Below are 72,089 nucleotides of genomic sequence, written 5' to 3' on the forward strand. Positions count from 1 at the left end.
TTAAGATGTCTACTTAAAATGTTATGTTGAGCTAAATTTCAAAATCTCAAAAGAAATACATGTGATAATGCAAAGCATTATAGGTCACTTTGGACCAAATGCATTGAAATGTGAAAAAGTCCAACTTCAAGTGCCCATAACTTCTTCATCAAAAATCCAAATTGAAACACTAGTAACAGACTATCGATGTCACACTGGATGTTATGACATCCAATTCTGCACAGACAGGAATGTATACAGAAGGTAAATGTAAAGGACAGTAAATAACACAAAGAATTGTTTACCCAGTTCGGTGACAAACACACCTACGTCTGGGGGCTACCAAGCCAGGGAGGAAATCCACTATAAGAGGTATTAATTCAGGACTTAAACCAATTGTTTAATCCTATCACTTAAGACCTACCAAATGCAATTTCAATATAAACTAAGACCAGAGTTCCTACTCAATCACCACAGTGATTACAACCTTTAATTAGTTTAAAGTCAATGGCAAAGTTATACTTCAAACAACTCTTGATTGTGCTTAACGGCTTTAATCAAGAAACACAGCACTCATGCTTAAAAGCTTAGATTGACACAACAATTACAACTCAATGAACACCCTAGTCCAATGCAATCATCTAGGTGATAATTGCTTGGCTCACAAGTAAAACCTAATACAAGACACAATCAAAATACAGCAGTGAAATATGATGATATAATAAATGCTTCACGCTTCAAACCCCTGAGTTGCTGAAAGTAGGATTGTCTTCCTTTTATAATGCAGCACTTGGGCCTTGTACTTGAATTTCCTAAAAATAAGGTCAAGCAAGTTAACCTAATTTCTACACATTAGGGTGCTAACAAATAGGCTATTTGTTAGGGCTCTTAACTTTAGCTCTTCTGTTAGTTTCCTGGATTTTAGCACAACTGTTAGATTCCTGAAAAACAGCCTGAGATAAATACTGAATCATAACAGAAAAACTAACTAGCCTACACTTTAGCATATGCCGTCAGGAATGAATGTCATAACATTCAGTTTGACGTCCAAAACATAGGCTATATGCTAGGTTTCTTAATTCTAGCTTTGCTGTTAGTTTCCTGAAACAGCAGCCTGAATTAAATACTGAACTATACCAGAAAAAACCAACTGCCCTATAATTCAGTATCTGCTGTCAGGGATGAATGTCATAACATTCAGTTTGACATTCAGTAAATCATGTATTAGCTACTCCTGTAGCATACAACTCAAGCATGTCATGACATCAGTCAAGACATCAGAGTACAGTTAGTATTTTAACACAAAATGCAGCCAATCAAAAACATCTACACAAATGATGCAAAATTTAAGTCCAAATTGATTGTCTTGAAAAGATCTACAACTTTCATGTTGAAGGTTTTGTCATTTGGAGCTTGCATCATTGAGACAGAAGGGCTTGAACTTTGGCCAATTTTGAAAATTTCACTTATGCATGTTTTGCACCCTACACTTCAAGTTCAATATTCATTGATTTACAAGGCCCAAATGGAATTGTGATCAACATGACATTTGTTCCTTATGCAATAAGCTTTCCAACCATTACTCATAAGGTTGCATTTCAAGTTTGGACATGGCATTTTTGAAGAATTGAATGTAATAGTGCATTTTGTGAAAATCATTTCAATTGCCATGCATGAGCTAATACAGTCCAATCTGCATGTCCATTTTACTTGCATCATGCATTGGCTTTCATTTCCTGTTAGAATTAGGCCCTCCATGCGCCTGTACAGGCCCATGCATGGAGGCCCTTTCCGTTCATGCAAGTTTTTGTTCATGCATTCAGCATTGCTTCAACTATAAATACAATGCCTTGGCCTCTCATTTTAGCAACCTAAAGGCACCCCAATTGCTGCTCAACTGAAATCCTAGCTGTAGCACCTCAAATTTGCACCTCTCATTTGTACATACATTTCATTTTTAGGTCATTAATATTGCATTCACATTGCATAGTCCATTACATCTCATCAGTCAAGACTGGTCAGGAGATTCAACTGTGCAAGAGAGCAAGAGCATTTTCCATGAGATGAAAGCCCTATGGTGGTTCCAATGAGCTTACATGACCCAAGGATCATTTTGAGGTAACTTGGCCAAGTGTTGAAGGCTCAGAGTCCACAGTGCATGAAGGGTTATTGCTAATGTGAGCACAAGGCACGGTTTGGGGTTCACAAACTTGGATCTGACGCTGGAAGGTCGTAACCATAACAAAGCCCTGCATATCACCATGGAGTGCAAAGGCGCATTATTGTCACATGTGTTGGTGGATACTGGCTCGTCTTTGAATGTGCTGCCCAAGAAGACTTTGAGCAAGATAGATGTTGAAAGGGTTGTTCTCACTCCAAGCAATCTTATTGTTCGTGCTTTTGATGGATCCAAACGGTCTGTTTTTGGTGAAGTCACATTGCCTGTGAAAATTGGCCCGGAGGTGTTCAGTATTGTCTTCTATGTGATGGATATCCAACCAGCATATAGTTGTCTTTTGGGGCGTCCCTGGATACATGGGGCTGGGGCAGTTTCGTCAACTCTCCATCAAAAGCTGAAGTATGTTTGGAATGGTCAGATTGTAACTGTGTGCGGCGAGGAGGACATTCTGGTGAGTCATTTATCCTCTTTCAAATATGTGGAGGTGGATGGCGAGATCCATGAAACTTTATGCCAAGCGTTCGAGACCGTTGCTATTGAGAAGGTGGCTTTCGTTGAGCAGAAGAAGCCAGGTGCCTCAATTGCATCATACAAATAGGCTATGGAGGTTGTCAGCTCGGGCAATGCAGAAGGCTGGGGCAAGATGGTTGACTTGCCCGTCAAAGAAGACAAATTTGGTATCGGTTATCAACCTCTGCAGGCAGAGCAGGGTGAGCAGAAAGGGCTGAGTACCTTCACCAGCGCTGGGCTGATGAATCATGGTGACGTCTTTGCAGCCGGTAGTGAAGACGGAGATAGTGATTATGATCTGAACAGCTGGGTTCGCCCGTGTGCACCAGGGTAGACGATCAACAATTGGACAGCCGAAGAAGTGGTCCAAGTTACTCTTCAAACAGAGTAATTTTCTTTTGTTTTTCATTTTGCACAAAACCCTACGTTCTGCCCAAGACGTAGTGGTTCATTGTAGGGCCTCATCATGTTTTTCAATAATATCATTAACAAAGGACATTTTGCAAACAATTTTGTGATCCCTGTCTTTCTGTTTTTGTTTTTCATTTTCAAAACAATAAAAATGGCAATGTTTTTGTTTTTGTGACTTTTTTGAACTCTTTTTTCTAAAATAAAGCATTAAACATGCAGAATCGATCTTACGGACTCCACTATAAACAGTTTTGTTATGGCTCAGTATGATTTCAATAATCCCATCTACGAAGCTGAAGAGGAGAGTGAGGAAGACTGTGAACTCCCTAAAGAACTGGTCAGATTATTGAAGCAGGAGGAAAGGATCATCCAACCTCATCAGGAGGAGTTGGAGATTATTAACCTGGGTACTGAGGACGCCAGAAGAGAGATCAAGATCGGGGCTGCTTTGAAGGAAGATGTCAAGAGAAGGCTGATTGAGATGCTGAGAGAGTATGTGGAGATATTCGCCTGGTCGTATCAAGATATGCCTGGGTTGGATACGGATATTGTGGTGCATAGGCTACCTCTCAGAGAAGATTGTCCTTCAGTCAAGCAGAAGCTTCGCAGAACTAGTCCTGATATGGCTGTTAAGATCAAGGAAGAGGTTCAGAAGCAGTTGGATGCGGGTTTTCTGTCAGTTACTACTTATCCCCCGTGGGTGGCCAACATCGTTCCCGTGCCAAAGAAGGATGGAAAAGTCAGAATGTGTGTCGATTACCGGGATTTAAACAGAGCAAGTCTCAAAGACGACTTCCCATTACCTCACATTGATGTATTGGTTGATAATACTGCTCAATCCTCGGTTTTCTCTTTCATGGATGGTTTCTCTGGTTATAATCAGATCAAGATGGCGCCAGAGGACATGGAAAAGACGACATTCATTACACCTTGGGGCACGTTCTGCTATAAGGTGATGCCATTTGGGCTGAAGAATATCGGTGCTACCTATCAGAGGGCTATGACGACTCTCTTTCATGACATGATGCACAAAGAGATTGAAGTGTACGTGGATGATATGATTGCGAAGTCTCAGACAGAAGAGGAGCACCTGGTGAACCTGCAGAAGTTGTTTGGAAGGCTGAGAAAATTCAAACTGAGGCTGAATCCGAACAAGTGTACGTTCGGGGTGAGATCCGGTAAGCTGTTGGGTTTCATCGTCAGTGAGAAAGGGATTGAGGTTGATCCAGCAAAAGTAAAAGCTATACAAGAAATGCCTGAACCGAAAACAGAAAAGCAGGTTCGTGGGTTTTTAGAGAGATTGAACTACATTGCACGGTTTGTATCTCACCTAACTGCCACGTGTGAACCGATTTTCAAATTGCTAAGAAAGAATCAAGCAATCAGGTGGAATGATGATTGTCAAAAAGCTTTTGATAAGATAAAAGAGTATTTACAGAAACCTCCAATCCTTATACCTCCAGTTCCTGGGAGGCCTCTGATAATGTACCTGTCAGTGACTGAGAACTCGATGGGGTGTGTATTGGGACAGCATGACGAGTCTGGTCGAAAAGAGCATGCCATATACTACCTTAGCAAAAAGTTTACCGACTGTGAAATAAAATATTCTCAGCTCGAGAAAACTTGCTGTGCTTTGGCCTGGGCTGCTCGCCGACTGAGGCAGTATATGTTGAACCATACTACCTTATTGATTTCTAAGATGGATCCAGTGAAGTACATCTTTGAGAAGCCGGCTCTCACCGGACGTGTTGCTCGTTGGCAGATGATTTTAACAGAGTATGATATCCAGTACACGTCACAGAAGGCCATCAAAGGTAGTATTTTGTCAGACTACCTTGCCGAGCAACCGATTGATGATTATCAGCCTATGATGTTTGAATTCCCTGATGAAGACATCATGTATCTTAAGATGAAAGATTGTGAAGAGCCTCTTGTCGAGGAAGGACCGGATCCTGATGACAAGTGGACACTGATGTTTGATGGGGCTGTGAATATGAATGGCAACGGTGTTGGGGCAGTACTTATTAATCCTAAAGGGGCTCATATACCTTTTTCTTCCAGATTGACTTTTGATGTAACCAACAATGAGGCTGAGTATGAGGTTTGTATCATGGGGATTGAAGAAGCCATCGATCTAAGGATCAAAACACTGGACATTTATGGAGATTCCGCTCTAGTGATTAACCAGGTCAATGGAGATTGGAATACTCATCAACCGCATTTGATTTCTTACAGAGACTATACCAGAAGGATCCTGACTTTCTTCAAGAAGGTGAAGTTATATCATGTCCCCCGATATGAAAATCAGATGGCTGATGCCTTGGCTACTTTGTCTTCTATGATAAAAGTTCATTGGTGGAATCATGTGCCACATGTTGCGGTGAATCGACTCGAGAGGTCTGCGTATGTGTTTGCAGCCGAGTCTGTTGTTGATGAGAGGTCGTGGTACTATGATATCAAGAATTTCCTCAAGAGCCAGGAATATCCTGAAGGAGCGTCAAAGAATGACAAGAAAACCCTGAGAAGGCTAGCTGGAAGCTTTTATTTGAATCAGGATGACGTGTTGTATAAGAGAAATTTTGACATGGTTCTGCTCAGATGCGTGGATAGACACGAAGCAGACATGTTGATGCAAGAAGTGCATGAAGGATCTTTTGGTACCCATGCTGGTGGTCATGCAATGTCCAAAAAGTTGTTGAGAGCCGGTTATTACTGGATGACTATGGAATCCGATTGTTTCAAATACGCTCGGAAATGCCATAAGTGTCAGATCTATGCTGATAGGGTGCATGTACCACCAAGCCCTCTGAATGTCATGAATTCGCCTTGGCCATTCGCGATGTGGGGCATTGATATGATTGGAAAGATTGAGCCTACTGCTTCCCATGGACATCGCTTCATCCTGGTTGCGATCGATTACTTCACCAAGTGGGTGGAAGCAGCTTCCTATGCTAATGTTACCAAACAAGTGGTTGCCCGATTCATCAAGAAGGAAATCATCTGTCGTTATGGGGTTCCTGAGAGAATCATTACTGATAATGGTTCGAATCTCAATAATAAGATGATGAAGGAGCTTTGCAGAGATTTCAAGATTGAACATCACAATTCTTCTCCTTACAGACCAAAGATGAATGGTGCTGTAGAGGCGGCAAACAAGAAAATCAAGAAGATTGTGCAGAAGATGGTCGTGACGTACAAGGATTGGCATGAGATGCTGCCTTTCGCTTTGCATGGGTACCGTACCTCAGTACGTACGTCGACCGGGGCAACTCCTTACTCCCTTGTGTATGGTATGGAAGTAGTCCTACCTGTTGAAGTGGAGATTCCTTCTCTGAGGGTCTTGCTTGATGTTAAGCTTGACGAAGCTGAGTGGATTCGAACAAGGTTTAACGAGTTGAGCCTTATCGAAGAGAGACGGTTAACAGCTGTGTGCCACGGGCAGTTGTATCAGAGAAGGATGAAGAAAGCCTTTGATCAGAAAGTGCGTCCTCGAAGCTATCAGACTGGTGATTTAGTTTTGAAGAGGATCCTTCCTCCCGGTACAGATAACAGGGGCAAATGGACTCTTAATTATGAAGGTCCATATGTTGTTAAAAAGGTTTTCTCTGGTGGAGCCTTGATGCTTACAACTATGGATGGTGAAGATTTTCCGTCCCCTGTTAACTCAGATGTAGTCAAAAAATACTTCGCATAAATTGACCCACTGGACAAAAAGAACAAAAGAGTCCAGGCAAAAAAGGGCATCCCGGCGAACCAAAAAAAAAAGAGGGGTTCGGGCAAAAGTTAGGGATAAAGAATGAAAATATGTACACCCGATAAGTCGAAAACCCGCAGGGGCGGCTTAGGCAAAAATGGGTATCCCGGTGGATTGAAAACCCGAAAGGGCGATCCAGGCAAAAGAGGGATTAAAGCGAAGACTACAGTCTGAGTTATCTGTACTTCATCGCGCTTCAACGTCTACCATCTCGAAGGATATGACCAGTCCAATCATTCTTCTCAGAAGGCAAGGAATTTGGGGAGAAATTGATGATCTGTGAGTCATAACAGAATTGGGAAATAGTGGATGCCGTGTTCACATTGCCATTAGGATAGATTTTTCCTTTTGTGTGTAATTACCTCTTCCTAGGAATTGCTTCATGATGTATTTGCCGTTTCAGGCTCATTTTCAATCAATAAAAAGTCGTTATTCAGATAAATTGCTCTCTTGTTTTTATTTTTACTGTGTTGTTTGCAAAAACGTCCGAATTTTTGATAAACATTGCATATAAAAACATGAAGGCTAGACAATAACGTGCAGAAAGATAAACATTTGAAAATCATTTTGAATGTTGATTACACTTGGGTGTATCTTGTCCATGCAATCCCCGGGGGCATGTATGTCTTGTTGGTTGCAGGTTATCACCTTTGGTTCCTGGCTGAAGCAGATAAGCCACGGTTTGTTCAGGGATGCTGTCAGCACTGTCCAGTAGTGTGAGAGGTTGGGTTGTCCCAGGCAGGTTCAGGGTTTGTATCCCCAGCGAAGCAAAGATCAGGGTTGCCTCTGCAGGCAGGCCTGAAGTTGATTGCAAATCCCCAGTAGGGTCGTAAAGAGTATTTCCCCAGCAGGTCTGAGGACTGGTAGTTCCCCAGCGAGCCGGAAGATTTTTGTTCCCCAGCGGAGGTATCCATGGATAGTTCCTCAGCAGCCAGGTTTGAAGTGCTGTAATCCCCATCAGGGTTGAGTTGACAGCTTCCCCGGCGGAAGTCTGCAGTGTTTTTTCCCAGCGGAGGTAGGAATTGTTTGTTTATTTCCTCAGCGGAATCCCCAAGTGGATCGGGTTCAGTAGAGGTCATCCCCCAGCGAGGATCATCTATTCCCCAGCAGCAGTGTTGTTCCCCACTGAGAGGCGGTGTTTTTCCAATGGATGACTCCCCAGTTGGTTTAGTTTCTCTGTCGTTCCCAGAGTGTCAGTTCAGCAAAGCACTCCCAGCAGTGCGTCTCCCCACAGAGTTGGAGAGTCTATTCAGATTTGTGTGCTCAACAGAGCAATCTGTTTGCTCCCCAGCAGGAGTTTTCATCATTTTTGCATCTTGCATGTAAAAATCATTGCATCCTCAAAGCGCGTAGCATTTCCATTCAATATGGAGCATTACGCCATAGAAAAACTCAAACATATGCATTCATGTGTTACACCAGTTGGATCATATCCCCAGCAGAGGCGGGTCGTATTTCAACATCTGTATAGAACATTGGCAACAGTTGCTCCTGACAGCATTCAGGATTGATATCCCCCAGAGAGGTTTATTTCCTCACTCGTCCGTGAAAGGAAAGTTTGATTGACTCCCCCAGCGTAGTCCCTGGCGTGTCTGCCCTATCTTGACATATGTATATGTCATCCTTGTAATACCGGTTAGTGTCATATAAACACTCGTGTGTGTTCTTTCTTTGGTGTCGGTAAACATCATCTTTCGATATCGGTAAACATCGAGTCTCATCCTAGTCATCGGTAAATGTCTGGTCTTGTTTCATTTCTGAACATCATCTTTCGATGTCGGTAAACATCGAGTCTCATCCCAGTCATCGGTAAATGTCTGGTCTTGTTTCATTTCTGAACATCATCTTTCGATGTCGGTAAACATCGAGTCTCATCCCAGTCATCGGTAAATGTCTGGTCTTGTTTCATTTCTGAACATCATCTTTCGATGTCGGTAAACATCGAGTCTCATCCCAGTCATCGGTAAATGTCTGGTCTTGTTTCATTTCTGAACATCATCTTTCGATGTCGGTAAACATCGAGTCTCTTCCCAGTCATCGTTAAATGTCTGGTTGTATATATTTTTTCCAGTCATCGGTAAATGTCTGGTCGTCCCTTTTTTTGGTGTCGGTAAACATCATCTTTCGATGTCGGTAAACATCGAGTTTTTCCCAGTCATCGGTAAATGCCTGGTTTTGAAGTATTTCTCTATCAAATCCCCAGTAGAGTCGTCGGTAAGCGTTTTGTCTGTTTCCAGTTGTAGATATCTTTTTTTCCTCCCCAGTTGGAGTTTGCCATCGGTAAATGGTACCGTTTTCCTTGATATCAGTTGTATATCAAGTCGACTATTCCCAAGCCGCCATCGGTAAATGGCCTCGCTTTCTTCGATATCGGTAAATATCGAATCCCCAGCTTGTTCGCCATCGGTAAATGGCCTCGCTTTCTTCGATATCGGTAAATATCGAATGCCCAGTTCAGCCGCCATCGGTACATGGCCTCGCTTTATGTGACATCTGTTTTCCAGCAGCCATCGGTAAATGGTCTCGCTGACTTCGATATCGGTAAATATCAAAGGTCGTTTTGAAGCCACCATCGGTAAATGGTCTTGCTTCCTGTAAGTATCAGTTCCCAGTTGGAGCCACCATCGGTAAATGGTCCCGCTTCCTTTGGATGTTGTTTCCCAGCCGCCTTCGGTAAATGGCCTCGCTGACGTTGATATCAGTAAATATCAAGTTTCCAGTAAAGCCGCCATCGGTAAATGGCCTCGCTTTCCTGAGGTATTTTATTGTGCATCCGCCATCGGTAAATGGTCTTGCTTTTCTTTGATTCATCCCTGCAGAGTGCAAATTTTCCGGTTCTTTTGGTATTCAATCCCTGTGTACCTTGAAGGTCTGACAGCCGTTGCTCTCATCCGTTCAGGTTCCCAGTTGATTGAATAGGGGCAGCTGTAGCACCTCAAATTTTCACCTCCCATTTGTACATACATTTCATTTTTAGGTCATTAATATTGCATTCACATTGCATAGTCCATTACATCTCATCAGTCAAGACTGGTCAGGAGATTTAATTGTGCAAGAGAGCAAGAGCATTTTCCATGAGATGAAAGCCCTATGGTGGTTCCAATGAGCTTACATGACCCAAGGATCATTTTGAGGTAACTTGGCCAAGTGTTGAAGGCTCAGAGTCCACAGTGCATGACCAAGTCATTTGAGGCCCATAAAAGTCAACTACAAAGTCAACTATGGATTTGGAGGTGGGAAGTGATTAGAGATACTTCATTCATGTTCAAACAAGTCTCATTTGACATTTCAAACACTCACATTGAAGAATTTGAAGTCAAGTCAAAAATTTCCCAAAATAGAAAGTGACCCATAATTTGAAATTTCCAAAAATGGAAAGGTTTTGGACCAACTTCAACTCAATTTTACATCTTCAAGAAAGCTTCAAATGAAATTTTGTCCAACATTAAAGTTGAAGATCTTTCTCTCCCATTTCCAAAAAGTCCAAGATCATGGATTTATGATGTGTGGTTGAGGAGATATGATCCAATCATGGCACAGTGTGCTTAAAAATTCAAATGGCCATAACTTTTGAACCAAGGCTCCAAATTTGGTGGTTCTTTTTGCATTTTGTTCCTCATGACATGCACTTTCCAAATATCTCATTACATGGCATGAATTTCACTTACATGATCATATGCTCATTCATGAAGTTTTTTGAAGGAAATTTTCTAAAATCAATTTGGCTGATCATGTGCATAAAATACCAATTCCAAAGTGTGCATGGGCTTTTTTTAAGAGGATTTGGGCCAGCTTTGGGCACTGTTCACGCATGCATCTTATGCATGAGGTGAAAATCCAATTTTGTGCACACACCTTGCAACTTGCTAATCTCACTTAGCTTTGGCTTAAACTTGTTTTCAGAATGATTAGCAAGGCATATATAATGATAATCACAACTGCATTTGGCATTAACAAGCTTTTTCAGATCTAGATCTAGAAACTTTTCAAATTTTTCTCTCAACAAGAACTTTCAATTTTCTCATATCAAAGCCATTTCTCTTGTTGGAATCATGATCATGAAGTATTTTTGAGGAGATTTGAACGTGGATTTTGAGGAATTCGTGCCATACTGGACCATACATGAAGCTTGAAGCATCAATGGAAATTTCAAATTCTACTGGATTCGTGCTTATTTGAGCTTCAATCTCTCCATTAATCATCTCAACAAGCATTGTAGAAGAGTTTTGGACCATTGCTGAGCCTTGTAGCACGAGTTTCCACTTGCTGTTCTTCAAGAGGTCAAGTTTCGATCTCAATTATTCTTGAATTCATTATGATATTTGTGTAGATCTTTGCTTGGTGATGATTCTGATATAAAAATTGAGTGAAATGGTGCATTATCCATGAAGTTATGCGTGTTTGAAAGTTTGATGTCAATTTTGATTTTCTTCGATTCAAGCTTGTTATGATGTTTTAGCATGATTTGATTGTGGATCTTTAATGTACATGGAACGAGGATTCGAATGGTGTAACTGTTTTTGATTTCTGGAAGTTTTCTGGATTTTCTGGAATTTGCTCATGAAGTTCATGCAATCTTCATCTTCAACCTCATGAAGAGGATGAAGATCATCATCGTTTCCAGAATTGCCACGAGTTTGCTACGAATTTGCTACGAATTTCCAGATTAGCTACGATTTCTGGATTTCTTTTCCAGATTTAGGGTTTTAACCAAAACGCTGTCGTTTTGGAAGCGCGCTCAAAATTCAAATCTGGACCAGGTTCGATCCTGGCCGAGCGCGCTTATTCAAATATTCATCATTTTTTCACATATTCCCTCCTTATTTCATGCCATGTACATTTTTGAACTTCAAATTTTTTCCAAACTTCATAAAATCATAACAAATTGAAAAATCATCCAATTTAATCCCAATTTTTTGCAAAATGCTCCTTGTTCTGTCTAGTTTTTAATGATCATGATTTCCAAAATTGTGCATGACTGGATTTTATTTAGTGCTAGGTTATGTGATCATGTATCCATTTGTGACTTTGCCTTTCTTATCTTGTTGTGAAATGCTTGATTTTAATCCAATGAACTTGAAAGTTTGCATGCTGATTCTAGACACATTGATGGATGTTTTGGCTTTGGTTTGACATTATTCTCATGCTCCATTTCTGTTTTATGCTTGTGTTAACATGGTGTGACAATTTGTGTCACACATTTGGTTGTCTAACTTGTACAATGTGTTTTCCATGCCAAATGATCTCCAATGTTTCTGATTTTTTGTGTGATGGATGTTGTGGATGTCTTGATTGCTCATGAATTTTTCCATAATTATTTGAATCATTTCTGTTTTGATTGAGAATTTTCATTCATGTTGATCATTTGGATGCCTTGAATTGGTCTTTGACTTATCTTGCACATGAAATGGACTTGCTTATTGATTATGATTTGGTCCTTTTTAGGATTGGTTCTTGAGTGAATAAACATGCTTTGTGTTGAGTTTGAGGTTCTGTTTTGGATTTTTGATCCTCTTTTGACCCTAGGCTTTGACCTAGTGGTTTGGACTTACCATTTGGGTTGTGAATTTCAGGTTCAAGTGTACATTTCCATGATTGGAGTGGCTCCTTCATTTAAGCTTGGTCAATTGTTGTCATGTGCTAACCTCTGTGTGTTTTGTAGGCTTTGAGAACAATTCACTTGTGCTTGTGGCTTGCTCATTGTTGTCTGATGATGCTTTGTCTGTCTGTTTGATATTAACTGTTGATTGTTTGTCTGTACAGTTGAACTGATTGGTTTAGATGTTTCCACAGGTACCTAAGTTGCTCTAAGTTCATTTGAACTTTGCTTTGCTAACTTGTGGTTTGCTTACCACTAAGGTATAATTTCTTGATCTTCATGTAGTCTGGAAGACCTGTCATGTTATGTTGGCAGGCACCTGTCTGAAGCCCTCCTTAAGAGGAAATGCTTGTGTTTGTTTAATGTTGTGCCAAGCAGGTAAAGACCTCTTTAGAGGCAATTGGCAGATAAAAGGGATGTGCAATCCATCCCCTGCTATTCAGTTGTGTCATTCACTTTTCTCACACCATGTGTTGATGCATTGTGAATAAGAACCCAAGATCTTGTTGTGTCAGTCATGTGGAGAAGAGTTCCTACATTCTGAACTCCCACACTTTCTATTTGATTCAAGATCTCCCAGGCCAGGGATAAGAGCTGTGAGGTCTTACCCTCACTTCCCATTTCATCTGCTTCACCCTAACTCTCAATGTTAGGGTTAAGAGCTAAAAACACCCCATTCCAGTTGGCTTGTTTTTACAGCCTAGCCTTGTATGAGTCAATTGTTTGCATATATTGTGTGTGTTTGCTTTATTGTGCTTGTATTTGCTTGATTGTGCTGTGTTTAGGCTAGCTTGCTTCCTGTGCAAGTTAGGATAGAAACCTCAACATAGGGATCGTATGCCTGACAACTTCTAGGCTCGAGTCGTAGTCTCCCTAGTAGTCTGTTATCTCCCTTTGTCTCTGGTTAGGTTAGAAGTTCTTTCCCTGTTTAGGGGAACTACGTCGCCCTGATCCTCATACCAGATGAGGTACATAGGCAGGAGATGAGCTGATCTCTCCGGGCGCCCTTTTTCTTTTTCAACCCCTTTGTGTGCGTTGGAGTCTGACGTAAGTCCAGTGATTGGCAGTTGGTTTCCTGTGTCTTGTTGGCTTGTTGGAGTCTGACGTAAGTCCAGCGATTGGCAGTCGGTTTCCTGTGTGTGTTTGTTGGTTCGGAGTCCGATGTAAGTCCAGCGATTGGCATTCGGTTTCCATGTTTGCCTGTTTGTGTGGAGTCTGACGTAAGTCCAGCGATTGGCAGTCGGTTTCCTGTGTGGGTTTTGTTTGGCGTGCGTTAGCCGAGCTACGAGTGCTCTGATTCTTCCCCTGCCAGAGAAGATACGTATGCATAGGATGCGACATCCTAGCGAGCATGTTTCCCCGGTCCCGAACTACGTCGACTCTGATGTCTGTGTTGGACAGACTATGTAGGCCCAGGATGCGATATCCTGCCGAGTCCCGTTTCTTTTGTCTTTCTGTGTTTCCTTCCAGCCTTGTGCAGTGTTTGAGCAGTCTTTTTAGCAACCTTTCTTCTATTCTTTCTGAGCGTGGATCCCGTCGAGTACGACGGATGCGTAGGGGTGCTAATACCTTCCCTTCGCATAACCGACTCCCGATCCCATCTCTCTCTGGTCGTGAGACCATGTCTTTTCCAGGTTTACTTCGAGCGTTCCCTTTCCCTCTTTTGGGATAAATAACGCACGGTGGCGGCTCTGTTGTTTCGTTTCCTGCCGGTTTTTCGCGTAATGCGACACTAGCCATCACTAAAGGAACTATTTCATTTCTCTTCAAATTTTTCAGATCTGAATTTTGATTTCATTTATCAATCTTCGGATCTCAAAGTTCCTAAACCTTATCTCCTTGATCCCTAGCGTCTACTGTTAGCAAAAGCATCCAAAGATCTTAACTCCAAGCCTTGCAATTCAAAGGTTTACTTCAACTGTTGTTTGCTTCGAACCAGCTTGTATAGTGCTCTATTTGCTTTGTTATTGTGTGATCTGAAGTCCTCTGCATAGAGGAAACATTGTTATGCTTTCAATTTTTGAAAATCATGAAGTTCATATGAACACCACAGAATTTCCACTTTTGATTTCTCTCAATCTAGAGATCTAGAATGGAATTGAGTGGTACAGGGGTGATGTACATCACCCCAGCTTTCGAATGATGCCTGGATCGTGCATTTTGGTTGCCATTTTAGGTTCTGCAATTTTTGATGTGGCCGGAAGTTGGTCGGAGAAGATGGTGGCGCTGGCCACCATCAGGTCTCCAGATTAGATCTAGGCCTTCCATTTGTTTTTCCAGATCTAATCCTAAGCGTCCAATCTTATGACTTTAGTAAAGGCCGCGTGTATCTTATTGACCTTGGTGTTTGGTGGACGCGCGCATATGGACTCTTTGATCTTCCAGCTCAATTAATGAGCTCAAATCCAATGGCTCACGCTTTTTCCTATTTTCTAATTTCTGATTTTAATTTCTTTTATTTCTTTTAATTCCATTTCACTTTAAAAATTCATATCTCTCTCATTATTGGTCCAAAAATTATGGAACCAATTTCATTCTTCTCCTTTTAATTTCTACTTTCTAAAAATGATTTTTAATATTTTTTATTTTATCATTTTATATTTTTTAGTAATTTTCTCTTTTCTGGTTATTTTTAATTCATTTAAAATAGTTTTTGATATTCAAAAAATACAAAAATATTTTTCCAACCTCTTTGGATGATGATAGATCTATGAAAAATATTCTCATCAATTTATTAATTGATTTGAGATTTATTTGAGATTTTAGTTCAATTAGGTTATTTTTGTGCATTTTTAATTGATTTAAAATAGTTTCTGACTTTTAAAAATGCTGAAATTTTTTGTCAAACTTTGTTTGACCTTGTTGAACTTGTGATAATTTACTTGGACTTTTCAAAGTTGATTTGAAGTAAGTTTGAAGTTTGACCTTTCTTTATTATTTTAATTCAAATTTTATTTTAATATTAAAAAATGCCAAAAATATTTTATTTGTTTCTTGACTTCTAATCTTCATTTTGCTTCTGTTTTCTATTGTTTGACCTTGATCTTCTTTATCTTTGGTCAATGCTTGTTGATTATGTCATTCTATTTCCATTAATGCACTTTAATTCTTCATCTTCTTCTTCTTCTTTTTTCTTTTTTTTGATCAATGAGTTAAAGATTGGTGGTTAGCATTGATACATGGAGGTTTAATCTTCCTTGATTCAAATCTAATTCATCTTGATCATGAATCAAGTGAATGGATTTGCATTAAGGATAGGTTGTTTCCTAAATCATGCAAAGGACCTAAATCAATACAAGATCATTTCTCATCTTCTTTTTGGCATGGCAAGTTGTTGGAGTTTGATTCACTAATCAAGACCTCTAACTTGTGTTGTTGCCTACATTATTATTGACCTGCCTCAGATAGTTGTGACTTCTACATAAGTCCAATTACGATTGCTTAACATAGCGCTAAATTTGCCTTATGGCACACTAACTATTAACACTAACTATTAACCATTAACATTTACTTCTAGCACTTTACATTTATGCAATTTACTATTCTTGTACATATTATTCATTTGCTTTATCCTTTGCTCATTTGAGCACATGTTTATGTTAATACAAATTGCCTTTTGATCACTTGAGCACATAATTGTGTATATATTATTGTGCTTGTGTTTTGTTTTGATTGTTATGGACCAAATGCAAAGAAATGGACAAATGGACTTAGTTTCTAGGACTTTCCCTATGAAAATTGGAGTAAAAGGACCTTTATGTTGAAGATGGATTAGAAGAACCAAACCACTAGACCCACTCTTGTCCGTTCTTGATTTACTTCATAGAACTTTTTGATGTGTGTGCTTTTGTGCTAGGGGATCCTATGAGAGTTCAAATTAAAGAACCATTGCCATATTCATCCAAAGTGAAAGATACAAGAGACATTGGGGATCTTCCAAAAGCTTGTTTGATTATGTTGATTGCTTGAGCTTACACTTATTTTGCTTGCATATTCCAAAGGATGAGAGCTACTTGGATCATCAATATGATCTCAAGAGAGGAACTCCATTTGTGGTCTTGTTTCTTATCCCTCATCTCTTGTATGATTAGGACTTTAGCCATTCTTCTTCTTCCCTCCACTCTAACCCAAGCCAAAACTTTTGTGCAAACATTTAACACTTCTTTTCAAACATTAGAAACCTAAGCCTTATGCTTTTGATTTTCAAACTTTTTTTCATAACACTTATTTTGAATTGAACCTTTAAATCAACTTTGACCATATTTTGTAAATACTTTTCATTGGTAAATATAACTCATTCAAATACTTTTGTGGTTTCAATGGCCACTTTCTTAATCAAAACCTTTCATAACCTTTAGCTATTAGGTTTGAGTTATCCTTGAGGTAGATGTAATACTCACCTATGTCCTTAGTGATGGACAATGAGTCTTCCATGCTTATTATAGGGTTAACCCCTCACTAGCATGTTGAAGCTATCCTCACATGGTGGATTTGTGGTTTTAGGTTAAGTTTTCTCCCTTGGATAACAAAAGACCTTAAGGCTTTTGGACCAATCAATTCACCAACTCATTTTGAGATTTTTACCCCAAACTACGAGGTTTTGATCCTAATCTTTTTTAAGATGGTACGTAGGCAATGGTTTCATCCATCCAAACACAAAAATGTAAATAATTTGTATATTCTCATCTCATCTCTTCAATCATGTTTGCACAAACAAATTTTCACAAAATACCAACCTTACAACAAATGTGAAAAGGGCTCCCTAGGAGTACCTAGGATGTTTTGGGTGCTTAACACCTTCCCATTGCATAATCAACCCCCTTACCCCGATCTCTGATATTTTTACTAGTTTTTGATTCGATAAAACTTTTAGGTTTTTGTTCGCTTTCTAACCATTCCTTTGGATAAATAGAAGTGCGGTGGCGACTCGACTTGTATGGCTTACCTTAGACTTAGTCAATATCTCTAATGGTAACGAATAGCCCGCTATAGGTAGATGTTGTTGTCTGAGTATGATATTGAGTATCGAGCTCAGAAGGCTATTAAAGGTAGTATCTTGGCTGACCACTTGGCACATCAACCAATTGAGGATTATCAGTCGGTTCAGTATGATTTCCCAGATGAGGAGATTCTGTATTTGAAAATGAAAGATTGCGATGAGCCTACACTTGATGAAGGGCCAGAGCCTGGTTCCCGATGGAGCATGGTGTTTGATGGCGCTGTAAATCAATATGGAAATGGTATTGAGGCAGTGATTATTACTCATCAGGGCACACCTTTTCCTTTTACAGCAAGGCTAACTTTCAAATGCACGAATAATATGGCGGATTATGAGGCCTATATTATGGATTTGGAAGAGTGTATTGATCTTAGGATCAAACATCTTGATGTTTATGGCGATTCGGCCCTTGTTGTTAATCAGATTAAGGGTGAATGGGAGACGAATTAGCCTGGCCTCATCCCATACAGAGATTATGCGAGGAGGATTTCAACTTTCTTTACTGAGGTTGACTTCTATCATATTCCTCGAGATGAGAATCGGATGGCAAATGCGCTTGCTACGCTTGCTTCGATGATTATGGTGAAATTCTGGAATGAAGTCCCCAATATTACTGTGATGCGCTTGGATAGACCAACTCATGTATTTGCAGTCGAAGAAGTAAAAGATGATAAGCCATGGTATTATGATATCAAGTGTTTTATTCAGCGTCAGATTTACCCGCCTAGGGCATCTGTTAAAGATAAGAAGACTTTGAGGAGATTATCTGACAGTTTCTACCTCAATGGCGATGTGCTTTATAAGAGGAATTTTGACAAGGTTTTGCTCAGATGCGTGGATAGACACGAAGCAGACCTGTTGATGACTGAAGTCCATGAGGGTTCATTTGGTACTCATTCCAATGGACATGCCATGACAAAGAAGATGTTGAGAGCATGCTACTATTGGCTGACAGTGGAGTCTAACTGCTGCAAGTATGTGAAGAAATGCCATAAGTGTCAGATTTATGCAAATAAGATTCATATTCCCCCGGCACTCCTAATGTGATTTCATCACCATGGCCTTTCTCTATATGGGGAGTTGACATGATTGGCATGATAGAGCCAAAAGCGTCCAACGGTCACAGGTTCATTTTCGTAGCAATTGATTACTTCACCAAATGGGTTGAAGCGGCGTCATATGCAAACGTGACCAGGCAGGTGGTTGTGAAGTTTATCAAGAATCAACTCATATGTCGTTATGGTGTGCCAGACAAGATTATTACTGTTAATGGATCTAACTTGAACAACAAGATGATGAAAGAGTTATGTAGCGAGTTCAAGATTGCACATCATAATTTTTCTCCTTATAGATCCAAGATGAATGGGGTTGTTGAAGCTGCTAATAAGAACATCAAGAAGATTATCCAGAAGATGGTTGTTACGTACAAAGATTGGCATGAGATGCTGCCATTTGCTTTGCATGGTTATCGTACATTTGTCCGCACTTCAGCAGGGGCAACCCCTTTCTCCCTTGTATATGGCATGGAGGATGTGCTCCCCGTGGAGGTTGAGATCCCATCAATGAGAGTCGTGATGGAAGCCAAGTTGACTGAGGTTGAATGGGTTCAGGGTCGTTATGGCCAGTTGAACTTAATTGAAGAGAAGAGATTAACTGCCATGTGCCATGGTCAGTTGTATCAACAAAGGATGAAGAAAGCCTTTGATAAGAAGGTCAAGCCTCGTGTGTTCCGAGAAGGTGACCTTGTGCTCAAGAAAGTTTTATCTTTCGCGCCCGATTCCAAGGGTAAGTGGACTCCAAATTATGAAGGTCCATATGTTGTTAAGAGAGCCTTTTCAGGCGGTGCTTTGATGCTTACAACTATGGATGGGGAGGATTTCACTCGTCCTGTAAATTCAGATGCAGTCAAGAAATACTTCTCCTAAAATAAAAACAGAATATCTCGCTAAGTTGAAAACCCGAAAGGGCGACTTAAGCAAAAATGAGCGTCCTTGTGGATTGAAAACCCGAAAGGGCGATCCAGGAAAAAGTTAGAGACATAAAAAAAATGAATATATATATCCCGCTAGATTGAGTACCTCACCCTGGGGCAATCTAGGCAAAAATTAGGGATTTTGGCAAGTAACTGCATCCTGACAAGACTTTGTTCTACAGATGTCTTCTGTCAGAGATTCTCGCTCAGTCATCGTCAACTGGAGCTTCAAATACATCGGATTCAGAGTTGGTGGAGAAATGGTCATTATGTTCAATGTATCCCTTTTCCAATATATATCACCAATTTCAAATTTGTAAAGATCCATGGGGTCTTGCCATTTGCAGACTACCATTCCATCAAATAAATTTGAGCCTTTATCCAATTCTTTGCACTCTTATTTTTTTCTGTTCAACAAATGTTTGCATGTTTTAATTGGTAAATATCATTGTTTTAAATAAATAAACTTTTTTATAAACTTTTTTTTTAACAAAGTGAACATTCACAATGACTGAAAGGATAACTGGGACATCTTCAGTGCTCTCCCAAGGATAGAATGATCTCCAAAAGGGTAAGACATTTGTTCATTATTCCTAGCATACTTGTATCCTCTTCATTATTCTTTCAGGTTGTACCCTCCGCGAGCGCAGAAGAAGGTTAAGCATCACCAAATCCCCTGAGAGAGTCTGGAGTTCGGCCTCGGTCTTCTAACTCCCCAGTTGAGTCTGGATCTAGCATTTGTGTTATAAATTATATGGTTGTCATCCCCTGTGTGGATTGACCTAAAATCCCTTATAGATTGATAAATTGATATGCTATCTTTTCGAGGAAGTTGGTATTCCTTTATTCATATTGGAATTCTCCCGCAGAGTGAGCAGGAAATCCTAGCATGAGTGGAATTTTCAAACAAATTGGTTTGTAACTTATCCCCAGCGGATTCGCATACAGTGATATCCAGCAGGTTTGCTTCCCATTCATCCTCAACAGGGTTGTTCACTTTAGACTTCCCCAATTTGGTCGTCAGCGGGTTATCTCCAGTTGATCGCCTTCAGGTTATCCTCGGATTGATCACCAACAGTCTTCCCCCAAGAGAGTTGTCTGATCGAAGCCTGATTGTTGTTGATACCTCCTCCTTCTTGGATGGTTTTTCCTCCTAGCGGAGCGGGTGATGAAAATGTTTATTTTTTGTCCCCAGTGGATCATTGTTTCTCCTCGACAGAGTTCGTTTCTCCAGCCTTATGAGGATTTGTTTTGATATTTTTGTATCGTGGTTGTTCCCCGCAGAGTTTTCTATCTTGTCTCGGTAAGTTCCCCAGTAGAGTTTCTTCTATGATGGAATCTTATTCGTGTGTTTAGTTCCCCAGCTGAAGGTCCGTCTGATCCTAGTTTGGCGTTGAAACTTATGAGGAAGATGTTTTCTTTTCCTTCCCTAGTGGAGTGACTGCTTCTCCTTCTTCGCAGCAGAGATATTCCTTCCTTGGTTAGAAGTGATTGTTGTTTTGATGTGATTCTATTTGGTGGTTGTTCCCCACAGAATTTCACTTCACCTCCTTATAAGATCCCCAGTAGATGACTCCTCTGACTGATCTTATCATTGTCTCTGCGTACTGTTGGAAGATCCCCAGCTTTGGTGATTGTGATCCCTTGGCTTATTCCCAGCAGCAGTCTCTAATTCCCGGTGATCCTGTAGTTTCCCTAGTAGTGATCTTTGTCCCTGGCGATGACTTTGCTCGACTCTCAACATTGGTCTTTAGCCGCTGCAGAGATTGGTGTTTCCTGGTATTTGGTTGCCCCCACCAGATTGGATTTTCTCTCGTGGGCCTGGCTTTCTCTTTTGAGATGTAGTACCGGATGTCTGTCCATTGATTCCTGGACCTGTTTGTGTTAGATATGTCTGTTTGTCAGCATTCATCATACATAAACCACGCATATACATGCATAACTTTAAACATTCAGATATTCATGTTGCATTCTTTGACATATATCTTTGTTTGTTATCTCCTGCTATTTGGTGATATATATTTCCCCAAGCAGATGTTTATGTCTGATCTCTCCATATAGAGTCGGCCCCATAGGCAGAAAGCGTTTATCCTTTCTTCCATATTCCCCACTGAGTTATGCCCTCGGGGATGATTATTGTGTCAGTTTCCTCCCGAAACATATATTGGGAATGGAATTACTCCCCTGAGTTATATCCTCATTGGGTTGAGTCTTGTTTCTTTGTGTCTCTCTAGTTTGTTCTTTGCTCCCTGCGCCTCCCCGTAGTTTAGATGAATGATTGCTCAGTAACCAGTAATTGTCCATATTTTCCCCGACTGGTTTTTGTGGCCTTCTACCCAGTAACCGGTAGTTGTAAGTCCTATTTTTGTGGCCTTCTACCCAGTAACCGGTAGTTGTAAGTCCTATTTATGTGGTTTTCTACCCAGTAACAGGTATTTGTAAACCCCATTTTATCCCCTTGCAGGGTCAACCCTTGCTTTTGTTCATCCTAACCGATGACGGTTACTCTCTTTTGTGATTTTCTACCCAGTAACCGGTAGATGTAATCCCCTCTTTGTTGGTTATCTTTATCCTATATTCGGTATTGATATTCCTTTGTTTTGAGTATACCACCCAGTAACTGGTGATATGTCTCTTAGATGATTGCTCTGATAAAGCAATTTATCCCCAGTGAGTCATCTTTCATTTACCCTTTGTTTGGTAATGATTGTTTCTCCCCTTAATTGGTCATCATTTTATACCCAGTAGCCGGTATCCCGATGTCCTTTCTTTTCGGTCGATTTATCCTTTATTAACCCAGTAACCGGTTCTGGAGAATCTTCCATGCGAGTATGTTATCTACGTTCTGACGGTAATATATAATATATCTCATCCGCTCTTCAGTCAAAGTCTTTTTCTTCCCCAGTCGAGTAAGATTCGTATTTCCTTATGGAATCGAATGTCCATCCTGCAATCGAGTTTGCTTTTTTCAACCCTCCTTTCGGATGATGAATGTTTTGGAAATATTCCCCAATTCACACCTTGGTTGGTCACCTATTATATGCCCAGTAACCGGTATCCCTGGTGTTCCTTCCTTTCTGCTCCCTATCATGACTTTTGTCCCCTGTGGAGTCAGATTTTCCTGAGTTAAAATATACCTTTTTAGGTCTTCCTCAGATGTCTTGGATGATTGATATCTCTCACCCTTTATACCGGTCTTAGATATTCATTCTCCCCGAGCGTGTTGTTCTCTCACCCTTATATCGGTATTTTGATCACATGTCTCTTTGAGCTTATTACCCAGTAATCGGCAATACCTTAGTTTGTTGTTTCCTCAGCTGAGTCCTTTGTGGATGTTCCCAGCCTGAGTCCCTTGGTGGATTTTCCCCCATCCGAGTCCGGATTTTTATCCGAAGTATCCCTTGTGGATAGTTTTGCTATATTGGCACATTCCCCAATACATGCATCTTTGCGTCAGCTCGAGTCTTTCCATTGATTTATTTTTATGGAATCCCTTCGTGTCTCAACAAGTTTCAAGTCGTGACCTGCTCACGCATTTTATTCCCTTTATTCCCCAGTAAAGTTCCTAAAGTCTATGTCCCATTTATGAGTGTATTACTCATATGGATCTTCAGTTCCTCCTGATTTCTTTTCCTTTGTGGACATATATCCCCACAGAGCATTAACTTTTGCATACATACATTTGCATCATGAGGTCTCTTAGGGACCAAAATTCGTCTCTTTGTTATTATTTAAGCTCATTCTACCTCGTCGAGACGAAGATTTTAACCTTCATATCTCCGGCTAGAATGACCTTAAATAGGGGCATCTGTAACACCCTAATTTTGAAACTAAGATCCCTCATGGCATCATATCATTGCACATTGCATTCGCCTCAAGGATCATAGCATCTTGGCTCCTTAACCCTAGGGTGGGACTTGTGTGAGTTGGTTTGAGACCATCAAGCTTGCTTCAATTGTATATTATTGCTTTTCTTATTTTGTTTACTGATAACACTGAAATTTACCGTATTTTCGACTCCGATTTCACATGCATTCTAGTTGTTTTATTGTTATTTTGTTGTGTTATTGTTATGTTTTCCTTTGTTTTCAGGTTTTTACTTTAATCGGAGCCCCGATCGAGAAAAGGAGTGAAAAAGAGCTAAAAACCCTAAAATTCAGCATTTTGTACTTGTGGCATACCCCATGGTTGGCGCCATAGACCCTGCCATGACGTGTCCAAGCTCAACTTCCCTCAACTGCCATGTTCCCCACTACTTCCACTAAGGCGCTTCAGATTGGCCTTGTGGCGGGCGCCACAAGAGGAAAAGTTTTCCCTCCCATTTTCAAGTTGAAGGGCATCCTTGTCATTTCCATCTTTTTACTTGCTTATAAATAGAAACTCAAAATCACTTTTACAATCATCCAAACTTAGAGCAGAGGAACATCCAAACTTAGAACAAAGGCAAACTCATAGCGATTTTGTTTCACTTAGGCATATATTCAGTATTTTAAAGTGGTAATTGCTTCGTATTGGAGTGTTACCACAATTGTGTAATCAAGTCTGTGATAGAGTCTGTAATCGAGTTTGGAGCACTTTGGAAGGAAGTTAATCCTGTCGCCATTTTCATTTCCTCTTTGCAATTTATTCAACCCTCCGATTGGAGCAGGTTTTTATTACTTGTCTTTATCTTATTTATTTTCTCGCACTCGCTTTACTTTATTTATTTCCTCGCACTCGCTTTAAATTATTTATTTTCTCGCACTCGCTTTACTTTATTTATTTCCTCGCACTCACTTTACTTTATTTATTTCCTCGCACTCGCTTTACTTTATTTATTTCCTCGCACTCGCTTTAAATTATTTATTTCTTGCACTCGCACTACTTTTATTTACTTTCCGCACTCGCACTACTTTTATTTATTTTAATGCACTTTTACTTTACCATGTCTAACTAAATCTATAAGGTTAGAATGTAAGGATCGTAATTGAACCGGTAATCCGTACAATTGTTCGTAGAAGCACTTAAGGGCTATTTTAACTTTCAAATTAAGTTTTCCCGCACTTCAATTCCGTTGGGTAAGATCGAAAGTCGTCCAACGTCTATCTAAACTTAATTGTTTTTAACTATTTCAAAAACAGCGAAAGCGCTTTGTTTAGTTCATTATGAGTTTTTAACTTAAGAAGAAAAGAGATTTTAAAACTATTTTCGGACGCGTTTATAAGTTTAGAGTCTGGTTCGTGAGAACCTCTTTTGGTTAAGAAATCCAGGTTATAATACTTTTCAACTTAGTCAAGATACTATATTTCTTAAAAATAGGTTTACTACTCTAACGCAATGCGCGCCTTTTTATAAGTGACAATAAGAGGGTTTGATTAGGGAGTACAACTCGGTTCTGATTACGCGAAAGCGATAGTTCCTATTAAATTAGTTCTTTTCAAAGTAGGAAACATTGCCCATAAGTAATTCTATTAGCAAGTACTTGGATTATTAATTAATTATGTGAATTACATTCGACCCTGTCTTTATTAATTAATCTTTATTCAACACTTTACTTTTCATTTCACACTCCAAAAACACCTATTTTGATTGCCTTTGATAAACACCATAACAATAGATAACGATAGATTGACACTTGGTCTCTGTGGATTCGATAATCTTTTATATTACTCTGACGCGTTCGTATACTTGCGAAACACCGCATCAAGTTTTTGGCGCCGTTGCCGGGGACCAATTTCGTCAAATTTCATTTTCCAAGTTGTTATATCGTTTAGACTTAGGCTATTTCCCGCCGGTCAATGCGAAGAACTCGCAGCACCGGAAGTTTAAGCTTAGTATACCCTCTGGCAGAACCTGAACGTTACGTTCACGCACGTTTATTCTTTCATAGAATTAAGAGAGCTATGGCCGAAGATCAAAACCAAAGACCTCTTAAGGATTTCGCTCAACCATCAAATGAAGAACCTAGTTCTAGTATAGTAAACCCAACCATCCCAGCTAATAATTTTGAACTTAAACCATCCCTGTTGCAACTAGTGCAACAGAGACAATTCGCAGGTCTCGCTACTGAGAACCTAAACCAACATTTAAAAATATTTCTTCAATTAGAAGACACTTTTAAAACCAATGGAGCTTCTCCTGAGGCAATACGTTTAAGATTATTGCCTTTCTCCCTCAGAGATAAAGCCCTATCATGGTTAGATTCCCTTCCACCCAATTCCATTACGACTTGGGATAACCTTAGAAGAGTTTTTCTTGCTAGATATTTTCCCCTGAGTAAAATCGTCGTTCTTCGAAACCATATAACTAGATTTACCCAAAACCAAGGAGAATCGTTGTTCGAAGCTTGGGAGAGATATAAAGAGTTGTTACGAGCATGCCCACATCATGGTTTATAAAATTGGTTAATCATTCAAACCTTCTATAATGGACTTCATTATAACACAAAGACGACCATCGACGCTGCCGCAGGCGGTGCTCTGATGAACAAACCTTACCCTGAAGCTAGTGCCCTCATTAAAGATATGGCTCAAAACCATCAATCATGGGGAGCCGAACGAGCGACAGTTAAGAAGAAGGAAGCCCAAGAAGGAGTGCATGAACTAAGATCTATAGACATGATGCAAGCTAAAATGGACGCATTAGCCCTTAAGGTCGAGCATATGTGCATAAAACCGAATACTGTAGCCGCAGTTTCGTCGGATTGTGAGATATGTGGAACCAAAGGACACCAATCTGCAGAATGCAGTCTATTAAATGAAACCCACTCTGAGCAAGTGAACTACACCCAAGGGAACCCATACTCGAATACCTACAACCCTGGATGGAGGAATCATCCGAACTTCTCCTATAAAAACAATAACCCTATTCAAAATAATGCACCTCTGAGACCTAGTTATCAAGCCCCTAGATCAAATCAACCTATGCAACCTATACCACCAAAGCCGAGCCTTGAGAAAATTATGGAAAATTTTATCACCGCTCAAACCCAACAAAACAAGGAGTTCATGAACCAGAACATTCATGTTAACAAATTGATTACTCAGTTAGGAACCAAGGTTGACCAAATAGTTACTCATACCAAGATGCTTGAAACCCAGATCTCTTAGGTAGCTTTAAACCAAGCCCCTCAGACTACACTTAGAGGATAATTCCCTGGACAACCTCAACAAAATCCGAGAGGACAAGCAAACGCCATTACCCTACAAAGTGGGAACGCTTATGATGAGCCACCAAACCCTAGATTGAGTGAACCCGAAACTTCTAAGGAATGTACCAAGCCCCCAGATGAAGTAAAGGAACCAGAGGAATCTGAAAACCAGGAAGGTCGAGAAAAAGGAGAAGAACCTAAAGACAAAACTTATGTACCACCCCCGCCATATAAACCACCTATACCATATCCGCAAAGACTCAAACAAACCCAGATCAATAAACAGTATCAAAAATTTATTAAAGTTATAGAAAAACTTCATGTAGAAATCCCTTTCACAGAAGTCATCACCCAAATACCTTCTTATGCAAAATTTCTCAAAGACATCCTTACCAACAAACGTAGACTTGACAATCCGAAGCCTTTGGAATGTAATGCTATTTCCGAGGACAAATTAGCGAAGAAAGATAAAGATCCTGGAAATTTCTCCATTCCTTGCCTTTTGGGTAATCATGTCATCGAAAAAGCTTTTCTAGACTTAGGAGCTAGTGTGAGCTTAATGCCTTTAGCAGTTTGTGAGAGGTTAAACTTAGGAGAATTACAGCCCACTAAGATGTCACTTCAGTTAGCCGATAGATCTGTTAAATATCCGATAGGCATTTTAGAAGATGTTCCTGTTAGGATAGGACAGTTATTTATCCCTACTGATTTTGTTGTCATGGACATCAAAGAGGACAATGATATACCAATCCTTCTAGGTAGACCATTCTTATCGACTGCAGGAGCCATAATAGATGTCAAGAAAGGAAATTTGACATTTGAGGTAGGCGACGAGAAAATAGAATTTATACTTTCGAAATTTCTTATGGAACCTGTGATGGGAGACTCGTGTTATGCCTTAGATATCATTGATGAATGTGTTAGAGAATTAGAACAAAAAGAAATTATAAAAACAATTAAGTTACCATCAACTCTCATAAGGGGAGATGATGACTTTAAGAAACCCTACATCGATGATAACCTTTACGAATGTTTATCCCTTACTCCAGATCCTATGCCATGCCCTAAGAAACCAATCTTAGAACTTAAGGAACTGCCTAAGAACCTGAGATATGAGTTCCTCGATGAAGAGATGAACCGTCCAGTTATAGTTAGTGCTACCTTGAGCCAAGAGGAAACGAACCAACTTTTAGACGTTTTACGAAGATATCCCTCAACCTTAGGATATAATATCTCTGACCTGAAAGGTATAAGCCCATCCGTATGCATGCATCGGATTTCGCTCGAAGAAGATTCAAAACCCTCCAGAGAACATCAGAGAAGAATAAACCCTATAATGAGTGATGTTGTTAAAAAGGAAGTTCTTAAGTTACTTGAGGCAGGTATAATCTACCAGATCTCGGATAGTAAGTGGGTGAGCCCTGTGCATGTAGTACCTAAAAAGGGAGGCATCACAGTCGTGCAAAACGATAAAGGCGAACATGTAGCAAAACGTTTAGAAGGAGGATGGCGGATGTGTATAGATTATAGAAAATTAAATAAAGCAACTAGGAAGGATCATTTCCCTTTACCATTTATAGACCAAATGTTGGAGCGTCTAGCCAGACACTCTTACTTCTATTATCTAGATGGATACTCTGGATTCTTTCAAATACCTATCCACCCCGAAGATCAAGAAAAAACTACCTTTACATGCCCTTATGGAACTTTTGCCTACAGACGCATGTCGTTCGGCCTCTGTAATGCCCCAGCTACTTTCCAGCGCTGCATGATGTCAATCTTTGCAGATTACCTAGATGGTATCATGGAAGTGTTTATGGATGATTTCTCGGTTTGCGGATTTGATTTCCACAATTGTCTTGCTAACCTTGAGAAAATCCTAGAGAGATGCGTGGAAGTGAACCTCGTGCTAAATTGGGAAAAGTGTCATTTCATGGTAACCGAAGGAATAGTTTTAGGACATATAGTTTCCGAAAAAGGTATAGAGGTAGATAAAGCTAAAATAGAAGTTATAGAAAACCTAAAACCACCAAAAACCATCAGAGAAGTCCGAAGCTTTCTAGGACACGCTGGATTCTACCGACGTTTTATTAAGGACTTCTCGAAAATAACTAAACCTTTAACTGGACTTTTAATGAAAGATGCTGAATTCATTTTCGATGAAAAATGTAATGACGCATTTAATCTTTTAAAGCAAGCATTGATCTCAGCACCCATTATGAAACCACCTGATTGGTCAGAACCTTTTGAGATAATGTGCGATGCTAGTGATTATGCAGTTGGAGCTGTTCTAGGACAAAGGAAAGATAAAAAATTACATGCCATTTATTATGCCAGTAGAACCCTAGATGCTGCCCAACTTAACTACGCAACAACTGAAAAAGAATTACTCGTTGTAGTTTTCGCTATAGACAAATTTAGATCTTATCTAGTAGGAGGAAAAATTATAGTTTACACCGATCATGCTGCCATTCGTTACCTATTAAGTAAAAAAGATGCCAAGTCCAGGTTACTCCGATGGATTCTGTTACTACAAGAGTTTGATTTAGACATAAGAGATAAAAAAGGCACTGAAAATGTAGTAGCCGATCACCTTTCTAGGCTAGAACATCTAAAACCTGAACTATTACCCATAAATGATGATTTCGCCTATGATAGACTGATAGCTAGAGTAGAAACCATTGAAGATAATAACCTAGATCCTTATGAGCACCCCCAAAATTCCTTAGCAATAAGTAACATACCCTGGTATGTAGACTTCGTTAATTACCTAGCTGCTGATATAGTACCCCCTGATCTTGACTACCACCGCAAGAAGAAATTCTTCCACGATGTGAGAAACTTCTATTGGGACGAACCGCTCCTTTTCAAAAGGGGTAAAGATGGCATTTTTCGCCGTTGCGTTCCAGAAGAAGAGGTAAATAGTATTATCAAGCATTGTCATTCTGCACCCAATGGTGGACATGCGAGCACCTCTAAGACATACGCCAAGATTCTTCAAGCTGGCCTATTATGGCCTACCATGTGGCGTGATGTCTATGCTTGCATTGTCAAATGTGATAGATGCCAGCGCACTGGAAACATTTCAAGGCGTGATGAAATGCCTCTAAGAAACATTCTGGAAGTAGAACTCTTTGACGTATGGGGTATAGATTTCATAGGACCTTTCCCACCATCCTTAGGAAACAGGTATATCTTAGTAGCTGTAGACTATGTGTCTAAGTGGATTGAAGCTATAGCTGCACCCACAAACGACACTAGGGTAGTAATCAAACTATTTAAAAACTATATATTCCCTAGATTTGGAACACCACGTTTAGTCATAAGCGATGGAGGATCACACTTTATATCGAGAATATTTGACAAACTTTTAAGAAAATATGGAGTTAGGCATAGAGTAGCAACACCATACCACCCACAGACTAGTGGCCAAGTAGAAGTATCTAATAGGGAGATAAAACAAATCCTAGAGAAAACTGTTTCTATTTCTAGGAGAGACTGGTCTCAGAAGCTTCAAGAAGCATTATGGGCCTACAAAACCGCTTTCAAAACCCCTATAGGAACTACTCCTTACTAACTAGTTTATGGAAAATCCTGTCACTTACCGTTCGAGTTAGAGCATAAGGCCTATTGGGCCATTAAAACTTTGAATTTAGACTACCTAGCCGCTGGAGAAAAGCGTACCCTAGACATTCATAAACTAGAAGAACTTAGGCAATCTACCTACGAGATTGCAAAAATATATAAAGAGAGAACAAAAGCCTATCACGACAAAAGAATAGTAAAGAAAAATTTCAATATAGGCGATCATGTTCTCCTTTTCAACTCTAGGTTACGACTCTTCCCTGGAAAGCTACGTTCAAGATGGACTGGTCCTTTCGAAGTATCCAAGATTCTGAGATCCGGAGCCGTAGAAATCAAGAACGAAACCTGTAGTCCATTCATTGTAAATGGACAAAGACTGAAGCTCTACGAAGGAGGAGACATTCCAGCATACTACTCAAGCCACACTCTGATTGATCCACCAATCCCTACTACTACAGGTGTATAAATTCTAATCGTCAAGCTAATGACGCTAACCAAGCGTTGCGTGGGAGGCAACCCATGGGTTTTCTTTCATTTTACTTTTTCGCATTTATTTAATTCTATTTTTATTTTATCATATTTTGCATTGAGACTAAAATTTGAATGGTTTGTATTTTCAGGATCACTTTCTTAACTTTTACAGGATGCAGGATTTCGATGACATGCACGTGGTCTATAGAGATAATGCTTAGAGGGAGCGCTACATTGCTCTGTATCAGCGCCCTATGGCACCCACACGTTATCCTGATCAGCACTGTATGGAGGCACTGGGTATCGAGCCGAGTATCAGATTCCTTAGCCGCCAGCTTCACTTGGACGAGTTTGCTGATGACTTGAGTAGCACCTATAGGAACCTGACACTGGAGTTCCTGAGTTCATTCGACTATGACCCATTGTTAGTTGGTAAATTACGTGTCGGGTTTTTGTTATCGTATCCACAGGGATTGTAAGATATCACCGCCGTTCGATGGTTGTATTAATTCTAACTCAATGTAACAATAAGGTTTTGGTTGGTTGTCACGTTATCTTGCATAAAAAGGTAATAAATTGCGGTAAAAGTTATGGTTTGAATAAATGAGAAATATTGCCAAAGTTAGGGTTCGATGATCACTTTGCATGTATTTGTTCGGTCAACAATCTTATAAACTCCTTTAGATGATAAATCATTTCACAAAGTCCTCCCAATATGTTTCTCTCGAACACACATTGTGAGTTTTCCCATTTTGATCCATTGTTTCTCTCGAACACAATCTATCAAAATGACAACTTTTTGGTTCAACCTTATAGTGAACAAAATCATTCATTACTATCTCTAGCTAACAAACAAGATTGGATGAAAACCTAGGTCAAGAGTTGGTAAACATCTCTCGATCATAAACCAACACAAAGAGTTTTAAATAGAAACAAAGTTTTCATCATATATTCACCATTAAAGAGTTTACACATGAAGATCCTTACATTTACACACAAAGCTAGTAATCACCTACATCTAACCTTGACAAATGGAGGACTTAGCTACTCATTTTCATGGTAGCTTGGTCGGCAAGTTTCGGAAGAAGGTTGATCAACATCCAAGTCGGATAATCGATATTGGATGGGAATCCACCTTCTTTTTGTGGAAGATGGTTACAAGATGAAGAGAAATGAGAAACTAGGGCATAAAAGATCCCAAAAACAATGCTGTAAAAATATCTAACAAAAGTACAAAAGTGGAAAAATGAGGTAAAAACTAGGTATGGCACTCAAAAGTGGCACCTGCTACTTATAGAGTAGTACTGGGCTGTCATGCTCGCTAGGCGAGCAGAATGGCTCGCCTAGCGAGGGTCTAATTGTGGCACCAAAGGCACCTGTGCCCAGAGAAAACAGACTATCTCAAACTGTCATGTTCGCCTAGCGAACAAACCTTCGCCTAGCGAAGGACACGCTTCAACCTTCGCCCCAGCGAGGTTGAGAGGTTTTGCTACTGGAATGCTCGCTGGGGACTCGCTAGAGCCTCGCTTAGCGAGTGAGTGCTGGCTGCGCTTTTCACCAAAACTGAACGAACTCGCTACCACCTTCGCTAGCAGCTCGCCTAGCGAATTTATTGACATTTTACTGGAGCTTTTCGCTGGGCGCTCGCCTAGCGAGTAGCTTCGCCACAGCCCTCGCCTAGCGAGCAGGCTGATGAAATGCTTGTATTCATTGGTTCCTTTGCCAATTTTCTTGTGTCTTCATTTTCAATTATTTCATGCCTTCTTCCTGCACAATAACACACAAATCAAAGGCACCAAGCTCGTTTATCAATGTACTGCATTTCATCTAAAACAAAGGTGATTTAGACAATTTAGCAAGGAAATAGAGTGAAAGATGCCCACATATGATAGCTCAAATAAGCACTTTTGGGCATCTAACAACTCTCCCCAACTAGATTCTTGCTTGTCCTCAAGCAAAGTATGCCTCTTGAAGGACAAGAGGATTTGCTTTAAGAAAAAGGTTTCTCCGAAGTTGGATAAACGGCTCAAACACAAGCGAAATCCGCATATACAAGTTTCCAACGGTTCGAATAAAATAATACACAAGAACTAAAACTTAAATAGCAATGCAAAATATTTATCTATCTACAACAATACTATTCTGAATGAATCATCCTATCTCTCCTCTTCGAATAAGGAATGAAGATTTTACGCGTTTGCAACCGCGGGAATAATCTCACTCTCTAACAAACAATGAAGAAATCAAATAGATTCATACAATGTCTAACAATTATAAATGGTACTGTGGAAGCATAAAGATCAATAAGGGCTTTTCGGTTGAAGCTTGGTTAGGTTAACAAACAAGGGTCATTTCTAAGGCCATTGAAACGAAAGTGCCGATGCAAAAGAGACATTCACAGTATTATTCACACATCTCGACTTTGTTTCATTTGTTTCTTATTTGAAACCTTCACAACACATACTCCACAACTCAATTTTTATTTTTCACTATTTTTCTTCCAAGCAAGCATTCATTTTCATTCTTTCTATTTTTGTTCTTTTCTTTCACATCAAATATACAAAACAAATGTTTCTTTTCTATATTTTCTATACATATATTTTTTTATGCTTGCTCGGTTTTTCTTTTCTTTTTCAAGAGTTGTGGTACTTATCGATTCTTTTTCGTTCTCTCCAACTTATTTCTTCCTCACCCTAAGTGAATGCTCTTAACTTTTTACGGCAAAAGAACAATAATCAAGATTTTCCGGGTTGTAAAAAAAAGATTTTTGAGATCTCGCTTTATTTCAAGCCGAGATTCAACTGTTCAAGCTCAAAGGGGTTAACAAATACTCTCTCTGCTCACAGGTAAGTTGTTTTTGGATGTAGTTGTGCTCAAAAGAAAACAAGTGCCTTGATCATTTCTAATTGCTTCCACAATTTCACAATAATAAAAGACAAAGCATGAATCACATGAATCAACAAAACTTATTAGAATCCAGCATTTAAGTGTACAATGGAGGTTTCCTCACAATTTGTGGTTTTAAGTTCTAGATGAAACATTCATTCAATTATGTTGCAAAAAGACAATATTCAATTTACCAAAAAGAGTAAAGTTCCTAATGCATTCTAAAATTCTAGCCGGAGGTAACCATGTACCTTAGCTTCATTCACTTGTTTATTCTTATCATTGCCATCCAAGCTCGGATGCACCTTCATTGGGTACTTCTTGAGGAGCAACCAATCTAGAAGGTTTGCCACTTAATCACCCAAAAATTTATTAAACAAACAAAATTAAAAACATAAATAAATAACATTAACTGAAAATATAAATTTGTTCATGGGGGACAAAACACCCCAACAGTACAAAATACAGAATCCGAAACTACAAAAGAAATAAACATAAAAATGAAAAATACAAAAACTCAACCCTCTAAGGGCTCAGAATCCTCCTCGCTACCGGCTTCAGAACCGGTAGCCTCATCATCAACATCATCATCATCATCATCATCAGCTGCAGCACCTGAAGCGCCCGCCCCCTCACCATAGACAGGCCTGTCCACAGGCCAGTTGGCGTTAAGCAGAAACTGCTCACGCGTCATCAAAGCATGAGCACCACTTCCCTGCAGCTGTAACCGCTGCATAGAGTCGTGCATATCTATCATGGCTCTCTGGGATGCCGCCATCCATTCAAAACTATAATCGCACACAGCTCGGAGGTAGGGATCTAGTCCAGGAGTAGAAGTACTAGGACCATCAGAAGCCCTGGTACTCTCTGTAGCAGCACTGCCTCTAGCATTCTTCGCTCTACAATATTTGGCCACATATCGGTCATCGATAGGTGGCGGGATCCTTACCTGACCCCGAGACGGAAGTCTCACCCTCGCCTGAATGCACAAACTCATGATCAAGCACGGGAAAGCAAGGGGACAATTTACACGAGCCCCCGACTTTAGCCCGCTCTCTATCACGGACTTAAGCTCATTGGCGATGATCCTCGCCACATCGATCTGGACGTTGGTGAGGATAGAATGGACTAAATGTGCCACTGGGATCGGCACTGTAGAGGTGTGGGACTTCGGCTGTATGTTGGTCAAAACCAAAAGCAGTATCAGTTGAGCCATGGGAGTCATGTCCTCCCTGTGATACCTCATTGGAACCCCAGATGGGTTCAGCTCAACAGATTTCCCGCTTAATAGCAGGGCGGCACTAATGGCTGGAACATCACGGTGAAGCCGTAAATCTGTATGGTATGTGTCCCTCTCTTCAGCTCCCAGCTGGAGCGGTTCCCCAAGGACTCGGTTGATGGCATCCCGATCAAATGTTACTGGACACCCGGCCACTTTAGATACCCAAGTAAAGGGCTCGTCGTCATCGGGCAGTGCGTTAGCATAAAATTCCCGCACTGTTGCTATGTCATAATGTTCCAAAGGATTAATCAACCGATCCCATTTCTTCGCGTCAATCAACCCGGCAAAATTTTTGTTCGTGCCCTGTGGGTTGATTAGGAATCGCTTCTCTGGAAGAATTTTCCGCTTCTCCAGAGCGATGTACCTTGCAGCCTGTTTTGGACCGACAAACTTGTCGGTATCGAATTGGATAGGCACAGTCCGGGAAGTAGCCGCTCCCTTTCTTTTCTTAGACGCTCCAGACCTTGACTCCATCTGCAAAATATGAGAGGAAACAACACACACCAAACAAACAGATTAGACATCAAAGCAATATTCAAAAGACTGACATGCTCGTTGCTGCTTCGCCTAGCGAAGTGGCAGCGAACGCTCACCCCAGGTTCGCCTAGCGAGTGCTAGCGAACCTTATGGGTTTTGAGGTTTTTCAGCATGTTCAGAGATTCTCCCCCAAAACCCATACTCAAATGGTTCCAACATCAGAACCTAATGATTTATCAAGTAAATAACCGTTCTATGCCATTGGGGATTACATATTTGCATTCAAAACCTAAAATCCCCAATTCTAAAACCTAAAATCCGAATTTGCAAAACCCTAAATACCACATGCAGACCTAAAGTTTCCCATACCACACTCATCCTAATTGACATTCAAATTGGAAATATAGAGTTCAAACAAAAAGAAAATGTAGTAGGGCAAACCTTAGTTACAGTGATTTGATTAAAATGAAGTGAGTAGGGTTTGCAATGGACCGAATAGAGATGGAGTGTTAGTGAGAGTGATGCAAATGAGAGAGTGTGGAGAGCTCTGTAAAAATTTTCTCAGCAGGGTTGCAAGTCAGAAAAAATTTGTGTTTGGGGGCAAAATGGGTGCCCTACTGAGATTTAAATAAATGTTGTGATGCAGCGCTCGCTGCTGCTTCGCCTAGCGAGCAGCTAGCGAGTCTGTTCGCTACTGCCTAGCCTAGCGAGCAGCTAGCGAGTATGACAGCAAATACCTTTTCAAAGGCAGCAATTCATGTTCAGACAGCATGGTTAGCACTAGGAAACCCAACACAACACAACACAAAAAATAGTAAATACTTACAATGTTGGGGTGCCTCCCAACTAGCGCTTGTTTAACGTCGGCTAAGCTCGACGGTGCGATGCTCACAGAGGAGCATCAAGCGGGATTGTGCAGCTTCCGTGATCCACTTTGTTGTTTGAGCTACCGGGATCCATTTTGTTGAGCAACTTTCTCAAGGGCTTTGTTGTCTTCACGAGGTTCTTGATGAACCTTCGATAAAATCTAATACCACCCTTTTTCGGAACTATTTGCACAACGCTCACCCATTCACCATCTGCGATAGAACAATTCATCCCGGCCTCCACTAATTTGACAACCTCCTTCTTTTTTAGCACCCGCATCAATTGATTCTCTTCGTTTGTGGACAAATTATTGCTAATGATAACGGGTTTAGCACAGTTATCATCAAGGTACACATATTTCAAATGTGGCTCTAGTTTCGGCTCCTCCACTATATTGGTCATATCCACGCCTTCCCTTGTCTCTTTATGATAGACAAGTTCTCCACAAGCTTCTAATTCATTCAACCATGCTTCCATTTTGTTTTCTTTAGTTTTGGTCGAAAGTTGGTAGACTCCGATAAGAGGTCTTTCAGAAGGATTAGAAATATGGACCTGGTTTGCGACCTCCACTAGCTTCTCCTCTGTGGCATCGATTCGGAAAGAATCAAGTTTATCATTGAGATGCTTTTTGGCTTCAAACAGATGGAAGGCTACCTCTTCATTTTGGACCCTTACCTTCATCAAACCGTTATCTACGTCTATCATCATGCGCGCGGTTTTCATGAATGGTCGGCCCAAGATGAGCGGAGCATCATCATCCTCTTCCATATCAATAATAATAAAATCAACCGGGAAGAAGAATTTATCAACTTTGACTAACATGTCTTGAGCCACTCCATATGGTGCAGTGGTAAATTTATCAGCAAGTTGCAAAGTCATCTTCGCAGGTTTGATATTAACATTTCCCAATCTTTTGATAATGGACAGTGGAATTAAATTGATGCTAGATCCCAAATCAATCAAGCCATTACCCATGTAGGTGTCTCCGATGGTTACCGGTAGAGCGACTCGTCCCGGATCGGATTCCTTCCTTGGGAGGGTTTTTTGAATGATGGCACTACATCGTGCATCAAGCAAGATTGTCTCAGGTTCCGTGTGCCTCCGTTTTTTTGTAAGTATGTCCTTCATGAATTTGGCATACTTGGGCATTTGCTCCAAGGCTTCGACAAACGGAATGTTGATTTGCAATTGTTTAAAAATACCCATGAACCGGGCGTAATGTCGTTCATTCTCCCTTTTGGACGGAGCATGAGGATAAGGAAGGTTTTGGATTGGAGTAGCGCTCACTACCTCCTTTCCTTTTGCAATTCTCGAACTCCTCCATCTAGGTTTTTTCACTGGCTCCACCACTACTTCATCACTTGTATTTTTCTCAATCTCCACACTTTTTTTCTTTTCAACTTCACCATTCGTTTTGGTCTTTTCAACTTCTTCCTTTTCACTCCACTCCCCCACTTCACCATCAATATTTTCCGCAACTATTTCCTCCTCAATTTCTTTCTCTTTCTCTCTTTGTTCACTCTCAACTCCTTTTTTATTCTCACTACCCAACTCCCTCCCACTTCTCGTCATGATCGCCTTACAATGCTCCTTAGGATTTGTTTGCGTGTTTGCCGAAAAGGAAGGACCGGTTTGTTGTTCCGCGAGTTGCTTGGCAAGTTGCCCAACTTGAGTCTCGAGATTTTTTATGGCCGCATCATTGCTCTTTTGATTGGCCATTGACATTTGCATGAATTGCGTCAATGTCTCTTCCAATTTAGAATTGACGACCGACGGTTGTTGAGATTGATACGGATTTTGGGGAGGGTTTTGACGGCTAGAAGAACCACCTCCATAACCTTGGTTATGATAATAGTTGCTTCTAGGTTGGAACCCTTGGTTCCCTTGGAATTGTTGTTGTTGATTTTGAGGGTGCGGTTGATAAGGTTGTTGTTGTTGTTGTCTCGGTTGATTGTCCCGTTGATTGGCCATGTAGTTTACTTCGTCAAAACCGGGAGGTGGACAAAATCCGGTGTCATGTTCACCTTTATAAAGTTCACAACAAGCTATTTGTTTAGCTTTTGACGGTTCTTTTAACTCTTTGATTTGTTGCGTTAAGAGTTCCACTTGTTGTGAGATGAGCTTGTTTTGGGCAAGGATGGCATCATTCGTCCCTAGCTCAAGCACTCCCGCCTTCTTCAAAGAATTTCCTCGACTTTGACTCTGAAGATCATTTAAAGCCATTCGATTTATGATGTTTGTGGCTTCTTCGGCACTTTTTGACAATAAAGAGCCACCCGAGGTAGCATCCAACAACGTTTTGCAGTTTGGTTGAAGTCCATTTTTGAAGATATGGATTTGAGTCAATTCATCAAATCCATGCCCTTTACATTTCCGAAGCATGGACTTGAATCTTTCCCACGCTTCATTTAATGATTCACTGGTTCCTTGTGAAAACACCGAGATGGCTGTCTTGGATTCCATGAATCGGTTATGGGAGAAAAATCTTTCGATGAATTTCTCTTCTAACACGTTCCAGTCTGTCATTACGGCTGGTGTTTGATCTAGGTACCAATCCTTTGCTTTACCGAGAAAAGCGTGGGGGAATAATCGTCTGAACAACGGAAGCTCCTGAGCCTGATCCACTCCGGCAGCCAATGCTATCTCATAAAATTTTGTGAGAAAAGCAAATGGGTCTTCATGGTCCATTCCGGTGAATGGACTTCCATATAAAAGATTTAGAGTTCCCGTTTTCATCTCAGCTTGCCTTCCGGTGTGGTTGGCAAACTAAGCGGTGTTCCTTGGACTGTTTATGCATGGAGTAGAAATAGGTGGTGGTGGTGGTTGCTCCATGTTTGGTATGAATGGTGGTGGATTTGTGGTCGAAGAACTTTCTCCTTGCTCTTGGCATTGTCTAGCCTGTTGCCTCCTACGTCTCGTTTTGCTATTGAGCCTCCTTGCGGTTCTCTCGATCTCAGGATCAAAAAGAAGTTCGTCCACAGGGATTTGCCCTCGCATAAAACGTAAGCTGCACACTAAACCAAACAGATTATAAGCACAAGTCAAAAATTCACAAGCTAAAACTTAAACAACCATTGCGATGCTCGCAATATCAATTTACAATCCCCGGCAACGGCGCCATTTTGTTGGTTGTAAATTTACGTGTCGGGTTTTTGTTATCGTATCCACAGGTATTGTAAGATACCACCGCCGTTCGATGGTTGTATTAATTCTAACTCAATGATTCAATAAGGTTTTGGTTGGTTGTCACGTTATCTTGCATAAAAAGGTAATAAATTGTGGTAAAAGTTATGGTTTGAATAAATGAGAAATATTGCCAAAGTTAGGGTTCGATGATCACTTTGCATGTATTTGTTCGGTCAACAATCTTATAAACTCCTTTAGATGATAAATCATTTCACAAAGTCCTCCCAATATGTTTCTCTCGAACACACATTGTGAGTTTTCCCATTTTGATCCATTGTTTCTCTCGAACACAATCTATCAAAATGACAACTTTTTGGTTCAACCTTATAGTGAACAAAATCATTCATTACTATCTCTAGCTAACAAACAAGATTGGATGAAAACCTAGGTCAAGAGTTGGTAAACATCTCTCGATCATAAACCAACACAAAGAGTTTTAAATAGAAACAAAGTTTTCATCATATATTCACCATTAAAGAGTTTACACATGAAGATCCTTACATTTACACACAAAGCTAGTAATCACCTACATCTAACCTTGACAAATGGAGGACTTAGCTACTCATTTTCATGGTAGCTTGGTCGGCAAGTTTCGGAAGAAGGTTGATCAACATCCAAGTCGGATAATCGATATTGGATGGGAATCCACCTTCTTTTTGTGGAAGATGGTTACAAGATGAAGAGAAATGAGAAACTAGGGCATAAAAGATCCCAAAAACAATGCTGTAAAAATATCTAACAAAAGTACAAAAGTGGAAAAATGAGGTAAAAACTAGGTATGGCACTCAAAAGTGGCACCTGCTACTTATAGAGTAGTACTGGGCTGTCATGCTCGCTAGGCGAGCAGAATGGCTCGCCTAGCGAGGGTCTAATTGTGGCACCAAAGGCACCTGTGCCCAGAGAAAACAGACTATCTCAAACTGTCATGTTCGCCTAGCGAACAAACCTTCGCCTAGCGAAGGACACGCTTCAACCTTCGCCCCAGCGAGGTTGAGAGGTTTTGCTACTGGAATGCTCGTTGGGGACTCGCTAGAGCCTCGCTTAGCGAGTGAGTGCTGGCTGCGCTTTTCACCAAAACTGAACGAACTCGCTACCACCTTCGCTAGCAGCTCGCCTAGCGAATTTATTGACATTTTACTGGAGCTTTTCGTTGGGCGCTCGCCTAGCGAGTAGCTTCGCCACAGCCCTCGCCTAGCGAGCAGGCTGATGAAATGCTTGTATTCATTGGTTCCTTTGCCAATTTTCTTGTGTCTTCATTTTCAATTATTTCATGCCTTCTTCCTGCACAATAACACACAAATCAAAGGCACCAAGCTCGTTTATCAATGTACTGCATTTCATCTAAAACAAAGGTGATTTAGACAATTTAGCAAGGAAATAGAGTGAAAGATGCCCACATATGATAGCTCAAATAAGCACTTTTGGGCATCTAACACCCATACTCTGGACCAGATGGGTGTGCTGCTTTCAGGCTCTTTGGAGTTGAGTACTCCTTCAACCAGAAAGAGTTCGGCGACCTATTGGGCCTCTAGACCACTCCTGATGATATCCCGGAGACACCTATGGGATATTTTTTGGGTAAGGAGGTTGAGAAGTTTTGGAGTGATCTATCAGGTGGCGGAAGCCAGGATCCATCTACACAGCTGTCTCATGTTATACATAACCCCGCCTTTTGATACTTTCAGATGATATTAGCACATTCCTTCTTGGGAAGGCCGGATGCAGAGACACTACTGAGTGAAGAGGAGATCTTCCTACTATTTTGTGCATCCCAGTCTCGCCCAGTAGCATGTGGGAACTTCTTGTTATATAGTCTCAGCGGTATCTCCAGATCTACCAAAGGAGTCATCCATGTGGGCGAAATCATCACGCAGATTGTTGTCGCTTTAGGTCTGTCTCGTAAGCTGTCACATCTCCGGATCTACTGCGGGTACACTACCATGGACATCGACTTCTATTTGACCAGAGGGTTGATGAGGAGAGCCTCTTTCCACCCATGTCAGTTCTGATTGCTGGTCGACGGCGAGGCTATCCATTATTTCACACTGCCAGATCCTATGATGACCAGTGTGCATGATCCAGCGAATTGGAGTTATGCTCTGGAGGGCCAGGGAGAGACCGTCGAGGAGCCGAGATCACCACCCATTGCTGAATACACGCCTACACCACCATCTCCCAGAATCACTGTTTTCTCTAATAATCTTTCATTGCAGACCCCCGATATCCGCATTCAGATTGCTGAGTGTCGTAGAGAGATCGCAGCGCTTAGACAGGAGGCGGCTGACCTCACTTTATAGATGGGAGTGTCTGATCTCACCCATGCTACTGAAGCTGACTGTCTATATCAGGAGATCGCAGAGCTCAGGCATGAGGTAGCCATGCTCCGTGGAGCCACTCAGGAAGATGACATCCCTACTATATGATCTCACTATTTCATCTTATTTTATCTCTTTTTTATATTTCTCGTATTTACATAACTCATCTTATATTATCGCATTTGGAATATTATATAAACTATATCTATACATCGATATTTCCATTTTTATCTATATATGTCTTATTTTTGTTTTATTTGCATTTTTTATTTTCAGTTATTTATTTATTTATTAGTCTAATATTTAATTTTTGTTTCAATTTCATTTTTATTTTATTTTTTTACTTTTATAAAATTATGAAAGTCAATGATGCTAGGAAAATCACAAAACAAAGGCTATTCGGACCCCTCAAAGCCAAAAGACAAGAGAAGCCCAAGCCAAAGGACCAAAATCCGGCCCAGCCAGATTTTGCCTTGTGGCGCCCACCATAGACCCTGTGGCGCCTGCCACAGCGTCTGTAAAAGGTCGGGGCAAAACCCCTTTCTTCACCATTTTTACACCTTACTAACTTCCAAACCCATTTTTTCACCTTAGAAAAACATCCTTGAACCCACAAAAAGCTCATACTTTTCTAATCACCACACCGTACAAATCACTTTTTCGATTTCCATTTCCATTTTCATCCGTCGGATTTCGTAAAAATCCAACCTTTTCACATTCCACTTCATCTTCTTCATCACTTTTCAAGAGCTACACAAATGGAGTTTAATGGATTCATTCTTCGAGGAGGGAAACCGGGGGATAGACAAAGAAAAATTATCGAACGGTTGCAAAATCGGGAGATCCTCCCGACAAGGTATGTTAACGAAAACTGTCTCTACACTTTAGGTATCTATTATAGCATATTTCATTTATTAGATAACTTAGGATTGTATAATTTCTTTTCCAACAAAGAACCCACCTATGAGCAATTGACAATTGAATTCTTGAGTTCCTTAATTTATATTGTCAACCCTAACACTGCTAGCACAGTTGGTACTGTCAGATTTAGAATGTTTGTTGTTGAATACGAATTCAGTATCGACGAACTAGCCAGCTTGTTAGGAATCCCTCATGGGGACGGTGCTATTTGTGAGGGCCCTTTGGATTCGGAGTGGTCAGTTGAGGTATTTTCCTTCTGGGAGCGTTTATCAAACACTTCCATAAACTCTTTTGAAGGAGTTCTTGCCTCAACTATCCATAACCCGACCATCAGAGTTTTTAGATATTTGTTGGCATGCACTATTTTTGGCCGGGAGAATCCAAATAAGGTTAATGCTAGAGAGCTTCTATTTTTACAAGGAAGCCTCACAAATAGACGAATTAATTCGGTCTCGTTCATGCTTGCCCATATGACTTTAACTTTGAATAAAGCGGGACCGATTTCTTTTGGTGGATTGATTACATCTATTGCTCGGGCACTTAACCTGAACAATGAGATGGCTACCCTAGACCCCTTACCTCCTCGCACAATTAACCTAAAATTTCTGAGAGACATGAAATTGTGTCGTTTGAGGAGAGAAGGAGGCTATATGCTCATGGTTCATGGTATATCCATCCCATCTATTGTTTTATCGTGCACTAGACGTACAGATGTACGAGATGAAAGGAATTGGACCTACGCTTTAGATGCTCCACCTGTTTTGGGTCCTCTTCCTCCTAACATTCCTGATGAGGCGGGACATGACCCTGATGATGAATATGATCGGAGAGAGAGATCTCCCGTACCCCATGTGTCCCCCCATCATCCTTCACCACCACACACCGCACCATCTTCTTCTTCTGCAGGAACCACTCTTGGCTTCTATATCACGGAGGAGATGTGGCGTGACCATATGGCTAGAGAGCAAAGGCGTGACGACCTACTCTCTACCATCCAACAACAACTGGCAAATAACATGAGCTTCATGCAAGAATCGCAGCGGAGGACAGACAGGTCCCATGACACTGTTCTACAGTCTCTGCAAACGATCACAGATACACAAGCCCGTCAGCAACACCACCATCGTCAGCATATTTCTCTCATAGAGAAGACTCAGGGTTCCATTTTGGGTAACCTTCGAGAGGTGAGGACCGCTTAGGATGCCCTGCAGGCGAGGATGGATCAGAGAGACCGTCGTCGTACCCGATCCCGTCGTCCACCTCAGGATGGCGTGGGCACTAGTGGTCAGCAATAGGTTGTCAGGTAACTCTTCCCTTATCTTATTTCGAAACATTGGGAACAATGTTCGATTTAAGTGTGGGAGGAGACTCTGTCGTCTTTTCTTTATTGTTTTTCTCATTTTTCCTTTATCGCTTTTTCTTTGCTGTTTTTAGTTTGTTTTTATTTCCTTTTAGTTGTTTATTTTGCTTTTTAGTATAATGCATGAGTCTGACGAGTCACCAAATATAGTAGATCTTTAGTACCTTTCCTACCTCCCCATACCTTTAGCCCCAACCGAAATTTTTTTGCAAAAGAAAATAGTGTTATTCCGATAGTTTTCAGGTTTTAAAGACATGTTTTGAGTAAGGATGCGGTGACTTGGGAGAACTTTGCGAAACATCAGTATCTGTATTAGCACCATAATCTTCGTAAATATAGGAATCATTCCCAAAACTCCATATACCATGGCCTTAATCATCATTTCCGTATAAGTCCTCAGTAGTTTATCTCAGCAGTCAGCTCCGGCCTACGCATCCTCTACGTAGGGGACCGATGCAAATAAGTGAATGATCCAGAAAAACAAAAAAATAAAAGAAAGCAAAAAGGCAACTCCGGTATAGGTGACCCTCACAAAGTCATTTAAACCAAAGAATTGTAAAAATTTGCTACAAAAAGAAAAAGAAAAAGAAAAACTTACCCACTGTTAGTTGGTTCAGAGGTATCTGGCACTGAACTCGGTAGGGCGGATTACGATCCGATCCCCCACAACTACAGTTGGGTCCAATAAAAGGGTTTACACATAATTATGTGCCAGAAATCCCATGCTCAGATCATAATCACTAACACGTCACTCTACTACGAAGCATGTACGGATAACGGGGTTAATGTGATTGCGCCTGAATGAAAAGGACACAAAAAGAGATGAAGAGGCAGGCCTAGGTATTGTGGGATAATATGGGTTGGTTAATATAGGAATGAAGCTTATGTCCGTATTTGCGGATTAGTGTCATCATGATACCCTTAGTTCACTCCGTTAGTACCTATCACTGCATCCCGACTTGAACTTAGAATTTTTACCTGAAGCACTCGTTTACATAAAATTTTCTTTTATGAGCTTTTTAATGTTTTGCTTGAGGACAAGCAAAGGTTTAAGTGTGGGAGAGTTTGATAACACTGAAATTTACCGTATTTTCGACTCCGATTTCACATGCATTCTAGTTGTTTTATTGTTATTTTGTTGTGTTATTGCTATGTTTTCCTTTATTTTCAGGTTTTTACTTTAATCGGAGCCCCGATCGAGAAAAGGAGTGAAAAAGAGCTAAAAACCCTAAAATTCAGCATTTTGTACTTGTGGCCTACCCCATGGCTGGCGCCATAGACCCTGCCATGACGTGTCCAAGCTCAACTTCCCTCAACTACCACGTTCCCCACTACTTCCACTAAGGCGCCTTAGATTGGCCTTGTGGCGGGCGCCATGGCCTTGTGGCGGTCCCCACAAGAGGAAAAGTTTTCCCTTCCATTTTCAAGTTGAAGGGCATCCTTGTCATTTCCATCTTTTTACTTGCTTATAAATAGAAACTCGAAATCACTTTTACAATCATCCAAACTTAGAGCAGAGGAACATCCAAACTTAGAACAGAGGCAAACTCGGAGCGACTTTGTTTCACTTAGGCATATATTCAGTATTTTAAAGTGGTAATCGCTTCGCATTAGAGTGTTACCACAATTGTGTAATCAAGTCTGTGATAGAGTCTGTAATCGAGTTTGGAGCACTTTGGAAGGAAGTTAATCTTGCCGCCATTTTCATTTCCGCTTTGCAATTTATTCAACCCTCCGATTGGAGCAGGTTTTTATTACTTGTCTTTATCTTATTTATTTTCTCGCACTCGCTTTACTTTATTTATTTCCTCGCACTCGCTTTAAATTATTTATTTTCTCGCACTCGCTTTACTTTATTTATTTCCTCGCACTCGCTTTAAATTATTTATTTCCTCGCACTCGCTTTACTTTATTTATTTCCTTGCACTCGCTTTACTTTATTTATTTCCTCGCACTCGCTTTAAATTATTTATTTCTTTCACTCGCACTACTTTTATTTACTTTCCGCACTCGCACTACTTTTATTTATTTTAATGCACTTTTACTTTACCATGTCTAACTAAATCTATAAGGTTAGAATGTAAGGATCGTAATTGAACCGATAATCCGTACAATTGCTCGTAGAGGCACTTAAGGGCTATTTAACTTTCAAATTAAGTTTTCCCACACTTCAACTCCGTTGGGTAAGATCGAAAGCCGTCCAACGTCTATCTAAACTTAATTGTTTTTAACTATTTCAAAAACAGCGAAAGCGCTTTGTTTAGTTCATTAGGAGTTTTTAACTTAAGAAGAAAAGAGATTTTAAAACTATTTTTGAACGCGTTTATAAGTTTAGAGTCTGGTTCGTGAGAACCTCTTTTGGTTAAGAAATCCAGGTTATAATACTTTTCAACTTAGTCAAGATACTATATTTCTTAAAAATAGGTTTACTACTCTAACGCAATGCATGCCTTTTTATAAGTGAAAATAAGAGGGTTTGATTAGGGAGTACAACTCGGTTCTGATTACGGGAAAGCGACGGTTCATGTTAAATTAGTTCTTTTCAAAGTAGGAAACATTGCCCATAAGTAATTCTATTAGCAAGTACTTGGATTATTAATTGATTACGTGAATTACATTCGACCCTGTCTTTATTAATTAATCTTTATTTAACACTTTACTTTTCATTGCACACTCCAAAAACACCTATTTTGATTGCCTTTGATAAACACCATAACAATAGATAACGATAGATTGACACTTGGTCTCTGTGGATTCGACAATCTTTTATATTACTCTGACGCGTTCGTATACTTGCGAAACACCGCATCATTTACTAACTAAAAGCACAAAAATATGTCACTAACATCTTTTGTTTTGTAACTTGAGCAATCATAAGATCCAATGCTCCTAGGAGGCCCCTATGCTCAAAGAATGACCAGATGAAGTTGTAAGCAAGCATGACAATGGTTCACAAATCTCCCAATCATCATATATGTCTCCCAAGTATGTCAATTTGATCAAGATAAACCAAAGGGTTTGAGGCTTGTTCCCAAGGAAACCCTAATTCAATTGTGCATCAACTGTGCCTTGCTCATGAAGCAACCTCAACCCATGATCAAATACAATCAAGGGAAGTTTTTCATTTATCATTTCATGCATATATGAGCCTATGTGAGTGTCCTCAATCATCAATTCATCAAGATTTGAAGTTTGGACTTGAGAAGTTGATTAGTCAATTCATCTGACTATTTTGAAATCCACTGAGACCTAACTTTTGATGTGTTTGTCAAATGAAGATGACCCCAAGAGAAAAAATGTTCTTAATAACCATATGAACAACTTTAATGTTCATCACAAAATTGATTTGAAGATTGGAAGGTCATCATCCATTTCAAAACATTAAAGGTCATTTTGACTGAAACCCTAATTTTGGGTCAACTTCCCAAGGACCTAACTCCCTCATTTTTCATGATTTTGAGGTGGGATCAAATGCATTGGAAATTTTAAGATGTCTACTTAATTTGTTATGCTGAATAAAATTTCATAATCCTAAAATAAGTACATGTGATAATACAAAACATTATAGGTCACTTTGGACCAAAGTCATTGAAATGTGAAAAAGTCCAACTTCAAGTACCCATAACTTTCTCATCAAAAATCAAAATGATGCAAAATTTTAGTCCAAATTGATTGTCTTGAAACTATCTACAAATTTTATGTTGAAGGTTTTGTCATTTGAGGCTTGCATCATTGAAACATAAGGGCTTAAAGTTGGTCCATTTTGGCAAAATTCACATACACATGTTTTGTACATTGAACTTCATGGCCTGTTTTCATAAATTTCCCAATCCCAAATGGATTTTTGTTCAACATAACAATTGTTCCTCGTGCCAAGACCTTTCCAACCATTACCCACAAGGCCATGTTTAATTTTGGTAAGAGGCATTTTTGAAGAGGTGAAAGTTTATGTTCATTTATGCATAACATGTTGAAACTTCATGCACACTCCATTGCAATGCCATGTACACGTGCAAACCTGATCAATTACACTTCAGCATGCTAAACCAATTGCGTTTTGGCCTCCCATGCGCCTGTACAGGCCCATGCATGGAGGCACTCATTCCACATGCACATGAACTTTGCCTTGCTTGCATCAGCTTTCACTATAAATACAAGTGCTCAGCTTCATCAATTACCAACCTTAAGGCGCCTAATACTCTGCAGAATTGGAATCCCACCCTTCACCTAAAGGAATTTTGCATTTCATCTTGAATTTTTCAGTTTCAATTTTTAACTTCCTTGGTTGATTATTGAACTCCAATTCCTTAGCCTAGCTTCATTTCCATCTCAAGACCAAGTTGCATCAAAGAATTGGAGGAGATCTTGCCATTGAAAGCTGCACTTCAAAGGTTGTTGTTCAAACTTTTTCCATTCGAATCTCCTTGGATCCTGCTCATTTCTTGTGTTTGTTGGTTCCTCTGAAGTCCTCTCATAAGAGGCAATTGATTGGTGTATTTAATTTCAAGAATTCATCAAGTTCAGATTGAGCGCCATAAACTTCCATCTCAGATTTCTCTTCATGTAGTAATCTTGAGAGGAAACCAATGGCGCAGGGGTGATGTACATCACCCCAGCTTTCCAATGATATGAGGATCGCGTATTTTCATTAAGTTTTCATAACCTGCAAATGTCACCGGAACTAGCATGCTCGCCGGAGAAGACGGTGGTGTACACCACCGTCCACCATGCCAGATTGAATCTGGACCATTGATTGTTATTTCCAGATCTAATCTATGTCATCCAATGTTATGACTTTTAATAATGCTTTGTGTTTCTCATTTGACTCTGGATCACCATACGCGTGCGCCTTACAGCCTCTGGATGTGCCACCTCATTTAATGAGCTTGATCCAACGCGCCAGGATTTTTGCAATTTCTGATTTAATCCATTTTATTTTCTTTATTTCATTTTATTTCAAAAAATCACATCTCTTTCATTTTAAATCCAAAAAATATGGGACCAATTGCATTATTTCCCTTTTTAATTCTAGTTTCTGAAAATGATTTTTAATATTTTTTATGATGTCATTTAATATTTTTTGTGAATTTTCTCTTTTCTGGTTATTTTTAATTCATTTAAAATAGTTTCCAATATTCAAAAAAATGCAAAAATATTTTCTTAACATCTTTGAATGATGATGAATCTATGAAAAATATTCTCATCAATTTCTTAATTGATTTGAGATTTATTTGAGATTTTAGTTCAATTATGTTATTTTTTATTCATTTTTAATTGTTTAAAAATAGTTTCTGGTTTCCAAAAATGCTGAAAATTTTTGTCAAACTTTGTTTGACCATGTTGAACTTATGATGATCCATTTGGACTTTTCCAAGTTGATTTGAAATGGATTTGAAGTTTGACCTTTGTTTGTTATTTTTAATTCAAGTATTATTTTAATTCTCAAAAATACCAAAAATATTTTATTTGTTTCTTGACTTCTAAGCTTCATCTTGCTTTTGTTTACCATTGATTGACTTTGATTCCATTCATGTTTGATCAATGTGTGTTGGATGTTTCATTTGAATTTCAATTTTGTACACTCTTATTCTTGTTCTTCTTCTTCTTCTTTTTCTTTTTGATCAATGAGTTAATGATTGGTGGTTAGCCTTGACATATGAGGGGCTTAACCTTCTTTGATTCAAATCTAATTCATCTTGATCAAAGATCAAGTGAATGGCTTTGCATTAGAGATAGGTTGCTTCTTGGTCAAGCAAAAAACCTAAATCCATACAAGATCATTCTTCTTTTCTTTTGGCATGGCAAGTTGTAGGAGCTTGGCTTACTAGTCATGGTCTCTAACTTGTGTTTGTTGCATATAGTTTTATTGACCAGCCTCAGATAGGTGTGACTACTACATTAGTCCACTTACGATTGCTTAACATAGCGTTAAATTGCCTTATGGCACTCTAACACTAACCACTAATGACTAACTTTTAATTCAAGTCTTTAATTCTTGCAATTTATTTTATGCAATTTAATATCTTGTTCATTAATTCATTTGCTTTTTGCCCTTTGCTCACTTGAGCTCATGTTTATGTTAGTGCAATTTGCCTTTTGCTCACTTAAGCACATTATTATGTATATACTATTGTGCTTGTTTTGTTTTGATTGTGTGAACCCAATGCAAATGGAAAAAGGACTTAGATTCTTGGACCTTACCTATGCTAATGGAGTTTGAAGAGCAACTAGGCCTCATGCCTTTAGAATGCTAAAATTGTTAAAGAGCAACTAGGCCTCATGCCTTTAGAATGCTTAATCTTGAAGATGAACATTGAAAGGACTCCTAATTCTAAACTCACTCTTGTCCATTCTTCATTTGTATTGTGGAACTTTTTTATTTGTGTGTTATTGTGTGCTAGGGATCCAAACTTGCCAATTAGAAGAACCATTGCCATGAGCATCCAAAGTGAGAGATACAAAATCCATTGGAAGATTCCTAGGTGCTTGATTGTTTGATTGATTGTTTGAGTTATTTGCTTATTGCTTGCTAATTCCAAAGGATGGGAGCAACTTGGATCATTTTTATGATCCCAAGAAGGGAACTCCAATGTGGTTTTATTTCTCTTCCTTCGTCTTTGTATGTTTAGGACTTAGCCTTTCTTTTTCTTCCCTCCACTCTAACCCAAGCCAAACTTTTGTGCAAACATTAACATTGTCTTCAAAATTAGAAACCTAAGCACTATGCTTTTGATTTTCCAAACTCTTTTCATAACACTTATTTTGAATTGAATCCTTAAGCCAACTTTGACCTTATTTTGTGAATACTTTTCATTTGTAAATATAACTCACTCAATTATTTTTGTGGTTCCAATGGCCACTTTTGCCAAAGCTTTTCATAAACATTAGCTATTAGGTTTGAGTTATCATAAACGTTGATATAATACTCACCTATATCCTTGGTGATGGACTATAAGACTTCCATGCTTATTATAGGGTTAACCCCTCACTAGCATGTTGAAGCTCTCCACGCATGGTGGATTTGTGGTTTTAGGTTGAGTTTTCTCCCTTTGATAACAAAAGACCTTAAGGCTTTTGGCCAATTAATTCACCAACTTCTTTTTTGATATTTTTACCCCGAACTAAGAGGTTTTGATCCTAATCTTTTTTAAGATGGTACGTAGGTAATGGGTTTATCCATTCAAACACAAAAATTGTAAATAAATTGTATATTCTTTTCTCATCTCCCCAATCATGTTCGCACAAATATTTTTCACAAATACCAACCTACCTTATAACATTGGTGAAAAGGGCTCCCTTATAGTACTAAGGATGTTTTGGGTGCTTAAAACCTTCCCATTGCATAACCAACCCCCTTACCCAGATCTCTGACATTTTTATTAGTTTTTGATTTGATAAAACTTCTCAGTTTTTGTTCGCTTTCTAACCTTTCCTTTGGATAAATAGAAGTGCGGTGGCGACTCGAATTGTATGATTTACTTTTGATTTAGTCAATAAATCTAAAGATAACGAATACCCCGCTACATAAAAGTGGCGACTTCACTGGGGAAATATTTGCCTAGTGGGTTTTACCTACTTTTCACCTTTATTGTATTGTATTGTATATTATTTTATGACATATGTTTGTACAAATTTGGGATGACTGTATTGTTTGTAATGTATGAATTGCTTGATATATCAATTGCTTGTGTGCTTGGTGGTCTCTTGTGAGATGAGTTCTATACCCGAACTCGAGTGCACTTATGATAGGAGAGTGGCATAGTCTTGTTGACTTGTGTGGAGTTATTCCTTGGCAAGTTGACTTGCAAGTCCATTCACTTGGTGGAGGTTATGTTGGGATCAATAATGTCACAGGAGTAGTCGTGGTTAGGCATTACTCTTTCTAATATACGCCTTAGAAGCCAAGGACCTTAGTTAACCAAGCCCATCTTGGCCTATTTTAGGACGTAGTGCGAAGGTCGTTCAAGTGTAAGATTTGATACGATTGTTACGCGATACTACACTTATAAGAGTCTCTCTTGATAATATTTTTGGAATACGAGTAGTCGTTTATCCGATAATATCCGAAAGATGAGATGATGACTATGGGAACCTCTTGTAGAACATGATTGTCAGGTTTAACCATAGTACACTCCCTTTGGGTGGTTCTTAACCGAGACTCCATGCTCGTGACTTGCAACAAGCCCTTGATTCATGGTTGATCCATTCTCGTATATCCTTAATATCAATGGAACTTGGGTGTTGATAAGGTGTAAACCATAATCCACCAAAATGGATGATTGATATTAAGGATGACTTGATCCATCCCATGACCTTTGTGTGGTGTGATTTGCTTGATCCTTGAGTGTGATTGTTGCATCCATGCATTCATGCATTCATACACATCCATATCATCAACAATGACAAAATTTTCAAGGAACTTAAGAGGTATATTTGCAAATTTTCAGACATGGATAAGCAAAGAAGGAATACAAAGAAGTACAGTTTCAGACAACCCGACTTGAAAGAGTTAAGGAGTTTGACATACTATGTATTAGATCCCTTGGAGTTCAAGGCTCGTCATGGGAAGCTTCTGCCTATTCTTGCTAATCAGGTGGATGAAGGTCTGATGAGTGTGTTGGTGCAATTCTATGATCCCTTGTACCATTGCTTCACTTTCCCAAATTTCCAGCTTTTACCTATGCTTGAGGAGTATGCCTATCTTGTGGGTATACCTATTCTAGATCAGTTGTCGTTTAGTGGCTTGGAGAGAGCTCCTACTTCTCAAGAGATTGTTGATCTGTTGCATATAGATGAGTCTGTTGTTAGTGCTCATATGACTACCAAAGGTGGAATTCAAGGTCTCCCGTCTGATTTCCTCATTGCTCAAGCTACTATGTTTGGGAAGTCCATGAGTGAGGACGCCTTTGAGGCCATATTTGTACTTCTCATCTATGGGCTACTATTATTCCCCAACATCGACAATTTTGTGGAAGTGAACGCTATTAGGATTTTCTCTACTCTTAATCCCGTTCCTACTCTGTTGGGTGACACTTACTTTTCTTTGCATATGAGGAATGCAAAGGGTGGAGGTACCATTGTGTGCTATTTGCCTCTGTTGTACAAGTGGTTTATTTCAAACTTGCCACAAACGCTCGCCTTCAAGGAGAACAAAGGATGTCTACGGTGGTCCACGAGACTTATGTCTCTCACTAATGATGATATCTTTTGGTATAACCGTGTATATGATGGTGTGCAGATTATTGACTCTTGTGGTGAATTCTCCAATGTGCCTCTTCTTGGTACATGTGGTGGGATTAACTACAACCCTATTTTGGCACGTCGTCAGCTTGGGTTCCCCTTAAAGGACAAACCTAATAACATTTTGTTAGATGGTGTGTTCTTTCAAGAGGGTAAAGATCCCCAAAACTTGAAGGGCAGGATGGTTCGTGCTTGGCGCAAGATTCATAGGAAGGGAAGGGAAGAGCTTGGTCCGAAGAATTGTATTGCTTTGGAACCCTACACCTCTTGGGTGAGGAAGAGAGCTTTTGAGTACCGCATGCCCTATGACTACCCGAGACCTACACCAATGGTTATGGTTGGGCCTTTAACCCTCCCTAACCAAGGAGTAGAGGAGTTGAGAGATGAAGACCGTTCGCGTGCTTGGGTCCGTGAGCGAGAGGAGCTACTTCAGCAGCTTAGAGATAAGGATGCATTGATAGAGTTTCTTGAGCATCAGGTTATCGACGAGCCTGATGATGTTGTGACTTCTCTCCTTCATCATTCTTCCAGGTTTTGGAAGAGGAAGTACGATCGACTCGCCAAGGAGAAGGCAGATATGGAGGCAGCCTATGAGAGGGAGGTGAAGAGGCTTCGTGCAGCTTATCTTCCGGTCTCGAGAGCTTTGGACGATTGTTTCTAGGGTTCCATAGGATGTTCATTTTCCTTCTCTCTTGTATTGTATTTGGTTACCAAGACTGTACTTCTTTGGTGTAAAAATATTTTCCAGATATTATTGATATGATTATTCCATATATGTCTAAATGATTAATATTTTCTTAATATTTGCAAATAGGACTCTAAAAGTTCCTCTGATTAAAAATAAAATCATATGCACAAGCATTGCATGCATCATGTGCATAAGCAGGTTTTGTTCCAGGGCTTCTTGTTCAGTGGTCTAACTCTGTGTTCTTCATTTATTTTGAAGACAAGCTGACGCACTGGTACTACACCAGAGCCAACTCATCAAAGCTAATGGATCACCTAGAGCAAGAGAACAGAGAATTGAAGGAGGAAGTGGCAAGATTGACTGCCCTGATGGAGTCATTCTTGGTCGTCCAAAGCCAGTCGGCCCTGTGCCTTACTCTTCCGACAAAGTTGTTCCCTATCGTTATAATGCGGTTGCATTAGAAGATGGGAAGGAGGTGCCTCTACCCTCGACTTCTGTTGTTAATATTGATGATGTCAGTGGATTGACCCGCAGTGGTCGTGTTTTTTCGGCGCCACCGAAACCCCAGGCTGACACCAGAAGCGTTGATACTGCTGATAGTGTGGTTCGTCCTTTGGGGAATTCTTCTATTTCTCTGAATCTGGCACTTGCTGTTAACAGACCTGCCGCTGCTGCTAAAGCTCTTATCCCTGCTGGCCAGAATGGCATGATGAAAGAGGACTGTGATGAGATGCTGAGGCTCATCAAGAGGAGTGAGTATAATGTTGTAGATCAGCTTCTACAAACGCCTTCTAAGATATCTGTGTTGTCTTTGTTGATGAACTTTGAGCCACACCGTGAAGCTTTGCAGAAGGTGTTAGACGTGGCGTATGTAGATCATGATGTCACTATAGAGCAATTTGATAACATTGTTGCAAATATTACTGCTTGTAACAACATGAGTTCCTGTGATGCTGATCTCCCCGAGGATGGGAGCAACTTGGATCATCTTTATGATCTCAATAAGGGAACTCCAATGTGGTTTTATTTCTCTTCCTTCGTCTTTGTATGTTTAGGACTTAGCCATTCTTCTTCTTCCCTCAACTCTAACCCAAGCCAAACTTTTGTGCAAACATTAACATTGTCTTCAAAATTAGAAACCTAAGCACTATGCTTTTGATTTTCCAAACTCTTTTCATAACACTTATTTTGAACTGAATCCTTAAGCCAACTTTGACCTTATTTTGTGAATACTTTTCATTTGTAAATATAACTCACTCAATTGTTTTTGTGGTTCCAATGGCCACTTTTGCCAAAGCTTTTCATAAACATTAGCTATTAGGTTTGAGTTATCCTAGACGTTGATATAATACTCACCTATATCCTTAGTGATGGACTATAAGACATCCATGCTTATTATAGGGTTAACCCCTCACTAGCATGTTGAAGCTCTCCTCACATGGTGGATTTGTGGTTTTAGGTTGAGTTTTCTCCCTTTGATAACAAAAGACCTTAAGGCTTTTGGCCAATTAATTCACCAACTTCTTTTTTGAGATTTTTATCCCAAACTACGAGGTTTTGATCCTAATCTTTTTTAAGATGGTATGTAGGCAATGGGTTTATCCATTCAAACACAAAAATTGTAAATAAATTGTATATTCTTTTCTCATCTCCCCAATCATGTTTGCACAAATATTTTTCACAAATACCAACCTACCTTAAATCATTGGTGAAAAGGGCTCCCTTAAAGTACTAAGGATATTTTGGGTGCTTAAAACCTTCCCATTGCATAACCAACCCCCTTACCCAGATCTCTGACATTTTTATTAGTTTTTGATTTGATAAAACTTCTCGGTTTTTGTTCGCTTTCTAACCTTTCCTTTGGATAAATAGAAGTGCGGTGGCGACTCGAATTATATAATTTACTTTTGATTTAGTCAATAAATCTAATGGTAACTAATACTCCGCTAAAGAGACCTAACATAATTCCTTGTTGAACTATGAAATGGCATTTCTCCCAGTTTAAAATGAGGTTTACCTTTACGCATCTTTCGAGTACCATTTCTAGGTTTGACAGACATCCTTCAAAACTCTGCCCACAAACAGAAAAATCGTCCATAAAGACTTCCATGATGTCGTCTATAAAATCGGCGAAGATTGCCATCATGCATCTTTGAAATGTTGCGGGAGCGTTGCATAATCCAAATGGCATTTGTCGGTATGCGAATGTACCATAAGGGCATGTGAAGGTAATCTTTTCTTGGTTGTCAGGATGGATTGGGATTTGAAAGAATCCTGAATAACCGTCTAGATAGCAGAAGTGAGAATGTTTAGCCAATCGTTCAAGCATTTGATCAATGAAGGGTTGAGGGAAATGATCTTTCCGAGTGGCTTTGTTTAGTTTCCTATAGTCAATGCACATTCTACTTCCGGTCACAACTCTTTGTGCTATAGATTCGCCCTTCTCGTTCTTAACAATTGTAACATCCCCTTTCTTGGGTACTACATGAACGAGGCTAACCCATTTACTATCGGAGATCGGGTATATGATTCCCGCATCTAGTAGCTTCTTTAATTCATCCTTGACTACCGTACTTAGGATTGGGTTGATCCTTCTCTGGTGTTTGTAATACCCCAAAATTTACCCTACATTTTTTCCTGGAAGCATGGGATTATGTTTCACACTTCATTGGCATCATATTAGGTCATACTCATTGCATACTGCATTAATGACTTGGAAATCAGGTTTTGATTGATCACTCCTTAATAGAAGGAGCCCACACAAAGCAAGATTGAGAATTTGACTTCATTCTCTAAGTATACAAGTCTTTAGGGTCTCAGGGGGGTCCAGATATCTTATTATGGTCCTCAGTTCATCAGTGAAGGATTCAGAGCTATTAGAGTGTTCATCTGGATTTAATAGGAAATTAGGGTTTCATGGCTACCTACAATAGGCAATGTTTGGTTGGAGGAGCTCATCCATTTCATGATAGGAGAGGCATCTTGGCCTAGGAAGACTCACAATTATCTCAGAAAGATCCATTGGCAAGTAGTGCAATCAGTTCCCGATCATTTTTGCCATAAAATTAGGGTTTGGTATCAAATCAGTTTATTTCTTATTCTTTAGGTGAAACTCTTTTCCATGGCCCTCCATATGTCCACAAGGGTCTACATACAAAAAATCAGCTTTTTATTTGAGCCAGAAGTGCTTCAATTGATCACTGGAATCGGGAATCAGACAGTTTGGGAAAAGTCAACTATGGGGCCAGAAAAGTCAACTCCTGACCTTTTGAGAGTGGAATCTCAAAATTCATGCCTAGGGGAGCCTACATGTGAAATTTGATCAAGGTTGGGTCATGGATTTGTCATTTAATCAGGAATTGGAAAAGTTACTTAATTTGGAAATGGTTGACTTTCCATTTAGGGCAAGTTTTTATGATTTTTGTACTCCCTTTAGGCCCATTTTCCATCAAGATAAAAGCTCCATTTGAAACTTTCTCCAACATGAAAGTTGTTCATCTTGTTCCAAGCTTTCTAGAAATATAAAGTTTGCTCCATTTGGATCAAAATTGAGAAAGTTATGCTTGGTCAAAGTAGGGCATATTTTTAGGACACTTAGAAAAATTTCTAAGTCTAAAAATCTTTAAAGTTTGTCAAAACTTTCTGGCCAGTTTTCTTGCACTTCAAGGCATCAATTGAAAATGTTTTCTTCACAACAATTATACCTTGTCATGTCCTCTTTCACCTCCCTTTGGAGTCATCTCATTTGGATCCATGGTTTGAGAGATATACTCACTTAAAGTTGGCACCATGACTTGAAATTTCTAGGCAGATTTTATGCCAAACTTGCCCAACCAATCTTGCAATGGTGTGACATGATCTTGAGGTCCATTTTTCACCTTCTTCCACTCATTATTTCCACCTATGCTCAACATGAAACATGCCATACTCCATGATATCTTTCTACTGTTTGTATTATCTCATCAATTGGTGGTTTGTTCATCAAGTTATGTTGCCACAAAGTCAGCACTTTGAAATGATTGCTTGCCAAACCAAACCAGCCATGCTGCATAAACCAAGCCATTGTTTGTTTTCCTTATTTGGCCATACATCACTTTTTCCATTCACCTAGAAACCTTACCAAAATAAGAAACCATGATCTCACGTGCCCTCTCTCCTATTTCTCATACACCTCACCAAATGCACATCATTGGCTCATGGATAAGCAAATCATTTCAGAGCCCATTAAGGTATTTGACCCACCATACTTAAAGCTAAAAAACCCTAAACATGAAAGAAGGTCATTCAATTTTCGAGCAAGCAAGGAAAAAGTTCATTGGAGATCAGATTTTATTTCTCGGCAAGCTCTTGAGTTGAAGCTTTTGAAGCACCAAGGAAGCATCATCTTCTTCTATTCTCTCCACAATCAAGAAGCAGTGGACTAGACTTCCACTAGGTAACTTTCTTGTCTCTTTTCCATAGCCATTTATTGACACATCTATAGCCATTATCATGCTTGCTTTATTACTGTTTACCATGCTAATCATGTGCTTATGCTTGCTTCTGAAGCCCTCAGTACGAGGCCATGTTCATGATGTTGATTTGTGTTATTAATTTTTGCTCATGTCTGTGTTCATATTGACACTTTATTGTCAACTTTTCTCTATGAATAAGCTACCATTTCACCTAAAACAAGTTACCATGTTAATCCTTGCACTTTGTACTTGAGATATGGGCTTTGTTTCATGATTTTTGATTCATTATAGTGCTCGCATTATAGTGCTCGCATTTTTGATGCATTATAGGGTTTGGTTCAAGGAAGAAGACGACCACGTGTCGTCTTGAGAGCCATTAGATCCAGCGTTATGTTTTAATCGTGTCCGTCCATGGTTTTTTGTCTTTTAGTAACTTAAATGGAAGTGACCCGTTGACATAAGGTTTACATGATTTTTTTTAATTAAAACGTTCATTTAAGTGTCACGCCTGATTTATTTGGGTTTTGGGTCGTGGGCCTTCCACTGTTCGCTTTTGACACCCTCTTTCATGGCCCATCAGCGCATCATGTATTTTCCAGTTCAATTAAAATGCTAATGCACCTCCCTTTTTCAATCCTTTTTTTTAATTCCCATTTTTATTTCTGTTTTGATTTTAATTAATATAAAATATTTTCTTTGTTCATAAAAATATCCAAAAATAATTTCCATATTGCTTGGTGTCTTATTTAATTTTATTTAATTTTTATTTTCGCATTTATTTAGTATTAATATTTTATTTTAATTATTCATTCCATGTGGTCCATTTTAGCATACATTTGATTCTTAATTTTATTTTTATAACTTAAAATTATTTTCAGCCTCTGATTTTTGGGATGAAGGTTGACCACTGTCCCATGGTCAACCTGACTTTTTCTTGGATTTTTATTTCACATTTTTAATTTATTCTTGATTTATTTTTAACCTAGTTTTGTTGATTGACTTTTGATTTGACTTCTGTATTATTTCAATTAATTCATGTACCAATTTTAATTATTTTTAAAATCTTTTTGGGAGATGATGATGTCCTGACCCCACCTTACTTAGTTTAATTTTTCATATTTTTCTTGATTAATTTGCTATTTATTTGATAATTATTAAGTTGGCTTGAATTTTCAGTTGACTTCTTTATGATCAATGTTTGACTTAGGGATTGCTTATGGAAATTGAAGAGATCTTTTGGTCCTCCTTTGTTCATCTCATAGGCCATGTATTAGAGGCATTTTATCTTGATTTTATTTGATCCTTACCTCATTTCTTGATTTAATTATTTCAGTGGACCCTTTTTGTGCATCTTTTCATCTGTCTGATCCATCTGTTATATGTTATACTTGTTTCTTTCATCCATGCTTATTATTGCTTGATTGTTTAACATGTTCATCCTTCCCATGCCTTATTTAATGCTCCGTTATTTCATTCTTTGATTTGATTATATACCTGTTTACTTATCTGATTTGATTGATAACTGTTGCCTACTTGTATGATGATTGAGGCATATATTCTTATTGTTTGATTGCCATGAACCATCCCCATTCATAACAAATGTACCCCTATCCCATAAAGTGTATAATATTTATTCTTTCATTCTTTATTCATCTGCTAATACAAGAATTAAAACGAACATCCGATAGTCATTTCAAAACAAGATCAAAAGCTCGATCCAACGTCGAGTAATTATTTTCAAAACTTAACAGAACCAGCACGCATTCATCCATCCTCTTGTAAGTCGACCGCCTCAGGCATCGCCATCTACCTGTAAGTCGATTGCCTCAGGCATCACCATCTACCCTTATTCGTGGCTCCTCTCCTTGCTCCATCCGTCGACTCTTGTTCTGTTTAGGTAGCACCCATTAGGTAGAACCCTTTGTATGATAACATAGGTAGAATTCCCTTATTCTTTGCATGCTAACATTAGATAGATGTTCCCCTCTGTAAATCCTAACACATAGGTCCACATTGCATGACAACTCTAGGGCAGAGCTTCCCCACTTTTAGACCTTCCGTGCGTCTCCGATCTTGTGGCATGTCAGTCCGTTTGCAAAGAGGTAACTGCCTAAGACTCGATTCAGCGAGCTGCGACACCTACTGCTAGGACGTTGAACATATTGCCCACTTTCCTTTGACACAGCTGGTGTCCTCTTTTGTAAGTCCATGTTCAGATGGCAATCCTTAACCCCTAGTTAGCCGAACTACGACAACTCTGATTCTCATGTTCAGATGAGATACGTAGGCACGAGATGCGATGTCTTGTCAAGTTTGACTAATGACTAACAACTAATCCTTGCTTGCTTTCGCCCTTGTTGCGATTCTTTTCTCTCGCCCTCGTTGCGATCGAGACCTTCCATTTCTCTTGCCCTAGTTGCAATCGAGACCCTTTGTTCTCGTAGTTAGCTGAACTACATTTTGCTCTGATTCTCATTCCAGATGAGATACGTAGGCATAAGACGCGATGTCTTATCGAGCACACTTCTCTTTCGCCCATAGGTAGCCGAGCTACGAAGACTCTGATTCTCATACTCAAATGAGATACGTAGGCAGTGGACGCGACATCCTTGCGAGTCATTTTCTTTTGACCTTCTTTTAGCAGATAATACCTTAGATATACCTACACCCTTTAGACTAGAACAACAAGAGTGGATACCGTAGAGTACTACGGATGCGTAGGGGTGCTAATACCTTCCCTTCGCATAATCGACTTCCGAACCCAAGATTTGGTTGCGAGACCTTGTCTTTTCCTCTCATCAGGTTTTCTTCAATCGTTTCATTTCCCTACTTTGGGATAAATAACAAACGGTGGCGACTCTTCTGTTTTTCCCCGCCGGTTGTTTTTTTTCGCAGTTGTGACAGTGTTCTCTAGAGGTTTTACAATCTTCCTCCAGCATAATGCGATGCATACAGATAGAAGGACTTATTCCTTTTAGATCGGCGGTGTTAACTCCTAACGCTGTTGGATATTTTCTTAGGACATCTAGTAATTTCTCAGTTTCCATCTGTCCCAAGTCAGCGTTGACTATCACTGGTCTTTTCAGTTCAATGTCTAGGAATTTGTATCTTAGGTTCTTTAGTAGTGCTTTTAATTCCAAGCCAGGTTTCTTTGGGCATGGCATGTGGTTGGGTGTAAGTGCTAAGCATTCGCTTAGACTTTCGTTTTGGTATGGTTCATGCCAATTATCGTCTTCAAAGATTGGAGGGATTTGGATTTTCATTATATCTGAGTATGTGGTTTCTTGAATCTCCATCTCTCTCACGCACTTGTCTATGACATCAAGTAGATAACAGGTGTGGTCTATAGTTGGTGCTTGTAAGAATTGGGTCAAGATGAATTCAACCTTTTCCTCTCCAACTTCGAATGTCAGCTTACCTCTCTTTACGTCTATTATGGCTCTGGCGGTAGCCAAGAATGGTCTCTTCCTAATATAATAGGTGTACTGGCATCTTCTTTGATGTCCATGATTATGAAGTCTGTAGGAATGTAAAATTGTCCTACACGTACTAGGACATTCTCTAGTATACCGACAGGATATTTGATTGAGCGGTCAGCTAATTGAACAGACATCTTGGTCGGTCTTAATTCTCCCATACCGAGCCTTTTACAAATGGTTAAGGGCATTACACTAATGCTGGCTCCTAGATCGCATAGAGCTTTGTCTATGACGAATTTTCCAATGATGTAGGGTATGGAAAAACTACCTGGGTCTTTTAGTTTGGGAGGCATGTTATTCTGGATTATGGCGCTACACTCGGCAGTAAGTGTAACTGTTTCGTCGTCCTCAATCTTTTTCTTATTGGATAGGATTTCCTTAAGAAATTTGGCATAGGAGGGCATTTTTGTGATGGCTTCTGTAAAGGGTATCGTAATGTTTAGTTGCTTCAAAAGTTCAACAAATTTCCTAAATTGACTCGCAGTTTTAGAACTTTTGAGTCTTTGAGGATACATAATGGGTGGTTTATAAGAAGGTGGAGGCACATAAGGTTTTTCTTTCTCTTCGGCCTCCTGGGTATTATCTTCTGTTTGCTTTGGTTCACTCACCTGCTCAATTGAGGTTTTATCTGGTTTTTGGTACATGGAAGGGTTTTGGAGTCTTGGATCTACGGGTCCGTTTACTTCTTTTCCACTCCTCACTATAACGACATTTGCATGTCCTTTTGGATTAGGTTGCGGCTGTCCAGGAAATGTTCCAGCTGGAGCGGCTGTAGATGCTTGATGTTAAGCCACTTGTGAAATCTGTGTTTCAAGCATTTTATTGTGGGTGGCTAAGGCGTCTACTTTGTTCGCTAGTTGTTTAAGTTGCTCGCTAGTATGTATGTTTTGGTTCAAGAAGTATTTGTTTGTTTGAGCTTGGGTAGCTATGAAGCTTTCCATCATTAATTCGAGATTTGACTTCCTAGGCATGTTAGGAGCATTATTAGCTGGCTTTTGATATCCAGGCGGAACAGCTGGTGCTTGGCCAGGTGCATACAGGGCATTGTTATTCTTATACGAGATTTTAGGATGGTTTTTCCAACCTGCATTGTAGGTATTCGAATAGGGATTTCCTTGTGCATAATTCACTTGATTGGTTGGGACTCATGCTAATATTTGACATTCTTGTGCAGTGTGTCCAGGGTTTCCATATAACTCACAATTTGGAGTTACAGCAACCACGGTGGCTGCAGGTGGTATGGTCAAGTTATCTAATTTTTGAACAAGGGCATTTACCTTTGCATGAACATGGTCAAGGCTACTAATTTCATACATTCCACCTTTAGTCTGAGATTTTTCCACTGGGGTTCTTTCACCTCCCCATTGGTAATGGTTCTGGGCCATGTGTTCAATGAGTTGATGGGCTTCGTTGTATGGCTTATCCATAAGTGCACTGCCTGCGGCAGCGTCTACTATCAGTCTTGTGTTATACAAAAGCCCATTGTAAAATGTGTGAATGATCACCCAGTCTTTGAGACCGTGATATGGACATATCCTCATCATGTCCTTGTATCTCTCCCACGCTTCGTAGAGAGATTCGACATCTTTTTGCCTGAATCTGTTGATATGAGCTCTCAGCATAACAGTTTTGCTCGGCGGAAAATATCGGGATAAGAAAACGTTCTTCAGTTCTTCCCATGTTGTAACGGAGTTGGAGGGCAAGGATTGCAACCAAGCCCAAGCTCTGTCTCTTAGTGAGAAAGGAAAGAGGCGCAATCTTATCGCATCTTGAGATACACCATTCGCCTTTACAGTATCTCGTACTGCACAAACTCAGTCAGGTGTTCATTAGGATCGTCCGTAGGATTTCCAGCAAATTGATGTTGTTGGACGGCTTATAATAGTGAGGGTCTCAGCTCGAAATTGTTTCGATTGATAGCGGGGGCAGCAATGTTGTTGTAAGGTTCTTGTTGGGACGGGGTAGCGTAGAATTTAAGAGGACGATTATGTGGTCCTTCTTCAGCCATGGTTGGTTTTTATTCTGGTTTAGGAGGAGAGAAGATATCGGGAATATCATACTTTTGTTGATATTCGTGTATTCGGCGTCTTACGTATAAGAAACGCTCTAATTCTAGGACTGGTGGTGCTAAGTTATCGCCTTGTGAGCGAGTACTTGGCATACAATCAGGGAAATAAAGGAGAGTAAATTAGTTTTTATTTATACCTTAGTCTATACCGTGCAACGAAAGAATTGCACTATTCGACTAAAACAGTTCCCCGGCAACGACGCTAAAAACTTGATGCTTGATCTGGCTATATATAAAATATAGTCTATCGGGTACTTAACTGCAAGTGCACAGTCCAGTCGCTTTAGTTTTAAAAGATATCGATCCCACAGGGACCTATGGTCAAACTAGTGTTACTAACGTCACTATGTTTAGCTAAGGGAATTTATTAGTAGAAGTTCGGGGGCAAAATAGTAAATCTAAGGGAAATTTAGTTTTAAGAAATAATTGATGGAAGGAATCAGTATGCAACGCATTAATTATCAAGGATTCGATAAGTCACCGATGAATAGTTTAAATGCCAAATATCTCTCAGTAGAAAATATTTATTTAAAAAGCTTTATCTCACACTCTCGTGATTGTTGATTCGGCCTATAGCTTTAAGTCAGAATGTACGCTCTCGTTGTCCCATTTGAAGTTAAAATTACTTTTTGAAAATAAATAAGTTCTAATTGCTTTTAAAGTGCTCTCACTATTTTTAAACTCAATGCCTAATTTTTACTATCCAGCTCGAGCTTCACGCTCTCGCGATTGTTGGTTCTCACCTTAGTTAATTTCCCACTCTCGCGGCAAAATCGTATTAAATAGCTTCTCACGCTTTTGTGAAAAAGTTAATTAAATTTAAATTAAAAACTTCAGCCTAAAAGATTGTTTGAGAAAAAGAGTTTTCACCGATTATTATTAAATCCCATCAAATTAAATTGCTACATAGCGATACCGGTAATTTAGCCGAACATGTTAAATAAGGCAAACAAAGAGCATAAATAGATCAACATTGCGGCAAACATAATTATAATAATAATTGGGAAATAATAATAATAATTTAATAAAAATCTGGCAATCGAAGTAACAGAGTATAGCGAATCTCGGAGTACTTGAGCAGTCCTCCACAAGTCGGTAGGCTTTTGCTTCTTTAATACAAATTGCTTACAAAATTAAATAAAGTGTAGTAGTTCCCCGGTGTAGGAAACTACTACTATGGCTAACTGGAAAACGGGAAGAAAAAGGAGAAAAGGAAATTCTAAAAAGAATGGCAAATGAACTAAAGCAACGGAAACAAAGTTGCTGAAAAGAAAAATACTAAAAAGCTAGAAAGCTGTAAAAATTAATTGCAGAGCGTAAGTGTAAAATGTCGGCGTTCCCAATTTTTCCCATTTTGGTCCTTTATATAGTGCTCCTTTAGGTCTTGGTGGTTGAGATTTTTAAGGAAGACTTCATTTGAATCAGGAATCTGTGGGAGTCAAGTTGTTGGAGGGAATTTAGGCACGTTTGGGTGCCTGTGATTGACTGTTTCAAAGCGCAGATTCTGGTCGCGTGACGGTCGTCATGGGCCTGTGACGGTCATCACAGGCTGGGTCGTGACGGTCGTCATGAATCTGTGACGGTCATCACATCAACAAATTCTGCATTCTGGTTTTCTACTTTTTCCTGTGCTTTCTCATCTGTTTCTTCTTCTTTTTCTTCCTTTTCTTCATTTTGCTCATTAATGCTTGGAGATTTAAATACCTGCAAAAACAACTCGAATACTTGCGGAATAATCGGAATATTAATTAAAATGGTATGATCTTTGAGTGTAAATCAAGGCAAATATCTGATGTGTTTTCGCGTTATCACCAACCACATGCCATGCCCAAAGAAACCTGACTTGGAATTAAAAGCACTACCAAAGAACCTAATATACGAATTCCTAGACACTGAACTAAAAAGACCAGTAATAGTCAACGATGACTTGGGACAGATGGAAACTGAAAAGTTACTAGATGTTTTAAGAAAATATCCAACTGCGTTAGGATACAACATCGTCGGCCTAAAAGGGATAAGTCCTTCTATCTGTATGCATCGCATTATGCTGGAGTAAGATTGTAAAACCTCTAGAGAACACCAGAGAAGGATCAACCCAATCCTAAGTACGGTAGTCAAGGATGAAGTAAAGAAACTACTAGATGCTGGAATCATATACCCGATCTCCGATAATCAATGGGTTAGCCCCGTTCATGCAGTACCCAAGAAAGGGGGTGTTACAGCCGTTAAGAATGATAAGGGCGAATCTATAGCACAAAGAGTTGTGACCGGAAGTAGAATGTGCATCGACTATAGAAAACTAAACAAAGTCATTCGGAAAGATCATTTTCCTCTACCCTTTATTGATCAAATGCTTGAACGATTGGCTAAGCATTCTCACTTCTGCTATCTAGACGGTTATTCAGGATTCTTTCAAATTCCAATCCATCATGACGACCAAGAAAAGACAAACTTCACATCCCCTTATGGTACATTCACTTACCGACGAATGCCATTTGGATTATGCAACGCTCCCGCAACATTTCAAAGATGCATGATGGCAATCTTCGCTGATTTTATAGACGACATCATGGAAGTCTTTATGGAAGACTTTTCTGTTTATGGGCAGAGTTTCGAAGGATGTCTATCAAACCTTTAAATGGTACTCGAAAGATGCGTAAAGGTAGATCTTGTTTTGAACTGGGAGAAATGCCATTTCATGGTCCAACAAGGAATCGTGTTAGGTCACGTGGTATCCGATAGAGGAATTGAAGTAGACAAAGCTAAGATTGAAATTATAGAGAACCTTCAACCCCCTAAAACCGTACGAGAAATACAAAGCTTTTTAGGACACGCCAGTTTCTACCGACGTTTTATCAAAGATTTCTCAAAAATCACGAAGCCACTTACGAGTTTATTAATGAAAGACGTTGATTTTATCTTTGATGAAAAATGTTTAACAACGTTCAACCAATTGAAAACATCTTTAATCACCACACCCATAATGCAACCACCTGACTAGAGTTTACCTTTCGAAATCATGTGTGATGCGAGTGATTACGCTCTAGGCGCAGTACTGGGACAAAGAAAGGATAAGAAACTTCATGCAATCTACTACGCAAGTAGAACACTAGATCCAGCCCAAATGAACTATGCCACCACTGAAAAGGAACTTTTAGCCGTCGTGTTCGCCTTGGACAAGTTTCGTTCCTACCTAGTAGGAGCGAAAATTATTATCTATACTGACCACGCCGCTAGTAGATATTTGTTAAGTAAGAAGGATGCCAAACCAAGACTTTTAAGATGGGTCCTACTCTTATAAAAATTTAACTTAGAGATAAAAGATAAGAAAGGTACTGAAAACATAGTAGCGGACCACTTATCACGAATCGAAGGGAATAAGCCTGAACAAATTCCAATCAATGACGATTTCCCTTACGAACGACTCATAGCACAAATGGAAAGCGACATGTCTGAATTAACAATAAATGATACCGAAATAGAAGAATCCGTGGAAGAAATTCATGCGAATGTAACTCTGCCATGGTATGCTGATTTTGTCAACTACGTAGCTGTTGGAGTACTTCCAGCGGACCTATCTTACCAACAAAAGAAGAAATTCTTCCATGACCTAAAACAATACTACTGGGATGAACCTCTGCTTTTCAAAAGAGGTACCGTTGGTATTTTCCGTCGATGTGTTCCTGAGGATGAAATAGATGACATAATCTCCCATTGCCATTCTGCTCCCTATCGTGGGCACGCAAGTACCTCAAAGACCTGTACTAAGATCCTTCAATCGGGCCTCTTTTGGCCCACTCTATGGATAGATGTCCATAATGCGGTTATAAAATACGACCGGTGCCAACGCACTGGTAACATCTCAAGACGCGATGAAATGCCACAAACAGGAATCTTAGAAGTGGAAGTCTTTGACGTATGGGGGATTGACTTCATGGGACCATTCCCATCTTCTTTTGGTAATAAGTACATACTCGTTGTTGTCGACTATGTTTCAAAATGGATCGAGGTTGTAGGCTCTCCGACAAATGATACACGAGTAGTGATTAAGTTCTTCAAGAACATCATCTTTCCTAGATTCGGTGTGCCAAAACTAGTAGTTAATGATGGTGGCTCCCATTTCATATCAAACATTTTTGGAAAACTTCTTCTGAAGTATGGAGTTCGACACCGTGTAGCAACACCTTATCACCCACAAACTAGTGGGCAAGTCGAAGTTTCGAATCGAGAGATCAAACAAATTCTAGAAAAAACTGTCGGAATATCCAGAAAAGACTGGTCATATAAACTTAACGAAGCTCTGTGGGCCTATAGGACAGCTTACAAAACCCCAATAGGGACCACACCCTTTAAACTAGTCTACGGTAAATCATGTCATCTCCTTGTAGAATTAGAACACAAAGCTTATTGAGCAATTAAGACCCTAAATATAAATTACACTTCCACAGGTGAGAAACGAATTCTGGACATTCACGAATTGGAAGAATTTCGACTAGACGCCTATGAGAATGTCAGGATATACAAAGAACGAACCAAAAGATTGCACGACAAACGTATATCTAGGAAAGAGTTTAATGTCGGCGACATAGTACTCCTATTTAATTCGAGGCTTAAACTTTTTCCAGGAAAACTTAAATCTAGGTGGTCAGGCCTTTCGAAATCACTAAAGTCCTCAAAAGCGGTGAGATAGAAATCAAAGGTCGGAATAGTGAACCATTTATGGTAAACGGGCAGCGATTAAAACATTATCATAATATTGAAAATGGAGACTATTCAAATAGTCTAAGACTTATAGAGCTGCCCGCTCAACCACAAAACTAGTACGTCGCAACGTTACTGTCGAACTTACGACATTAAACAAAGTGCTTAGTGGGAGACAACCCGCCTTTTCTTTTATTTGTTATCTTTGTTACATAGTATTTTCCTTCTTTGATTTTCTTCTTTATTTTTTGCTCCCCTTTCCTTGATTCTATGCAGTAATACTTGTTGCTTCTAGTTACTAACTTAGAAACATTAAATACTAATTAACAGGCGAATTTATAACTAGTTAGTTACTAACTTTCATCATGCAACCGGTAGACACAGTTTTCAGAGGCAGAGTTCAGAGAAGGCGTTATGATTATTTATCTCGGAAGGATATGGATTTATCCATATATTATGATGGACCTACCATGGATAGGTTAGGTATCCGAGATATCATCTTGTTTATGTTTAATCAGTTAGGATGGGAGAATGCTGCCATTAAGAGAAGGTTTGTCACTTACCGTGAACTTACCCTAGAATTCCTTAGCTCCCTAGTGTCGCATACGCGAAAAACAACCGGCGGGAAAAGACACAGAGCCGCCACCGTGCGTTATTTATCCCAAAGGAGGGAAAGGAAACGCTCGAAGTAAACCTAGAAAGGAAATGGTCTTACGACCAGAGATTGCAAGGATCGGGAGTCGGTTACGCAAGGGGAAGGTATTAGCACCCCCTCACGTCCATCATACTCGACGGGATCCACGCTCGAAAGAATAGAATAAGGTTGCTGAATAACTGCTCAAAGAACTGCACAAGACTGGAATAGAACACAGATGATAGAAAACGGAGGAAGCGGACTCGGCAGGATATCACATCCTGGGCCTACGTAGTTTGTCTGAAACAAACATCAGAGTCGACGTAGTTCGGGGAACGGGAACGTGCTCGCTAGGACCTCGCATCCTATGCATACGCATCTTCTCTAACCAGAGTAAGAATCAGAGCACCCGTAGCTCGGCTAACGCACGCCGAAACAAAACACTAAACCAAAGACGCTGAGACGTCAGAGAAACCACACGAACGCAAATAGGAAACGGAATGCCAATCGCTGGTCTTACATCCAACTCCACAAAAGAAACAGGAAACAGATAGCCAATCAATGGTCTTACATCTGACTCCGAACAAACACACACGAAAAGACGAAGGGTCTCGATTGCAACTAGGGCAAGAGAAAAGGAAGGTCTCGATCGCAACGAGGGAGAGAGAAAAGGAAAAGGTTAGTTGTCAGTCAAACTCGACAAGACATTGCATCTCGTGCCTACGTATCTCATCTGGACATGAGAATCAGAGTTGTCGTAGTTCGGCTAAACTATTTCTGTTTATTTTGTGTTTTTTAGGTGAACAACGTCACTACGCAATCTACCGGATGCTCGACCTTGGGAGACTTACTCGCCTGTAGTAGAAGGAGTTAACGTGTCCTTAAGAGAAGGTAAAGTTTGTTTGTGTTTTAGGAAAGCTCACGCAAGAAAGGAAGTCCTAGACGAAGGAACCGTGCTACCTTAATCGACATGCAAACGAGAGACTATGCGAAGTCTAGCAATCCTATGGGGATACAATCACACTACACAAAAACATATACATGATGAAGTAAACACACCAACAAGGGGGCTCAAACATCAAGGTGAGGCTTTAGTCAAGGGGTCATATCAACCTCGACAAACAAGTCGGGCTTTAGTCAAGGGGTCATATCAACCTCGACAAACAAGCCAACTGTAGGGGTATGCAGGCTCTTAACCACTGACATTGACCGTCAGGGTGAGCAGATGAAAGGTAATGAGGGTAAGACCTCATAGCTCTTAACCCGAGCCTGGGTGAGCTTCAATCAATGAAAACGTGGGGATCCAGAATGAGGGACCCTACTCCACTTGACTGACTCTATATACAAGATCTAGGGGACGTGTCCAAGAGCCTCAGCACGTAGTGCGAGCTTAATGAACAACTCAAACGATTAGCAGGGGATTGATTGCTAATCCCTTCTATCTGCCAATTGCCTCTTCACTTAGGAGGACTTAAGTAACATGGCACAATGAGTAAACAATCACAAACATTTCCTCTTAAGGAGGACTTCAGCCAAATGCCTGCCAAAAGAAACGACAGGGCTTCCAGACTACATGGAGTTAGAGAATGATTACCTAGGTGGTATGCCAACCACAAGAAAAGCAAAGCTCAAGCAATGAGCTAAAGCGGCTAATGTACCTGTAAGAAAGTCAAACAAGTAAATATTCACATCCAGACAAACCAAACAGACAGCAACAGTGCTACAACCAATATGCACACAAGGCAAGTCAACAACTCAAGTGAGTTCATCACCAAGGACCTACAACACAATCAAGGTTAGTGGACAAAGCAAATTTGCATCTCAAGTAATGAGATCAACATCCATCATTAGAACTAATAGCTTGAACCTGAAATACAAAGCTCAAAAGATGAGTACAAACCACTAGTACCAAGACTAGGGTCAAAGGCAAAGCAAAAAGTCAAAACAACAGCCAATATTCAACATGAAGCACATTTATTCAAGTAAGAACATGTCCTAAAAAGGACCAGACTCAAATCCTAAGGCAAATCCATCTAATGATCATGCTAAGGCAAAGGCAATCACAATTGGACATTCAAATGAGAAAATGCACATTAAATCAGAAACACATTCAATGGTCATGAAATTTTTTATGCGATATCAACATGTTAAACACAATCATCATGCAAAAATCTAGAATCAGAGGAGCTCAATTGGCATGTCAATGAAAATGAACAAGATCAACATCAAAATATGTGACACACATTGTCACACCATACATTCATGTGTCCAGAACAGAAATGAAAAATGCTAAAAATGCCAAATCAATTCTCAAAAATCAGGCAACATGTTAGGAATCAGCATATTAAATTTCATGGCAATTGGATCAAGTATGAGCATTCCACAATTAATTGAATGAAGCATGGTAGATTTGCATACATGTTCAATCATCAATTCACAATCAAAAATCCAGAAATGATAAAATCAGGAAATTGACATAAACAAATAGTAGACATCAAGATGAACATGTGGCAAAAAATTGCATTCAATTTGGAGTTATTTTCTATTTTTAGTGATTTTTACAAATTGCATGAAAATAAAATAAAATAATGTGCAATCCATGGAAATGAAATTATGAATTAAAATGGACAACAGCATCAGCCAAGGATTGAACCCTGGTCCTCAAGGTTATAGGCGCTTCAGAAATTAATTGGAATTGTGAAACTATCCAAAGCCAGGTATCGAACCGTGAACATGGAGCATCACATGCGCTATGACTTGAACGCTGCGTTTAGTAAAATCAAAGGAAAATAAAATGTTTTCGCCTGGATTCGAACCGAGGCGTGCTATGTTACAGGCGCTTCTACAGTGTCTTCATGCGCGCGAACCAGAGAAGCCCTAGGAACTGTTCATGAGCGGTGGAGGACGGTGGTTTCCACCGTCTCCTTCGTTGGTCCGGCGAAG

General features: G+C 39.8%; 2 non-coding genes across 2 annotated transcripts; one reads left to right on the top strand and one right to left on the bottom strand.

Annotated features, from left to right (window-relative positions):
• Positions 1 to 25,669: 25,669 nt before the first annotated feature.
• LOC127088486 (small nucleolar RNA R71) lies at positions 25,670 to 25,776 on the bottom strand. The gene has a single exon (XR_007790321.1). It is a non-coding gene; the product is annotated as a small nucleolar RNA R71 (small nucleolar RNA).
• Positions 25,777 to 63,258: 37,482 nt separating this feature from the next.
• Positions 63,259 to 63,365, top strand: LOC127089471 (small nucleolar RNA R71). The gene has a single exon (XR_007791064.1). It is a non-coding gene; the product is annotated as a small nucleolar RNA R71 (small nucleolar RNA).
• The last annotated feature ends 8,724 nt before the right edge of the window (positions 63,366 to 72,089 follow it).

The sequence above is a fragment of the Lathyrus oleraceus genome, chromosome 5 (genome assembly GCF_024323335.1).
Source record: "Lathyrus oleraceus cultivar Zhongwan6 chromosome 5, CAAS_Psat_ZW6_1.0, whole genome shotgun sequence".
Classification (NCBI taxonomy): domain Eukaryota; kingdom Viridiplantae; phylum Streptophyta; class Magnoliopsida; order Fabales; family Fabaceae; genus Lathyrus; species Lathyrus oleraceus.